Source organism: Amphiura filiformis, chromosome 14 (genome assembly GCF_039555335.1).
Source record: "Amphiura filiformis chromosome 14, Afil_fr2py, whole genome shotgun sequence".
Classification (NCBI taxonomy): Eukaryota; Metazoa; Echinodermata; class Ophiuroidea; order Amphilepidida; family Amphiuridae; genus Amphiura; species Amphiura filiformis.
In genome coordinates this window covers 64,884,390-64,934,905 of record NC_092641.1, presented here as the reverse complement: position 1 = coordinate 64,934,905, position 50,516 = coordinate 64,884,390, and the positions used below count along the sequence as shown (strand labels likewise).

The following is a 50,516-nucleotide window of genomic DNA, read 5'->3' as shown; positions in this document are numbered from 1 at the left end:
ATAGTTTCATACAAATAATGAGAAATATGTCCAAAACTCTGTCTCAATTTAGCATAATTTTGGTTCTTTTGGGATTTAGATGCAACAAATACAGTAATCTACACACACCATCTTGATCAAAAAGACAGTTTAGTATTGTTGTGTTGGATATACCAGAGAAGATGTAAAGAAAGGAGATAGATCCAGCTATCCTCAAACAAAATATGTGTGTTGCCGCTCATTGAAAAGCAATCACGCTATTTAGGTTTAACAATAAAATACAACAAAAGGGTTCGAACCCATGACGGGTGTGATACACAAGTTGCTGCTTACTAGTTTTAGGGAAAGGTCAGAGTCTGTATACCATCAATACTATGCATACCATGCATGCAGATCCTAACATCCAGTTTATTTCAAATAAAATATGACCGAAGTTCCATGGCAAATAATAATTTTGCACGCTTGGTTACGCTTTCAACCTCTACGATTTATGATACAGACTATTTTCAATTATCAAAATATCTTTATTAGGTTTGCAGGAAATGACAGGAAAATACATTAAAACAATAAAATATAGATGATCAAAAATCATCCCGTTTCTAACAAAATCCTAAAACACTCTCCTAAATAATTAATATATGTTCCAAAATGGGCGGATTTTTTTGGAATCTTTCTTATAGTATCCACGTGTGGTATCCCTGCAGAGCAACAAAAGGTACTATACACATGTCATACTTTCAAGGAATTATCTATAGAAACATTGGATATGGTTTCAATTCTGGAGTGAAAATTAATCAACCGTAGTCGGCAACCCACATCACATCAAAGGCTACTTTCAAGTAGATGTGTAACTACTTGAGAATAAAGGACTATGAATAGGTACGACAGGATAACCTGCGGGATTATCTCAAGGATATAATTCCGTTCTTCCTCCTTCTTTTTCAACTTTCCTGGATATACATATACACAAACATGGTTCAATTACCATACCGAAAGTAAACAACCTGCACAAAATAACAAATTATGTCCAACTTTTGTCACCATAGCATTTAAAGTTTTTGGGGAAACTAATGAAACTATATAGGTCAAAATGGATATCATGGCTTCTGTTCCACATAATTCATTAATAAACATTATTGCAACATGTTTATAAAGCTATAAAATTATTGAAAAAAGTCATGTTTACTCACGAGTTAATCAAAATTGCAAATGAAACAACTGCTAAATGTGGGGCCAGAGCCAAAAATGGTCATCACTCAACCTAAAATTTAGAAATTGTCACAGGAGTGAATTTCTCCTCTGGTTTAATAGACTACTTACCAAAGATTATGAATCGGCAAAAAAAAAAGAGTAAAATTTGCCCGTCAATTTCGGAATCCAAGCAATAAAATACACGTAGCGCCCTTTCGGTGTGGCGGGACGGAATTGTTAAATTTGATGTTACTACATATTTAAAAAATATAGGATTTTTTTGTTTATGGTATTATAAAGGTCTTCTGTATAGACAATTTCAGCACTAAAAAAAATGTCAGTGGACTTTGCAAAAATAAAGAAATAAATTAAAATATGTGTAAAATTCCGTCCGCCACATTTTGAGATGATTTTTTACGTTCGGAAGGGACGAAAAAAAAAATTTTAGTCAAAACTTTCCAAAATATCAACTATTATGGTAATAAACATTCCTGAGTACACAAAATTGAATTCATCAACTTTGCTAGACTCAGAGCCATTTTAACTTCTTCTCTTTCAGGCCTTTTGTGGTAGGATGCCAGCAATAATTCTATTTTCAGGGTCTATGGTGTAAAACATGGCCCGCCACATTTTGAGATGATTTTTTTAAGTTCAGGAAAGTATGAAAAATTTCTTTCTCAGTCAATATTTTGCAATAATTTTTCATTGGAAGTGGAAGAAAAGACAATTTTGTAAGTTTTAAAGTGAATCAATTGCTTTTTTTCTTGATTTTGACATGGTGGACAAAAGTCCGTCCCGCCACATTCCGTCCCGCCATATAGACATGATTTTTAAAAATTAATGAACTTACTATAAAGAGGGGGGTGAATTTTATAATTCCTTCCATAACAAAAGAAGGATAGTTGAAGTTAATACCAATGTTAGAAACAAATGTTTTATCCCAGTACTTTTGATAAAAATTCAACAAATGTACTGTGTTCATAAATACATGAAGTTTATCATTCCGTCCCGCCACATCAATGAATTTGTGTTACCGTGGCAACATGTTGATTCTTTGGACTATTTTTCTTGTGTAAGAATGTAGTCTCTAACTTACTTGTAAATATTAAGAACATGAAGAATCCATAAAATAAACAGTCACAGATCTACAATTAAAAAGGCCTATCAAACTTCCGTCCCGCCACAAACGGGAATTTTGGCTCTGTCCCTGACATGACTAAGTAAGCATTTTCTGTCCTTGACATGTTGCAAGTCATTTTTTGAATGCCAATCTAAATTGGTCAAAAATAATGGAAAGTTATGAACATAGTGATTTAGTTTTACGTCATTTGCTACATTTATAAACCTTACTACTTATCCCAATTATCTTTAACAATTAAATTAAAAAATGTTTTTGGTTTCCTATTACCGTATTGGTCCGAGTATAGTCCCACCCGTTTTTTAGGTGAAAATTTTTCACAATTGGGGGGTGGGATTTCATTTCATTTCATTTTATTTAGCACTCAATATACATCAAAAATTGCAAACAAAAAGAAAATACAATAGATTGCACATTATGGATAAAATACTTTAAAATCTACTGTACATGTATGTAATTCAGGTACCAGAATAAACTATTGCACGAGGTGACAATGGAATAAATACCAATGAGTACCAAGGATAGCCCAAAAAGCCTTCCGAAAAAAGCTTAATTCCATTGGGGTCCTTGTAAGGCAAAAAACAATAAAGCAGCAGCAGCAATGATTAAGGCAGGAGGACGAGCAAAACATAACAAAGACGAAAAACAAACGAGCAAAAAAGGGCCTAATAATTTTCGTGATGCATAATATCACGCTCAGCTAGCCAAGCCTGTTCGGAAAGGTGCTTCTTGACAGCACGTTTGAAAGGTGCTTCTTGACAGCACGTTTGGATTATGCACATATCAAATGCAACCCCGGCCCCTGGGGACCCGGGGATGGCCGGGTCGTGGGCCGTGGATTTTTGGTTTAAAAGTTCAAGTCCCGGTAAACACCTGGCCAGTCCCGGACCCACCGGGCCAAACTCTCAGCCACTCCCGGCCCTCCCGGGCGAATAACCGATGCAAACCGATGCAAACCCGGGTATTCTCGGCCCAAGTTCCCGCCCTGAGCATCGGATATAGGCCTGTTGATTTTAATATGGTTTTAATATCGCGGCAATCCTGTCATGCGGCAGATATGTCTGCAATGGACTGCTGAGCGCTGGACATGCTGGGTGAATTTGATACCCGGATTTGATATCCCAGGCCCGTGGCCAAGAGTGTGACGCGACATGGCGGGATCTTCTTGGTTGAAGGTGTACGGGGCGTTCCACAGTTTTGGGGTGATTTTGGCACACCGTCGAAGGAATTTTACGTTGCATATATCAATGTCGGACCCCAGTCACCCGACTTTCCCAGTTAGTCACTTCGCGTATTTTTTCATGCTTTATAGTGGCAGGGGAGCGGGACAAGAGGAAGATACCTGACCCAGTGTGTGCCATCACTATATTTAATATTATGCATGCTTGTTTTAAATATTACGAGGCATGAATGGCGGGTCGGAAAATACCGGGAATAAACCAGGAATATCGTATTGATATAGGGCCTACGTGTAGGTCTATATGATTAAAACATCAAAGATATGAAAGAAACAGATTACTACATTTACATCTGTCCAGGATACGGGAGTGGCGAATGTTCGATCTTTGCATAAACATTTTAAGCACATAATATTATAGGCCTATACGATTTTTTTTTTATGTCAATCCAAAATGCAACTTCAATTATAATGAGGCTATTCTGTATAAGGCCCATACCCCATCCAAATATGCCTACCTTGAATCTTGTTTAAAATCAAATGACCATCTATGAAACTTTTAGCGCACAACTTATTAAGATTTTGTTTCACGAGGTTGCCATTTTAGATATTATTTAAAACATCCTTTCAACGATTTGTGATCAAAAAAAATCTCGGCGGTGGTTAAATAAGCGTATAGCAGGTCTTCGTGTGCACATGCACAGGAAGCCAGTGTGGTCTGGTTAAACATGCTAACTTTAGGGTCCCGTTAAATAGCAGATACATGGCCTACTGCAAAATGTTGAAACAACAGCAAAGATTTTGTTTTTGGAATGGATTATGAACAGTATTAACATTAATGTGGATTATTAATATACATCCACGGCTCAAGTACCGTCAAGCGATAGGCTTCCCCAGCCCATAAATCCTGGCATCCTTACTAGTAAACCACGGCCATGTTCACGACCCATTTTACTGGTTGGAACCCCCGGGTAAGTTACGACATAATCCCGGGTCTCGCCCGGGTAAAGTCCCAGCCCAATTTCCCGGGGGTTTGGCCGACGTCAATTCTTATACCAGTCCGGCTAACACCCGGCTCCCCGGGACACATTTTGAGTCAAATCCCGGGTCACATGATGTCAAGTCCCGGACCATCCCCGGGTCCCCAGGGGCCGGGATTGCATTTGATATGTGCATTATACTCAAGTTCAAAAAAAAAAAAAAAAAAAAAAAAAAATTTTAATATTAAAAAAATTAAAAAAAAAAAAAAAAAAAAAAACCTAGACCTAAATGCTAGGATCATTCAAAAAAAACCTAAAAAAAAAAAAAAAAAATTTAAAAAAATTCAAGATGTTTTGTATTTTTAATATGAAAATTGATATTTTGTATTCATGTCATACTCTTAAATGATATCAAAATGTATTCAAATTCAATGCATTTTGATATCATTAATAGAGTACGGTATGACATGAATACAAAATATCAATTTTCATATTTTTTAGGTCAACCATGAATGATCCTAGCATCTAGGTCTAGGTTCAGGGATATTCCAAAACCAAAAAAAAAAAACTTAAAAAAAAAAAATAAAAATAAAAATGTTTACAATTTCTGGAATTTTTTAAAAAATGGGAGGTGAAAATATACTCGAACGTGGGACTATACTCGGACGAATACGGTAATACACACATTTTCTTACATTAAAAAGTGTCATATTAAAAGGTCATGACAAGAAGTTATCCTTTTTTCACTTTTTATTGAAAGAATTCATGTATATCAACACATTAAAATAGTTTGCAATAAGCCCAATCGCCATTCTAACTTCCGGTTTTGAGAGCAGTTTTGGGACACTTTGACCTCTGACATATCGGGAAAATTTACGTAATTATTATTAATTTTCTTATTATTGTCACAATTTTGATCATTAAAAATACCAAATAATTAAAACACTAATTTATTTTTTATATGTTTTAAATATTGTAAAATATTTTAGATCATATTTTGTACGTACAAAACCCAATATTTCTGAATTTTCTGAAAGGTCAAAGGACAAAGTGTCCCAAAACTGCAACAACTGTCCTACAATGCATTGCAAACTTGCAATGCCGATTGGGCTTATTGGTCTGCGAACACTTAAAAAAAATACCTTGACTTGCTGTTTATTGTGTTTTCTGTCATAAGCCCTTTCGCAATTCCAGAATCATGATGCATGGGTAATATTTGCAGATTTTTGTTTTGTTTTTGAGATAAACACAAGGAGGCTGCAGTGCATTTGCAATGGCGGCAAACTTTGCACTTCCTTCAAAAACATGTTAATATTTCCTGTGAAATACAAATTTTATACAAATTTCCTGTGAAGACCAAACTATCAGCGAAATTCCAGTACCGGTACAAAATGTTTTAATGCAAACGTCAAAGTTCACCCATTGCAAATGTATAGTAACCTGGACCGTGTTTATCTCCAATTCATTACCCGGGCCATAATGCACCATGATCTGGAATTGCGAACAGCCCTGCTTATTTGTACGGTAGCCTACATAATATATTAACACGTAGTTAGTACTAACTACACTCAGTTTTATAAACTACACATTTCGAACATGACATGAGTTTGTTTCAATTATTCATTTTCTATGCATGCATTGGTACAACACATACTGCTCAATCCTCCTTTGGGAAGCTGACGAGCAGGGATGAGATTGCATGCAAAAAACATTATTTTGATTCCCAATGGGCCAATCTGGAAATGGGTGTGAAATGGGAAATGCTTCTTTGAATTTGCTCTTCATGGTTCAACAATTGATGATTGTTTTTTAACCTGTAGTCTTAAGGGCCAATTCTGGAGACATGTGATCTCACGATTAATGAAATATGGGGACTTTACATCATCAACAAACATTTTATTGCAACAAACAGTTTATGACAAACTTTACAGATTGTTTTGATCTGCACAAGTGGCAACACTGAAACACAAAAGTTCGCCATGTTGAAAAAATAGTTGCACTAGAGCCCAATGAAATTTTACATCCAAATCGCCGTCAAATTACCTGCTTGTTTCCACACATTGGCCTCTGAAATCGGATTGATTACCGTCATAATATTATTAGCAACATCTTGATGTGCATCTCCCTGCAAAGCATGAAGCAATGCGGTTGCAACTAGCACTTCTTCTTCGTGATGTTCGTGAACGCGAAACTGATCATGGGCGGCCATCTTGTCTATTTAGTTGTTCCGTGTGCGTAACTGGTTCTTTCTTGACTTCATAATTTAAGGTTGCAAGAATAATTGGAAACCAGCCAGTTAATTGCAAAGTGGATGCGATATTTTTGTTGTGCAGTAATTTTCGCTGCTACTGCAAGTGATAAACTTCACTGTGGATAATTTTTACTTACACGGATTTTTATTTATTGGAGCGATCGTTATTTATGGCAGGGGGGGGAATGGGTAAATTTAGGGGGAACACGAAATTTTTTGTGGTCTTGAGGGGGGAACCTGAAATTTTAGTTGAAACAGGAGGGGATTGTTAAATTTTAAATGGAGAAAATTGGGAAAACAAGGGGAACATAAACATTTTGAGCGGACGCGAGGGGGAACGCGAAATTTTTTGTCGATATTTTTGCCAAATTGTATTGTATTGTATTTTGGGAAATCCCGCCTATTTTCAGGCGCACCACTGAGTAAGCAGTGTACTTTTTTGTTAACAACAATCTATATATCACCATTTCACAACATTACTATTAACACATCTAATCTACTACAGTCACTGTATTCACAACTACTACTGCCCTGGGACCTAGGGAGGGTGCAGGTAACAAGCCCGGGATGATCCCCCTACTCTTTTCGATAAGGCCTGCAACTTTTTACGTGCTCAGGTTTGACTCGTCTGACACACGGAACCGCCATTTTACGTGACCATTCGAACCACGAGACGCTGGGCACCCACCGTGTACACCTGCACATTCTACACGGTGGATGGGAACGAGGAGAAATATCACAATTATATTCTACTAGACTGAAAGAGCTTATGATTATGATATTTCCGACCTATTGGAACTATTTAGAGTGAGCAACAAGGATCGGGCAGGATGGGGTTTCGAACCACGGACCCCTCGCTCAACTCTCCCTAATGGTCCAGCGCCTTAGACCACTAGGCCACCTAGCTAGCTCGCCCTGGAAAACAGAAACTGAATTTAGAACCATTTGAATAGATTGAATAAGTTAAGCTAAATACACTGAGCAAAATAGTTTTTGTTTGAAGGAAATCGGACATAGGCCTACGGTTGTCAAGATAGGGGCCTATACATGTTTTTAGTTTCTTTGTATTCTATTGTTTTTGCCAATATATTGATGAAGTTAATGAGGAAAATTGGCAAAATGTGAGTGGACGCGGCGAATCAGCCGTAAACTCGGCAAATTGTATTTTGAGTTAAAGTGTCAAATGTATGTGAAGGTCGTATTCATAGGTGTATCAATTCGTTGCGACAAGTATCTTATCAAACGCTGTTTAAATCAATCAATAATACTACTGCTGAAGAGGATAATAAGCTTCTACCTATTTCTATAGAATAGTTCTTGTCTTTGTTTGCTTTGACTAAATCCTGTTCAAGTGGTAGATAACAAAGCATTGTATTTTATCTAGGTATGTATAATCAACAATGAACAATGAGAGGATATTTCTGAACCTCGTTGACTTGGGTATTATTTGAAATGACCGCCAATTATGACTGTTGGATATTTATTACCAGAAATGTAGAAAAAGAGACACATGTAGAACCGATAAAAAATACAATTTTGTCGAAGGAACAGAGTTCAACAAATCATAACCCCGCTTTTGGATATCGTTTGAAGTCAAATGATATACCATTTTAAAGCTTATGGTGTATATTTTCTAAACACGAAATAAAACAAAATTGACCGGGGCCGACTTTACGGCTGATTCGCCGCGTCCAGTCACAAATGTGCTTATGAATATTCATATTTGCCAATATTATACCAATATCTTATGAATAAACCTTCATACTACTTTTATTTTATATGATTTTGACATGAAACTTTGCCAATGTGTTTCTATGGCCTAAAACATTAACATGTGATTTTCCGCCCATCTAATTTGCATATTTGCATAATTAATTAGCATTATACTTAAGGCTAATTAATTATGCAAATATGCAAATTAGATGGGCGGGAAAATCACATGTTAAAGGTTTAGGTCATAGAGACACATTGGCAAAGTTTCAGGTCAAAATTTTAAAGGTAAAAAAGTAGTATGAAGGTTTATTCATAAAATATTGGGAACATATTGGCAAAAATTAATATTAATAAGCACATTTTGCCAATTTTCCTCATTAACTTCATCAATATATTGGCAAAAACAATAGAATACAAAGAATCTTTCACCAGCAATATCTCAAAAACCATTTGTCCGATTTGGCTCAAATTTTAGAATTAAGATTATTTTGCATATCTCTCTGTAACAAGTCTATTTTAATCTCAATCAGAGCAACTTGATTTTGCCTTTCGTACCACCTTAAATGTTTAATGCTTTTTCTTTTTATCTTATTTTATTTTATATCTTTTTACACTCACAGTTTTTTACTGTTTTTTTTTTCATTATTTTATGAGTTTTACCGTAAAATGGGGTAACTTTGGCCCGGGGGGACCACTCAAATATGACAGTGTACGCATGCGTGACCAAATTTTTTTCAAACACCCCCTAAACGAGTTTTACCCTACCAGCAAATTTAGCCCCTTAAAGGCCCTTTCAGTGATTTCACAGGAACATTTAAAAAATGGAAATTTGTCAGAGTTGCTTAGAAATAAAGAATAAGTCTACAGAATTTCATTAAACCACTTTTCCCCTGAATACATCGACAAATTAGTCAAAAACAGAAGTTTTAGAAAGGTTTTCTACTTCAACTCAGATCGACTCGAGAAAATCGAGATTTTCGTACAGTGCGCCACCAATCGACTGGAAAAACTTCCTAGTCCAGTGTTTCTAACACGGGGAAGTAGAGTCTAAATTGATTTAAAACAGACGCTTAATTTTTTGTAGTAGAAAACAAAATAAGCAATTAAAGGTCACCGAGGCAAACTAACGGTCAATTCAAATATGAAAAACAGTTAAAATTGTGTATTTTGTTTAAAATAGTAGCTACTGATGTAATAAGTAGTAGAAACAATACGCAACGCGTGTTGGTACGTGGAGAGTGAGCTTCTTTCGATCTCGACTCGGACTTTTTGTACTGTCAGTATCAAAAGTCCAGAATCATGCAAATGCTTTATTTTGTCTAAAATACACGGCTTTCGACCGAACCACTAGCAGGCTATGTTAGCACATCTATGCCAATTACAAAGGTACCAAAATCTGAATTTTGATGATTTTTACGATCGGCCGGATGAGCAAATCACTGAATGGGCCTTTAATAAGGTAATTTAGTGTAGAATTTACCCCCTAATGAGTTTTTGGCTGGTGAAAATGCAACAAATGCAGTGGCGTACCGTGGCCGCCCCAACCCCGGGGGGCTGAAGAAGACACAATTTTGCCGCCCCTTCCTTAAGAGCCCGAAAAGGTTGACCTAATTTTTTTCACGGTCGTTTGAAAAAGTGCGCTAGGCGCTAGCGCCCTAAAAGCAACCTTTTTAAAAAAAATTTTGTATGCTTTTTCAATTTTTTGCGCCCTTTTTTCTTTCTTAATTCGTTTTGCCGCCCCTTCGTTTTTTGCTGCCCCTGTTTTTGCCGCCCTTCTTCTTCCGCCGCTCCTTCGTTTTTGCCGCCCCCTACTTTGACCCCGGGGAGCTGGCGCCCCAAAAGCCCCCCCAAAAAAAAAAAAAAAAAAAATACGCGCATGAAATGTACCCTTTTTGGACTCATAATTTACCAAAAAAATTGAAAAGGTACCCTAAACAAGTTGTCCAGTTTCAGAAAACTACCCTTATTCTTGAAAATCACTGTTTTTTAGACCCTAAACGCGTCACGCGCGTAACTTGCCTTGCCTAAAAAATACCCCCTTTTACTTGTTTTTTTTGGTCACGTATGCATACAGGCCATTTATGTGAGTGATCCCCCGGGGAACTTTGGGCACTTTTCAGAGTTTTTAAACCACCGCTTCCAAACAAAACCCATTACATTTCTAATTATCTCTTTTTTTTTAATGACATTAGGGTTCCCTTCTACACCTTGAAGTTGGAAAAGATTTTTAAATAATTTTGTATGGGTGCCCTGGGGGTTAAAACTAGCCTGACCAAAGTTACCACGCATTTGGGGCAATGTTTTTGGTCAGATAACATTCCATGAAGAAGAAAAAAATAAAAAATAAAATGATCTTCGCTGTATATGGGCAGGTTGTTATTTTTTGTAACATTTGACCCCTTGCAAAATTAATCAAGCACACATCCTTGCTCACAATTTTTTATTTAAAAAAAAGTTTAAAAATTCTCATTTTTTGTCAAAAATTTCGTAAATTTCGAAGAATTTGGACATGAGCTATACTGTTATTTCTTCTAAATATATTTCTTAACAATTTGATACCAAATATGACTAAAAACAACTTGCTGTACGAAAAATAAGCTAAAATATGACCATTTAAAAATACATTTGACCGACGAAAGTTACCCCGCTAGTGCTGACCGAAGTTACCCCATTTTACGGTATAGGCCTAGTCCTACTTTTTAAAATTTGATATAGGCCCTATAGGCCTATAATGTTTTTTGATGCAGGCGTAGGCCTACCCGACGCGACATACAACATGTTGTTGCTAAAAGCCGGTCAAATTTTAATTTATTACCGGTAAATATTATTGGTAGACCTACACATGTAGGCCTACATAGCCCTACAATAGGCCTACAAAATAATGTACCCGGTATAGGCCTATGATGATTTTTGAATAGCAGTTTGTCAAATTTGACAATCTACCGGGGTATAATCAGACGGTGGACCTAACAAATTTCTCTTAAACATGTTAACTGGGTGAACATTTGCCCACCAGTATTTTGCCCAATTTTAGGCTATATACCGGTACGTACCGAAATACAGTGCCCACCCAGTAAATTATTTTGCCCACAGAAAATTGGGCATCAAGGACTCATGTGCACTTGGTTTATCCCGATTCCATGCTCGCTCTCGCAGGTTTTCTCCGGGATCTCCGGTTTCCTCCTGTATCGCAAAAATCGGTGATTAGTTGTTTGGTTATCAAAAACTTCCTTCACTTCTACTTCTACTTCTACGAAAATACTCGTTGACGCCTGTTCAGCAACTAAACGAGGGATGTGTGTGGTGTCTCAAACTTTGGACACTTGTGCGATGTGCTCTCATATATACAGCGGTGCAAGTAAAAAGGTGGCTCCTAGATGACTTAGGCGTTGATGGCTCCCTTGAACTGCTCTACTGTAGGCAGTTCAATGATGTTAGTGGGGAGCGCATCCCAGTCACGCAGAGTTCTTGGGAAGAAGCTTTGCCTGTAGTTGTCTGAGCTAGAACCAAGCCGCATGAACCTCTGCTGATGTTGTTGGCGAGTTGAGCGTTGTCTTGGTTTGATGTAGTCTGGAATTGGTATGGCTATTTGGTTGTTGATTGCCTTGTAGAATGTGGTCAAGCGGGCTTGCCTGCGTCTCTCTTCCAAGGTGGGGATTCCCAGATCTAATCTCATGGTGGTGACGCTGGCCTCACGTTGGTAGTTTCCGCATATGAAACGAATTGCCCTGCGTTGAATCTGCTCAAGTTGATCTATTTGGTTTTGTCTGTATGGGTCCCAGATAGTGGAGGCGTATTCTAATTGCGATCTTACCAAAGAAATGTAGGCCTGGTGTTTCACGGATTGTGCACATTTTCCAAGGTTTCTCCTCAAAAATCCCAGTGTCCTTCCGGCTTTGGCTGCAGTGGCATTGATGTGAGATTTCCAACTGAGCTTTTCGTGAATTTCAACACCGAGATAGGCTTGACTGGGCACAGTAGAAAGAGCGTCCCTCCAAGGTGGTAATTATGGATGATAGGGTGTTTTTTCCTGTGAATCCTAAGAGTGTAGCATTTCTTGGAGTTGAAATCCATCTGCCAGTCCTTTGTCCATGTGTTCAAACTGTCAAGGTCTTTTTGCAGTGAAACTGTGTCATTGGGTGTCTTGATTGTTCTGAGTAGTAAACAATCATCTGCAAACAACTTAATGGTTGAATCAATGTTGTCACCTATATCGTTGATGAATAGCAGAAACATCAAGGGTCCCAGAACTGTACCCTGCGGTACCCTGAGTCAACACTAACTGTGTGCGACGCTTCCCCATCAACTACTACCCTCTGTGTCCGTGTGGTGAGCCATGTTCTAATCCATCCACTGGTGTTATCCCTTATCCCATAGTATCCAATCTTTCCAAGCAGGCGCTGATGGGCCACCGTATCAAATGCCTTGGAAAAGTCGAGGACCAAGACATCTGTCTGAGAACCACTGTCAAAAGATCTTGTGATTTCCTCGATCGTGTTGATTAACTGTGATTCCGTGGAATGTTGTTGTCGAAATCCGTGTTGATACGAAGAGAGTATTTGGTGTTCATCGATATGTTCCATGATGCAGTGATAAATGATGTGCTCCATGAGCTTAGTTACAACACATGTCAGAGAAACAGGTCGGTAGTTGATTGGTAAGTTCTTACTACCCTTCTTGTAAATTGCAACGATGTTAGCAGTCAACCAATCTTGTGGCAAGGTTCCAGTCACATATGATTGTGTGAAGATAACTTGCAGGATCGGAGCAATCTGGGCCGCCGTCTCCTTAAGCACTCGAATTGGAATCAAGTCGGGTCCACATGCCTTTCTGGGTTTCAGCTTACTTAAGAGTTTCTCAATACCATCTGTACTGAAGATGATGTTTGACATTGAAGGGTATGGGCTAATTCCTTTATCAGGTATGGTTGTGGTGTCTTCCTTGGTGAACACTGATTGATATTGACTGTTCAATGCATCTGCCTTTTGAGCGCTGGTGGTAGCTAGGCCAGAGTCAGTCTTCAAAGTGGGTATGCCCCCACTGTCTTTCTTCTGACTGTTGATGAATTGCCAGAATTTTTTCTGCGATTCAGTCATCGTGTCCTCCAGGATGCCACTCACATATTCTTCATAGTCTTTCTTTAAGCTTTTCTTTACTGCTTTGCGCATATCGCGAAAGTCTTGCCAGGTCTTCTCGGTATTATGTTTCTTTGCTTTCTTCCATAGTCTTTTCTTTTTCCGGATTAGTCTTTTGTTTGCAGCATTCATCCATGGGATGTCGTTCCACGACGATAGCTGCTTTTGAGGTATGAACTCGTCCATAGCTTGGAAGATCTTTTCTTTGAAGGAGTTCCAATTTGTCTCCACATCTCCTTCCATTGGTTTTGATTGGAGGAACTGGTCTTTATAGTTCTCCATTTCTTCACACAGTCCATTCATATCAGCTTTCTTGTAAACATATACTTTACGAGGTTTCTTACGGCTATATTTGACAGTTGTGTCCAGTTGCACCGTGACAGCATCATGGTCTGACATCCCTGGAACAGTTTCAATTTGTTGTATTTGGTCCGGTAAGGTGGTGAATACCAGATCAAGGATGTTTTTCCCACGTGTTGGAATGTGCTGCATCTGCGAAAGCATGTTGTCATTGGCCAAGTTGAGCAGCACTTGATTCACTTGCTTCCCATACTGTGGGTTCTTAGCTATTGAGTTGTCTTTCCAATTAACATCTGGCATGTTAAAATCACCAGCTAATATAATGTTCGGAAGCGTCCGTCTCCCTGTTAGTTTTTTCACTGCCTCGTCCAAGTTTATAAGAGGATTTGGGTCAGAATTTGTTGGTCGGTAGAATGAGCCAACATAGAGGGGCTGCTTTCCTGCAAAGATGATCTTTACCCAAACCGCTTCGCATTCTGTATCGAAGCTATCTTCCTGTACAGCCAGTAGATCTCTCCTTACTGCAACAAGGACGCCACCTCCAAACCTATTTCTGTCCTTTCGGAAGATATCATATGAACTTGGAAAGATTTCACTAGTATAGTATTCGCCGTCCACCTGAGTCTCTGTACCACACACTATGTCTGGATCTTCCTGAACCAGGACAGCCTGCAATTCACGCTGTTTCCGTTTGCTTTTAATGCTACGGCAGTTCACGACCAGGACTTTAAGTTTTCTAAACTTCGGTTTTTGCTTTTGTCGACCTGGGCTACTTGCTGATGAACTGCAACTACTGGTCGAAGAAACAGAGGCTCTGGTAACACCATGTGATGTAGAATCCTCATGAAGTTCCTGTTCTGAGGCTTCCCCTTCCGATTCAGATAATATTGAAAAGGAGTTATCGGTAGGTATTGAATCATCCCCAAACGATGTCACCCAATGGAATTTGGGGAGCTGCATAGATAATTGGTGGATGTTACAATCTCAAAGGCGGATAGGTGTGCGCCGTTCGGCAGCAACCTATTGATGCGATCTGATTGTGATGAGTCACCACATTGCAGCGTAATTACAGCGCTTTGAGTCCTCTAAGATCTGGAGAAAGGCGCTTTATAAATCCAAAATTTATTTATTATATTTATTTAATACACACCTATGACGTCGCGCTATTGTTTTACCGCGCCATTATTTTCCACAAATGGAGCGATGATCACAATAACACGCCATTCGTAAATGCCTTTTTCTTTTCTCTAAAAAGCAAATAGGCCCTACTTTTCAGGGGAAAAGTACTGGCATTTACGAATGTAGTGTTAATAACAACTGCACTTTCAAAAAGCAAGTATTTGCGAAAAGTGCAGTATTGTTATCATCACTTCATTCATGCAAAACAATGATACGAAAAACAACAAGACAATGATTTCACAATCAATTAAGGAAGCGGATAGCAATATTTGCATAGTATTGTTAGGACCTGAAAGCACATCAGACATATCGAATTGCATGCTGTATATAAGGAATGTTCTTCTGATATCAAATAATTTTGATTTGGTGAAATTCGCGATACTGGTAATACACATTTTATAGCAAATTATTAGTCCTCGAAGTAAACTTTATAAATCTAATGACATGTAAATAAACTGTATGTAGCTGGGATGAAAAGCCGACCATCAATTGAAAATTGTGAACTTTCATACTGAACATAAACATTTTTCCAAAAAGACCTACATTTTGTTTAGTGTTTTGAGCTATTATCTTCAATAATGAAGGTCAAAATTTTCATATGATGGACGTATGCTGTTCACCCAAACTTCATACTCTTTAAGTGCATACCGTAGAAACCCGTCTATAAGGAATAGAACCGACTGTGATGATAGCATATTTCACGCTAGCGCCCTCCACAATATTATATCATTATGGAATTTGAGCAAATCATTTACCGACACAAGCAGGTATACAATGTATTATTTTATCTTTAATTCGCATCTCACGAGCATAGCTCACTTGGCAAGGCATAAGACTTTGGTTCTTTAGATCGGAAGATGGTGAGTTCGAGCCTCATCACGGTCACACAAACTTTTATAAACAAAATATTGTTCAAACTTTTCATTTATATTTTCTTACATTTTCTAAAGACTCCTTTCTTGATCATTTTTTTTCATATTTAGTTTAATTTATTCTATTGTTTTTCTTTTATTGTTTCTTTTCTTTGTCTTTTTTTCTTGTTTAATTTTATTTTTTCTTTATTTTTCTTTGATTCATATAATATTGGCAGGATAAGGAGAGGAGGGAACTAAAGACCCATTCAGTGATTTGCTCATCCGGACGATCGTAAAAATCATCAAAATTCACCTTTGTCATTGTCATAGATGTGGTAACATAGCCTGCTAGTGGTTCAGCAGAAAACCGTGTGACACATAATATACATTTGGCTACATTTTATTATACGATAAATACGAATTTATTAAACATGGTAACAAATATTCTCTAGCAGATCGGTTATACGATGGAACTGGTAGGCATAGGCCTATTATAAATTCGGGATATTAAATATCTTCCTGACGAGACAGATCTGCGCATGTGGTCAAAGACGATTCCTTACTAGCCACAGACTGTCCGCTGGAATTAGTTGAACATGAACCATTCGCTATGGCTGTTGGTCGGACCTCTCATCTCTCCACATCGATTGTGACCTATAATCCCCGACATTGCCCTTATGAACTCACATCCTCCTGTTTTATTCCAATACGCTGGCGAAGTTACGTAATAATCGGATTAACTACCATAGCAATAGGTGAAAACAATTTTTGAATATACCGCGTTATACACTGATACGTTCAGGCGGTACCTCTTCATTGAACCATATCATGCTGCACCTGTAAGATCTTTGAAAAGACCAGTATTGTATTCAATCTATGATTGCAGACATACACAGTACAGGTGATGAGTGTAACCTGCTTGTAGCGCAGCGCGATATGTTCAAAATTGTTTTCACCTATTGCTATGGTAATTAATCCGATTAATTACGCAACTTCACCAGCGTATAATCATGATAATGGCCGAATAAATTCTGACCATCACTTGGCTTGTTGGATTCGTCTATACTACAATTCGCTGTCGAAGTGACGTAATAATCGCAATAACTACCATCAAGCAGATTGCACTAATCACCCGCGTATGTCACCAAACATAGATTGAATACCACTCTTTTCATAAATACTAATCTTACATGGCGAGTGATTAGCATTTCTTTGACAACTATGGTTTAATGCATAGGTGCCACGTGAACGATGAAGTGCAGGACTATATATTCGAAATTGTATTCATCAATTGCTATGGTAGTTAATCCGATTAATTACGTCACATCGACAGCGAATAGCCTATAGTATGGGTTCAAGTGGAACAAAAAAATAGTGTATGTCCATTGCTAGCTATGGTAATTAATCATGTTAGTGTTTACATCACTACTTCGGTGAAGACAAGAGAAGTGTGCCTTCTCTACCAACGCCTGTGATATAACAGGTGCAAGCGAAACAAAATTGAATGACCAGAATAGTTTCCTTTGTCAGATGAATTGATTGAAGTTTTTGAAGACACTCTATTCTTGATGGGACAATAGATTCAAATATGGAACAATTATTATTCCTCATCTATTTTTTTTATTGAAAAAACTGCAATTGTGGCAACAGAACAATATTTATTTTGATTTCATTTCAAGTAGAAACAAAATCGTGCTTAAGCCAAAAACGCACCCTACCTACCATTCCTCAAGAATTGGGATGGCACAAAGGTGCAACATAGGTTTTTATTGCAAAGACGAGGACAGACAAGTAGTTACAACACATCTGTCTAACCGTGGGTTTCGCTATTATTTAGAATAAATGCTTTTACTAGTTTCTATAAAATCACAAAATTACTAAAAAAACTATAAAAAACTAAAAAAACTTTAAAAAAAAAAAAACACCTAAAATTAAAAGTAGAAAGGTAGATTTGAAGAAAGATAAAAAGAACATGTCAAAAATTAAAAATTAAACGAGAATGAAAAAACGGAACCGGTGCCCGGACCATGCTCTCTTCATCATGTCTTCAGTTCCAAAGTCTGACGCTCTATCAATTGAGCTATACGATCCTGATATACGAAACAGTCGTTATTATGTCAATACAATTGATTGGTGTTACAACATACTTAGATGGAATGCATAGCCACCCAGTGCCAGTATAATTTGTTCAAACTCCAAATACAACAAGCAACCAATTTTATTGAGGGCGTTTCTTAGGTATATCCTTGTAGACGGGGTTTTACGGTATATCGTTAGATTTATACAATTACTTTGAGGACTTTTAAATTTCAAAACTCTAAATTTTTAATAATTTGCCATAAAATGTGTATTATATCGCGAATTAAAAAAAAAATCAAAATTAAGGACATTCCTCATATTCAAATTGCAATTCGATGTGTCTGATGTGCTCTCAGGTCCCACAAAAATACGTGAAAACGTCGCTATCCGAGCCCTTAAACATAAATTTACAATGCAATCTGTGAAAAGCAAGGCAAGATCATAACGGGCAGGTTAAATAGTTGGCTAAGTTGTACTTATTATGCAAGATATGTTTTTACCCTCACTTTGGAAAATACTTATTTTAGGCTTCATTTATTAGACCCGTATACTTTTAATTATTTGGACCTTTCTTTCCACGCCCAATTTAGGTAGAAAGGGAAGTTAAACATGTTACTGCTTTTATAACATTTTTTCTTCTTTATATTTTTATACTACGTTTTCAGTGGCTTAGGCCCTACTCCTATTCCAGAAAAATACAGAACTATTTTTTTTTAATAAAAAAAATATTGTCATGTTTTGCTAAATGAAACATAGCTAAATCCTAATCCTTTAGCTAGTCCTAACTGGCAATAAAAGTCAAATTTCAATATTTGGTCATTTGAGGTAAAAATTTTGCATGTTTTCTTACAATTGTAGTGACAAAATTGTAAGACTTGACACAAGTCTAAGCATTCAAAATCTTGAGTATAGGCTAAGAGTTAGCTCATAATTTTAATATCACATGTCATTTTTGCTAATTGGATATTAAAAAGATTGGAAAATGTGTTTTCCAAATATTAGAATGCAGGAATTTGAAATTAGTCTTTGTTCAAGTCTTTGGGCCTGACTGTCACAGAATACGAAAAAGGTCGAAAAACATCCTAAAAACGCATGTTTTTGGCCCTTATTTCCAAAAATTGACCAAATATTAAAATTTGACTTTCATTGCCAGTTAGGACTATAACCTAGGATATTAAGCTATGTTTCATTTGGCAAAACTGGATAATATATTTTTAATCCAAAAAAAATAGTTCTGTATTTTCTGGAATGGGGAGTAGGTCCTACGTATAATTTGTTATTTGGGCAACATATTGCTACATTCTGTATCAATGCATTTAGGCCTATGAATCTGTTTATTTTTTTATTGTTTGCTTTTAAGGATAAAAGCCACAGTAGGTCTATTTTCTGTATAATATTTATTTGGCTTTCGTACAAGCTGTATTTTGTTTCATCTGACGGTATTTTGGCATGATGAATATCGATCAGCATGATCAGTAGGCCTATCCGATAATTAATTTTATCGGAGGCGGCGAAGTTTTCTTCTTCTTTTTTTTTTTTTTTTTTGGGGGAGGGTTGTTGTTGTTGTTGGTGTGTTTTATGAAGGTAAAATGGTTTGTAATACATGTAGTAACTACAAATTTCGAACATTTGAGGACTTTTTAACTCTAAACACTAACAATGTTTAAAATTTAAACATGGCGTTTAAGAAATCGTTATATCGTTAGTGTTTATAACACTTTGATGTGTGTAAGTGTAAACTTTAGAGTGCGATTATTTGAAAAGGGAATGAAAGTGTTAGGTTTTATTTTGGATTTGTAAGGGGGACTGGAAGTTGAAGTCGGGGCTTTTATTTCGCGGCGAAGGTTTTTTTTTTTTTTTTTTTTTTTTTTGCCGCCGAAGTTCAGGGACATGTAGGCCTAGGTAAAATGGGTTATAATAGGGCCAACCAAATAAAACAAAGTTTACACATTTACAATTCTCGTACCTTTCTCCGGCCAAAAGAAGAATCATGCCTGATTTATGTCCTTAAATGCTGAGAATCAACGATTATATCCTCGGAATGGTTCCATCACAAAATTATCCAAATTCAACGAAGCTAAAAAAATAGTGTTCACAACTGTATGGTTGCTCAGGTATAGCGGCAGGTCTAGCTTTCTTGAGGTACACTACTGTAATGACCATTTTGCCAATTGTCCTTATTATGCAAAATAGAGACCTCAACGCAGCTACTTCAATAGTTAACACATTCGAAGTGGGCATAAAGGCCTATTGATGGTCTAATCACTTGAATGATTTTACGAATCTACGTTTATTTGTGTAACAAACATTTTAAATCTTTATCATGGTTACGGATGATTTGAACTAAACACCTGGATCGTGATGGGTAATTCTATAGAAATTTTACATAAAGCTAAGTCAATGTATTTTTCAATCGCACCTGCACAATCATTGTTATTATTACGGTATCAATCAGCAATTGATCAATTTGTAAATGAGCAACCTATTTCTATAACACTCCATTCGTGGAAAATAATGGAGCGATAAAACAATAGCGCGACGTCATAGATGTGTAGTCGGTTAGCGGATTAGAACGTGAGTGGATAAGAATGGCCTTGGCGCTTCGCGCCGCGGCCATTCTTATTCACTCACGTTCTAAGCCATTATTATTATTATTAAGTCGCATTTTTGACATTTTATGATTTGAATAAAAAAATGTAAGCACAAAAGCTTCAAAATGATACCCAAATTATATACATAGCATCAATACTTTAAAAGATATGGATAATTTTGTAAATGATACCTTGATATTTTTGCCAACTTCTATTCCGAGTATAAGGGATGTTCACAATCGATAAGGTGTTCGACTATGGTCTTAATTTTCCCTTTTTTGTGTTACTTTAATTATATGATTGGTTATAATAAGAATAAAACACGCCTTTTCCAAAAAAATTAGATAATGAATAAATTGAAATTAGACTTCGTACAAAGAATAAGTCTTTAGACATCATGTGATTGTCACAGCCTGCCAAAAATGCAAAAACACATAAAAATACACGTTTTTGGCCCTTAATTCATAAATTTGGCCAAATTGTGAAATTTAGCTTTTATTGCTAGTTAGAACTACTAGGATTGAGCTGTTTAGTCGGGTCTATTTGGCAGAAGTTGATAATATCTTTTTAATCTAAAAAAAACCGGCTGTTTTTTTCTGGAATGGGGAGTAGGCGTGGTTTGCAACATTAACATAAAATTGGGAACCTAGAAAAGTTGGCACATGCATCATAGGTTAGCTTATATAGGAACCGGGGAAATTAGGTGAAGCTCAAAAATTGTGATAAAATAAGCTAAAATAGAGGGAAATTTGTGTTTGTGACCTATATTTTGCCAAATTTTCTGACACCGAGGCCTCGCGAGGGTGAAACCCGAGGGACCACTCACCCGGGCCACTCACATAAATTGCCGTCTGTACGCATGCGTGACCAAAAAAACAAAGCAAAGTAAGGGGTGTTTTTTTTAAGGCAAGGCAAGCCTACCGCGAGTGACTCATTTAGGGTCTAAATAAAATAACACTGATTTTCAAGAATAAAGGGTAGTTTTCAACAACCGTGTAGTCATGAAAATATATGAATGAACCCGTTCAAACATACCATAACACTTTGTGATTCTTAGGGACCGATCGTTATTTACGGCAGGGGGGGAATGGGTGTTTTGGCAAAAATATCGACAAAAAATTTCGCGTTCCCCCCTCGCGTCCGCTCAAAATTTTTGCGTTCCCCCTTGTTTTCCAAATTTTCTCCATTTAAAATTTAACAATCCCCCCTCCTGGTTCAACTAAAAATTTCAGGTTCCCCCCTCAAGACCACAAAAAATTTTCGTGTTCCCCCCCCCCCTACATTTACCCATTCCCCCCCCTGCCATAAATAACGATCGCTCCCTTATTTCATCAAAATAATAACAAAAAAGTACAAGTAACATTTAGGGGCTGTGCAATAATTATGAGCCCCCCCGGGGGGGGGGTAAAATTTCCTCTCGGCCCGCCAAAATCGCTAGCCCCCCCTCTCGACCTGCCAAAATCGCTTACCCGCAAAAATCTTTGCCCCCACCCCTTTACACATGTCAAATTTTTGGGTTCCCAATTTTCAAACCTAAATGGTCTAGATATATGTTGCGAGCGCGGCGAGCAGAAATTTGCATATCAAAGCGTTTCCGTACTGTTTTCCTAGCATTTTATCTAAAAGGCGCCCCATGAATGTGTGCTAAAATTGCTTGCCCCCCACTCTCGGCTGGCCAAAATTGCTTGCCCCACCTCCCCTCCTTTTGGCTCGCCACAAATGTCTTGCCCCCCCCCCCATTTTACCCTCCCCCAGGGCTCATAATTATTGCACAGCCCCTTAGGCCTATTAAAAAACACCGCAGGGGGGTAAATTTTATATTAAATTACCTTAAGGGGTGGGGTATGAACGTTTGGACAGCATTTATTGTGGGACACAAAACGCTCATTCCAGATCCCTTATAAGGGATTTGGAATGAGCGTTTTGAGCGCTTCGACAGTATTTTTTGCGCGCGAATTTTTGCGCGTGAAGCGCGCATTTATTCCACATTTGTACCGTATTTCACCAGTTTAGCTTTAATATGCCAAAATATTTCGCGCCAAGAGGTTCATTATACTTCAAGAAAATAATGTTTTTTTGTGGCACTCGAAATTTAGTTGCTACAAAACGTAAAAATGATTAAAAATATGGACAAACTCGACAAACAAATTGTTGAAAATTATAGGACTTTATGATTGCCCAAAAAAAAATTGCCTCTCCGAGGTGTAAAAAAACAATTTTGCTTCATCCAGGGGCTAATTTTTTTTGTCACGACCCCTGTTACCCATCCCCCTTGATATCTAATGGTGCGTCCCTAGTAGGCCCTACAGTGCGTCCCTTATATGCGCGGATATGCTGCCCTCGATCTCCAAGCTCATGTATTTAGAACACGGCATGGATCCAGCATTGCTTGTGAAAGGGGGGCAATCATGTGTGATTTTTGCAGAAAAAATTTCTAGAAATATTATTATCTGCCAACTTATTATATCTTTTTTATGACATTAGGGTTCCCTTCTACACCTTGAAGTTGAAAAAGATTTTTAAATAATTTTGTAAGGGTGCCCTAGGTGTTAAAAATAGGCTGACCAAAGTTACCCCGCATTTGGGGCAACTTTGGTCAGAGGGGCCTACATGTAGGCTACACTGACATTCCATGAAGAAGAAAAAAATCAAAAAAATTGATCTTCGCTGTATATTGGCAGGTTGTTATTTTTTGTAACATTTGGCCCCTTGCAAAATTAATCAAGCACACATCCTTGCTCACAAATATCGATTTTTATTTTTTATGAAAAAAATGTAAAAAAAAATGCTCATTTTAGGGTCTAAATAACACTGATTTTCAAGAATAAGGGTAGTTTTCAACAACCGTGTAGTCATGAAAATATATGAATGAACCCGTTCAAACATACCATAACACTTTGTGATTCTTGTTTCATCAAAATAATAACAAAAAAGTACAAGTAACATTAGGGGCTGTGCAATAATTATGAGCCCCCCCCGGGGGGGGGGGTAAAATTTCCTCTCGGCCCGCCAAAAATCGCTAGCCCCCCTCGACCTGCCAAAAATCGCTTACCCGCAAAAAATCTTTGCCCCCCACCCCCTTTACACATGCCAAATTTTTGGGTTCCCAATTTTCAAACCTAAATGGTCTAGATATATTGCGAGCGCGGCGAGCAGAAATTTGCATATCAAAGCGTTTCCGTACTGTTTTCCTAGCATTTTATCTAAAAGGCGCCCCATGAATGTGTGCTAAAATTGCTTGCTCCCCCCCTCTCGGCTGGCCAAAATTGCTTGCCCCCCCCCTCTCCTTTTGGCTCGCCACAAATGTCTTGCCCCCCCATTTTACCCTCCCCAGGGCTCATAATTATTGCACAGCCCCTTAGGCCTATTAAAAAAACGCAGGGGGGTAAATTTTATATTAAATTACCTTAAGGGGTGGGGTATGAACGTTTGGACAGCATTTATTATGGGACACAAAACCCTTAAGGATTTGGAATGAGCGTTTTGAGCGTTTTGAGCGTTTCGACAGTATTTTTTGTGGGACATCACATGAGAGCACATCAGACATATCGAATTGCATTATGAATTGCATTATGAATACGAAGAATGTCTTTCTGATATCAAATAATTTTCATATTTTGAAATTCCCAATATAGGCCTAATACAAATTTTATGACAAATTATGAATTTTTTTATATTTTTCACATTTTTGATATATTCCTCGAAGTAAATTTTATAAATCTAATGATATATTCTTAAGTGTATGTAGCTGGGAGAAAAAGCCAACGATCAATTGAAAATTTTGACCTTTTCATATTGATGATATGGATTTTTTCTCCCAACAGACCTAATTTTTTTTGGTGTTTTGGGAAAAAATCATAGGCCTATCTTCAATACGATTTTCAATTGATCGTCGGCCTTTCATCCCACCTACATACACTTTAAGTATAAATCATCAGATTTATAAAGTTTACTTAATTCGAGTAGGCCTACTGTTAAATATCAAAAATATCAATTTTTAATCATTTGCCATAAAATGTGTATTACATTGCGAATTTTTATATTACTAACAATTCAACTAACAATTCACCTTGATTCACTCTACTTCACAGTTTTTCACACCAATTAAATTCCACCCCATTGTCAAAATTATTATAGAAATATGTGCCACATGACTGATTGAGAGCATCGGCGTACATCCCACCCGGGGGGGGCACTTCAATTTGAAATGGATATAGGTGTAGGGCTGGCGCTTTCGCACTAAGGGGCATTCGGTGAGAGCAACATGTAAAAAATATGGGGTCATTGGGTGAGAGCATGATTTTTGGCATTCGGTGAGAGCAAAATGTAAATATGGGGTCATTGGGTGAGAACATGACCTTTTTTTTAAATGGAATCTTTGGGTGAGAACCAAAACAGTGCCACAAAAACCTCGAAAATTGAATTTCTAGTTCTAAATGGCTTCAAATTTCTTTATTTGTTCAAAATAAGTAACAAAATCAGTGATAAATGAAAGTTGCTGATCAAATTGAACTTGTAAGGGTCTTTGGGTGACAGATCAAATGGAAAAATATGGGGTCTTCGGGTGACAGAGCGCGGACCGAGCATTTGTTCGTAAAAAAAATTTGGGTTCTTTGGGCGACAGCGTTGCTGAAAAAGCGGGTCTTAACAGCCCTACATACGCGTCACCTCCAAAGTTGGAGTGCCCCCGGGACATCCCAGGGGATAAATCCCCAATATTTGCTAGGGGGTGGTCCGTACCCAAAGTCGATGCCTGTATGTGGGTTTCTGACAAAATTAACCTAAAAACCACGAATTTTTGCGCGTGAAGCGCGCATTTATTCCACATTTGTACCGTTTGTACCAGTTTAGCTTTAATATGCCAAAATATTTCGCGCCAAGAGGTTCATTATACTTCAAGAAAATAATGTTTTTTTGTGGCACTCGAAATTTAGTTGCTACAAAACGTAAAAATGATTAAAAATATGGACAAACTCGCCAAACAAATTGTTGAAAATTATAGGACTTTATGATTGCCCCGGTCTCCCCTACACTATCATAGGGGCCTACTTGAGTGGCCCCTGGGGGGACCCCCTTGCCCAGCCCCATGGTGGCCCACATTTCTTCAGCCCCCTCCAATGTTGAAAATCTTTCTAAGCCAATGCACGTGCAAAGCCCCGGGGCAAAGCCAAGGGGGGGACAAAGATTTTTGCAGTCACCATAGTCCACAATGCGCGGAGCATGATGGGATGGATTTAACTTTTCAAATTTGGCGCAATTTTTGGAACTGACACGAAGTGGATTCTGGGATCGCGTCGACAAATTATTTTATCCAAGATGGCGACCGAACAATTTGTTCGAGCTCCTGAACATGATGAAGAAGTTCTTGTCGCAACAGCACTTCTTCATGCTCTTCAAGGAGAGTATGTGGAGAGAGTGGATGAAACAGGGACTACTACTGCTAATATAATGACTGTTATGAACACGGATGGTGTTCAAGTTTGGCAACAACCGACGGGTAAGTCTCACGTACTTCCTCACCAGAAAACAGCCGTCCAGCAATTAATTAGTGATTCTAGCCTGTAACAGTTTATTCCTATAAACCCCTATTCGATTGCAAAAATTATGGTAAATTGTACAAATATAAGGCCAATCTATGAACAATCTAAATCTTTAATATATTACTCTGATCATTTCAGCTCGAAAAATAACTAAATGTTGAACGAATCATGTTTAAAATGGTGTAAAATAAGGTCTGAATCGAGGGATCGTCGTGAAATCAAACGCCATGTCGAGTTTCCAAATTTCTGTAGTGTTTCTAGAAAAGGCAATTATTTTTCTTCTTTATTTACATGTTTTTTCAAGAATTTGAGAATTAATCGATAAACTGCAGGAAGTACGGTATTCGTGAGATTGGATTGCGAAAGTTTATACTGTTATTTTATGTACAAAATGCAAGATTTGTCGGTGTTATTTGTAAAGGTGGTATGTGTGGAGTTATTATTTTGTCGTCATTGTGTGGTTGAATATATCGTTGTCGTTGATGTTGTTTATTGTGCACTTGGCGTCTTTCGGCGCTGCGCTGCACTGCATTGGCCGTGGTTTCCCCGGTACATAGGGCCAATGATTGGCTATGACTGAGTATGTAGCATGTGCAGTAGGCTACACGAGTAGGGCGGGTCTCTTCATTATTTTATATCCAAAGCTTTGACATTGATTGATAATCTTAATATTAAGATTGACGATCTTCATCATTCACATGTTCAGCAGGCCAGCCCAGGCTGTTCATATGTTTTATTTTAGGCAAAATAAAAAAGTAAACATGTTTCACGTTCCCTCCGCTTCCTTTTTTGAGGTTTCTTCAATTACTTTTTTATTTTTTGAAATTTAGTTATAACTTTTCAAAAAGAGATGCTTTATATATAGCCTTGCTAATATACAAGAAACACTTTTATAAGGTTTTGTGGGATTGTGATAGATTAGTTAGAGGGGGCCTACCTCTCAGAACAACAAATAAAAAGAGGCCTCCTCCTTTTTCCAGGCATTATTATTGTGTACGCTATACGCTAAAACAGCTCTAATTATGGTTATTTACATGTACGACATGGTCTCAGATTTGAAGCAGGTTTCACTGCCAAAGTGTGTAAAAATTCACCCCAGAGTGAAAATAGCTATGTTTAATGTCTAAGGTGGCTTTTCTAGGGTAAAATTGTTTGTAGAACATGATTTTTTTGTCAAAACGCGTGCATCGTACATCGTTTTGCTACAAAATGTTGATTTGTGGCGATTTTGCCCGAAAAACGCACTTTTGGGTGACAAAATTTTCACATGCCAACTTTGTATACTCATAGAGTCTACAATATACATAGATATGGCCCTTTAAAATGTTAACATATCAGCTGAGGCTACTATTTGATGGATTCAGGTATTTGTTTTGTGATTGACTTAATCATTTGGACGCCAGAATCATTCAAATATGACATGCCTCGTGACAATTGACATGCCAAAATAAGCCGCTTTCGGCAAAAAAATTGATTTGAAAAATCATAACTCGTGATAGGAAGGTGCTACAGTGATGGTTGACCTACCAGTCTATGCAGTATTGAATGGGCTTTCATTTGATACCTAACTTTGTTCATTTTAACTAAGGAAAGACTTGCAAAATGTAAAAATGTTTCCCCTACCCCTTAAAATTTTGATGTGTGTAAAAATTCCGCCATTTATAAAAATCGGGATTACAAGAAAACTACAAGAGCTATAGGCTTGAAAAACTAATCAGTTATGCACAGTATAAGTTCCTACTTGGGTATAACATTAATATCTTTCCATTCCTTCTCAATTTTCTTTTCTAATTTTTTATCAATTTGTGACATCTGTAAATTACGTAAAATTTGGCATTTCGAAAAATCGCAACAAAAAAAATATGAGGGCGACATGTTTAAAAAACTAATCAGTTATTCCCATGATACAGTACTACAGGGATATAGTACCAAACTTGTGCTAAAATGCATATTTTTTGAGTTCTAATTTTTTTATCAAATTGACTCGCCACCCCATTTTTGAGCAAAATCGGGAACAATAGTAACTGTAATATTGCACAATCATGTGACCTATATTCAATGTGTGTGCACCAATCAGATGTCAGACTTGCACTACAACATGATGTGAGCCTTGCAGAGCCTTTATAAGTGTGCCAATAGAGTTCAAATATGTTGTGATGATGTTGTCACTTATGGATCTCATATTTTTATTTCCGTCAAAAGCAGATGCCTCTACTGTAATGCTCATATCAGAAAAACAATGACAGATTTTGCATTTCTGACTTCAGGAAAACTAATCAGTTATTCCCATGATACAGTACTACAGGGATATAGTATCAAACTTGTGCTAAAATGCATATTTTTTGAGTTATAATTTTTTATCAAATTGATTTCGCCACCCCATTTTTGAGCAAAATCGGGAACAATTAGTACCTGTAATATTGCAATCATGTGACCTATATTCAATGTGTGTGCACCAATCAGATGTCAGACTTGCACTACAACATGATGTGAGCCTTGCAGAGCCTTTATAAGTGTGCCAATAGAGTTCAAATATGTTGTGATGATGTTGTCACTCATGGATCTCATATTTTTATTTCCGTCAAAAGCATATGCCTCTACTGTAATGCTCATATCAGGAAAACAATGACAGATTGTGCATTTCTGACTTCAGAAATGAATTCTGCACAAAATTTCAGTCTAGAAAACATATTTAAAACAATATTTTTTGAAACTTTATATTTTGCCATTTTTGGCAGTCAAACCTGCTTCAAATCTGAAACCGTGTCCTACACAGATTTTGCGATTAAAAATAAAAATAAAAGCCCCTCCTCCTTTTTTTTTCAAAAATCGGACGTGAAACATGCTTTTATTTTACTTGGCCTTATAAAAAAAAAGTTATAGTAAGTGTAAAAAATGTTCTTTTCTCTTAATCATGTTTTAAAAATGTAGCCGTATAATAAGCTAGCATGGTAAAGGGGCTGGAATTTTCTTCGGAAGGGGGGCCCAAATATCTGGGGGTCATAAATTTATGGAAAGAAAAATAGGGTGGGAAGTGCGGGAACATGAGTCACATGACCAATAACGAAAATGTCATATACCGATACATGATGTGTCTGTTTGCCCGTTTTTTTTAGTTTGCGTTGCGAACTAGGGGGCTCATAAAATTGTTGATGACCAAAAATGTACCTAGGAGTCACAAGATGACCACAGATACACAGATACTTGTGTAAATTCAATACAATTTTAGCCTGTTTAAGGGGTAAGGTGTATCGGTGAGGGGGGGTCATAAATTTTTTGTTGACAAAGTAGGGGGGGAAACAAGTTTATTGAGGCTGACTTTTTGTTAATTTGGGACCCCCCTTCTGAAGAAAATGCCAGCCCCCTAATGGTACAATGTAGACAAATTTCTCTCAGATTTCCAATGTTTTATGTATTTCTAAGTTTTAATATTATAAACCAAACAATTTCCTTCCATTCCAGATTACCAAATATCCTGGGAATGCCCGAACTAGTCCTGAATATTCCTCATTTTTTCCAAGCCTGCCATTTGGGGGGGGGGGATTTCCATTCCATATGGCATGACAAAAATTAATGCTCCCCCTGTTTTCCTAAGCCTTTTTAGAGAGTTTTATTTAATAGGTGCCCTATGAACGTGACTGTGCCAACAATCACTTCTCCCCCCCCCCACCTCTCGGCTTGCCAAAAACTTTTGCCCTTTGGACTTTTGCCCTTTGGCCTTTCGGCTCGCCAAAAATGTCTTTGGCTGGCCCCCCAACTTTATCCTCCCACCAGGGCTCATAATTATTGCACAGACCCTTATCGATTCCAACGAATGTGTCCTGTTAAAAAAATGTGTAGGCCTACAATAGTACATGTAGGCCTAAAATAATTAATATTACTGATAGGTTACGATGTTGATGTTTTAGATAGCTGGGAGGGGGGTTATCTACTTTTGACACATTAAAAAAATGGGTTGAAAAATGAGTTGGCGCCGGCCAAAAAACAACATACGTAGCTGGTACATTTTTTTTTGTAACTAAGGTTAGGGATCACATTTTATATTTTGGTATTTTTCATAAATTTGCACGTCATGTTAAAAGAAAATAAGTTAGCATTTTAGAGTAAAATCAGTCTATGAGGGCGCTTTGTTATTTTAAATGACCATTTTCAAGGACTTTATGGAATCTTTTGGAATTTGCAGGAGAGCATATAAATAGCTCTTCTGGAGCCCCGGGTTTGGGGCCTTCAAGGAGAGAGCTGTTAAGAACATTTACAATAGAATGTAAGGAGAAAACAATGGTCAACTAAGGAGAGCTATTTAGTAAAAATCACTCTCCTATATCAGATTTAAGGAGAGCTGTAGAGAGCGATTGCTCTCGCTCTCCTCAAAAGGCAGTCCCTGCATTTTTGTGCAGATTAAAAAATTGATCACTTTGCTACACAATTTTTGGAAATGTGTAGCAATTTTATGCCATAGACTTACAATGAAGTGTGCAACTGCAAAATGTAACAAAAATCAAGTAGTGCAAGCTGATAATGCTATGCATAAAAATGTCTTACAGCAGGTACGTCCAACGCTGCCTTTATCACATTCAAGGGTGAAAATGTTGTCTACTGTAGTGTAGTAGCCCATTGAGATTAAAGCAATATTATAACATTTTCATTCCAAATAGATAAGTATTTCTTTGCCATAAAATGTTAGCTTTTATTATCAGATATGTCCCCTTTTAATTTTGAGCCAAACAACCGAGGTAAAGCAAAGAAAATTGGAATTTACTACCAGCGCCGATGTCGCCAATGTGTATTCACTCCGTCGGTTGTGTTACGGTACTATCCTTTGATGTGTATATCCGTCCCGCACGCAATGCACGTACTGTGTTGTCAATATCGTGTACGCGTTCGACTAATATTTCCATCGCAATAATAAAACGCCGGAACCCGGCGTTATATTCAAAATCTCGGATTATGACAAAACTACAGCACCTATAGTCTTGATTTTTCGGGGTATGTTAGTTTAATAAAGTACAATATAATCATGTAAAAAACAGAATTTTGAAAAACTATTGAGGGCTTTAAAAACACCAGGCTACACTTTTTGTCCTGAACTGTAACCTGTCAGTCACCAATCCACCATACAGTCCCAAGAAATAGGAGATGGTGAACCAAAATGGGGTATCTATCCAGCAGGGCTGTCAACTCTCACGCATTGGCCGTGTGTCTCACGCATTGGGTCCCTTTCTCACGGCCTCACGCCAAGGTGGTATAATCTCACGCCTAGGTAGTAAATCTCACACAAAAAGCTGGAAAATTAGTAAAATCGCACGCATCGTCATGAATAATTTGTTGCTCCTACCCCCCCTCCACATACACACACACACTTTTCACATTTTTGAGCGCCGTGGCTCAAATAATCATGGTACAAAATGAACATTGGAGTCGGCAAATCCCGGTACGCCTCTGTCTCACGCCAAGCAATTCCAAAAAAGTTGACAGCCCTGCTATCCAGTGTGTCAGGATTTGAGATATTATTTATTGTTGAAAGTAGCTGTGCCATTTTAGATTAGACCATTTTGGTTTAAAATCTGACTGTTAAAAAAAAGCGAGCCCTGTTTAGACTTAAGTGAGTCCTGGTCCTGAAAGTTAATTCAGGTGAACCAGGACTTACTTTCCCCCAAAACTGAGTCCTGGTAGAAAAGATGTTATTTTTGCCCTTGATCACATTATTTTGTGTGGCTGACCTGGGCATTATGCTAATCATTTGAACATTTCTATTCGACTCCATTGCAGAGGATGGTGGAACACACACTGTGCAGGTACAAGTTCAAGTCCAGGAAGGTGTCCCTGACACTATTGTACATCATGAGTTTATTCAACAAGAAATACAGGGAGGAGAAATTGTGCAGGTAGGTTATCAATTAACTCTCAACAATTACAAAAATAAAAATTTCAGAATTGTAAATTTTAATTTCATGACCATTTTTGGAATCAGCTTTAAAAATGCATAAAATGAATACAAAGAAGCCTAGTAATTGGTTCAGAGGTTTTTCTATTGATATTTTGATAAAATATCTTGGAAGACATGCTCTTTTAATCGTCCACACAAAGAGTGTGAATTTTAAATGGGGTTAAGGGGGTACTACACCCCTGTGGTAAATTTGTGACCATTTTTTCATTTTTCTCAAAAATTAATAACACACTGGTAACAAAAGTTATGTAAAGGGTTCACAAAAAATAACTCCCCCCTAAAATTACAAAACTTTTTTCGCATAACTTGACATATATTTCGTGGATTTGAACAATTTAAAACCTGTGAATAAAGGAATTGTTTTTCTACCCTCCCAACGTTCTTTTGTCTGAAAATATTTTTGTTTTGGCTAAAAATAATCACGTTTTCTAAAAATGATGCTTTCAGAAAAAGTTGCACTTTTCAACATCCTCATTTATGTCAAAATTAGCTTCAACACATCATTATTTTGCACTACGTGATGGTTTCATGGGTGACTAAGAGTTAAGAGACAAAAAGGTGAAGGAAAAAAACAATTAAATCAATCGTAACATTGATACCGAGAAAGTTTTGTACATTACATGTATGGGATGTTGAAAAGCGCAACTTTTTTAAAGCATCATTTTGGAAAAAATGTGATTAATTTTGACCAAAACAAAAAAGATTTTGAGAAGGGATAACTTTGGTAGGGTAGCAAAAAGATGCCTCTATCCACAGATTTTTAAATGTTTCAAATCAACAAAATGAATGTTAAGTTATGCAAAGAAATGTTTTGTAACTCCTAAATTGATTTTACCATTTTTGAAACACCGGCTCAATAAAATCTTCTAGAAAAACCCAGTACATGTTAATTAGTCATTGTTTTATACTGCAAGATGATTGCATGGGTGACTGAGTAATCGTATACATAAAAATTAAAGAAAACAAAAACACCATTAAATAAATCAAAACATTGATATCGAGAATGTTTTTGTACATTAAATGTATAGGATGTGGAAAAGTGCAACTTTTTCTGAAAGCATCATTTTTGGAAAATGAGATTTTTTTTGTCCAAAACAAAATGATTTTTTAATGAAAAAAGTTTGGGAGGGTAGGAAAATGATTCCTTTATTCACAGGTTTTTAGATTTTTCAAAACAACGAATTCTATGTCAAGTTATGCAAAGAAATGTCTTGTAATTTTAGGGGGGGAGTTATTTTTTGTGAACCCTTTATATTATTGGGGCAAGGAATCCAATTACTATGTACACTGAAAGTTCAGTGAATCAAGACAAGCGGTTCAGTAAATATGATAGGAAATGAGGTACATCCTAGCGGTACCTCATTTTCTATCACAAGTATCGAACCACTTGTCTTGGGTCACTGAAATTCCAGTGTAGTAATTGGATTCCTTGCCCCAATAATATACATAACTTTTGTTACCAGGGTGTTATTAGTTTTTGAGGAAAATGCAAAAATAGTCACAAATTTATTGAGGGGTGTAGTATCCCCTTAACTGATGTGTGACTCCATTCGAAATGCCTATCTGCAATAGCTACCCTATAGAAACTCTTGAAGATTGTACACGACACTTGGCAACTGAATGGATGACTCCACTTGAAATCTACACCCCTTGTGTGGGAGATTAAGGTTATGTCCTCCATGTAGGGTGTATGGATTTCAACTGGAATAGCCCTTATGTACATGTTATTCCTTGTTCAGGTGCCTGTACAAGTACAGTTGCAGCAGATCGTTGATTCATCCGGCATGCATATGGAAGCAACGACCATTGACGGTGAGATTCCTGCTCCGACTACAGTTGTGGCGTTACCAGATAAAGGCCGTAAAACAAGACCCAAAAGTAAAAATCATAGGTAGGTTTATTATGAACTGGAAGTGAAGGCTGGCTCTGTTTAGGGTACTGCATAATGCCCGGGTAGTACTAGTGTTGGTGAAAAGATAAGAGTAAACATAGGCATAGAAGCCACAACCATTGACGGTGAGATTCCTGCTCCAACTACAGTTGTAAGGTTTCCAGATAAAGGCCATAAAGTGTGACCCAAAAGTAATCATAGGTAGGTTTATTATGTACTGGAAGTGAAGGCTGGCTCTGTCTAGGGTACATAGTGCTAGGTGCCAATTATTGGGCTGTGAATGTGGTCTAGGAAGCTGTTCCTTGTCATTGCATTTTGCTGGGGTGTCAGTTGGACAACTGCTTGGTTACTGACATGTGTTCAGAGTAAGAGTAGAGTATTGAAGCAATCTTGTGTGTAATTGTAGTTAATTTTGATGGACAGGATTTTCACTGTTGGTAACCCACGCTTTAGAAAGGGTGGGTTTGAAGGGTCCACAAAATGCTTAAAAGGGTGGGTTTGAAAAATTTCTGGTAAAAATGTGTGTCCAAATATAAAGCAAATGGTCACTGATAAAAAGGGTGGGTTTAGATATCAACAATTGCAATCTCAAAGCTTAATGTAATTTCCAATTGAATGACACTAAATGAAACCCAAAAAAATATTGAAATCCCATTCTGTTTGGTCATCTAAAACTTATGTAATTCTCTTTGGATGCAAATCTGCCCCTCCTGGACCACCATAACCACTTATCTATGATCAGTAACCATGCTTAGAAAGGGTGGGTTTCGGAGTTTTGGTATAAAGGGTATCAAATAAAAAGGGTGGGTTTGAAATAAAAAGGGTGGGGTTATATCACCACTGCCAACTATGATTTTAAGATATAACCTTTTTGAAATTTTTTTTGGCTTAGTGTAGTATTTGTCCCTGATTGGTAAATTACATATACATGTACCGTACCAATAGTAGCTAAATGCACAGTTGAAAGAAAGAGTGCACAATACTTAGGTAGAGTGAAACACATTCTATTAGTTTAGTTTCAACACATTTAGTCCATGATGTGGGCTAAATGATATACAATTATACATAAGCCGCAACTTTTATTCCAGAAGTTATTGTAATCCATCGGAGACTCGGAGTAAGTCGAGTAACCAATGGCATTTTCTTTTGCATACATGTAGGTGTTTGTTTTGTGGCAAGGAATTTGCTGACAGCAGTAACTTGAAATCTCACCAAAGGACACACACTGGAGAAAAACCCTACATGTGCCGCTTTTGTGGCCGAGGATTTTCACAAAGCAGTAATTGCAAAGCTCATGAGCTGATTCACTCCGCAGCAAAGCCGTTTAAATGCCGCTTTTGTCCTAAGGTATGTATTGATGGTCCTAGAATTCAACCTTGTGGAATGTTGAATGCTTTTGTAGGCGAGGATTTTCACAAAGCAGTAATTGCAAAGCTCATGAGCTGATTCACTCCGCAGCAAAGCCATTTAAAGCATGCTGCTTTTGTCCTGTATATAAATTGATGGTCCTAAAAATGTCAGATATGAACTGCTCAGTGCTGATGATTTCAGCAGGTTGTCTTAGTTTAGGGGCAGAAGATGTAGCTAATAATGAAAATGTAAAGATGCCCTCATTGTTCCTGGTGATTACAAACATACTATGTGCCTGCACTTTGCCATGCCCAATTGCCCATGGTTTATTTCTTCATTTATGACAGGCTCTCTGTAACACTATATTTTTTTTGGTGACAGGCTTTCTCAAAGAGTGGCTACATGAAACTTCATGAGAAAACCCACACAGGGGATATACCTTGGAAATGTCAGATCTGTGGTAAAGGCTTCCTGTCAGGACAAGATCTCAGGTATGAAAGGTCAAAGGTTAACCCCATGAGAACTACTTGCCGATTGGTCAAAAAGAAGTTTTCTTTATCAATTGGACCAATCAGCAACATTGTTAGAATAATTTCACCACACAAAAAAAAATAGGGTGAATTATTTGCAAAGCTCCATTCTGATTGGTGATTAAAATGAAGATATCATGTAATTGACCAATCAGAGGCAATGTTAGATTGGCAGGTAGTGCTCAGGGGGTTAAATCTCATATTGGGCTATTCCAGTTGAAATCCACACACCTGTTATGAAGACATGACCTTAATCTCCCACACCGGGGGTGTGATTTTAAATAGTGTCACCTATTCAGGTAACCTACTTGTTTAGGATTCTTTTTGAGACATATGGTCATGCATGATGCCACTTGTCACTAACCAGGCCCCACCCCACTAAAAAGCTTAAAAGAAATTTTGTTTGTCCTAATCAGCTAAATGTGGGCTATTCCAGTTGAAATCCATACACCCTCTATGGAAGACATGACCTTAATCTTCCATACAGTGGGTGTGATTTCAAATGGCGTTATCTGAATGGGTGACTCCATTTGAAATCTACACTGTCTGTGTGGAAGATTAAGGTCATATCTTCCATAGGGGGTGTATGGATTTCAACAAGAAAGTCAAATAAGCTGTGTACAAAGGGTAGATATGATGACTGATTTATGCATGTCAGCCAGAATCATGGGTCAAATACTAGAAATTGAAAAGTTTCTTTTTCTAAAACCATTGGTTTCTATTGGACAGGAAACTACCGGAAGTCAAGGGAGCCAATGTTGAATAGTCACCCAATTTTTTTCTTAACCATTGGTTTCTATGGGACAGTAAATTGAATATATATGAATACAAAACCCACCCAAGTCCATACGTTGGCTAAATTGAGTTAAGCATGGGAAATTGTTGCTATACAAAGGCCTGTCATATGTATGAAAGAACAACTCAAATTCATCCTCTGTGTCTATTGAGCATGTGAAAAATAGCATGTATGAAAGAACCACCCAATTCCATGATTTGCGTCTTGTAACGCATTGATTGAAATCCAGTATGTATAAAAGTCCACTTGTAACACATTCATTGCTAGAGAGTGACTTTTGAAAAAAATGGGTTTAATAAAGGAAAGTGTGTGGTTTATATTACATGGCAGAATGCTTATCAACATTATACATACCTGTGTGCTTTATTTTTATTATCTTACTAGTGGAAATCTCATTCTAACATTGTTGTCTTTGTATATGATTCAAAAAACCACCCAAGTCCAAAATTTAAAATGAACCCCACAAAGTCCCTGAAATGCTAATCGTCATACTCATACCTAATACAGGTTAATCCACTCATTTGCACGTAAAACTTACCATATTGACCAGGTAAATCTAACTGAAGGAATTAAAATAATACACAGGTTTTTCACTCAAAATCACTTCCCATGGACTTGGGTGGGTTTTGTATTCATGTATTCAATTGTGAAGTTGCGGCAGAAACTCTTCAAAAGTTGCCCAGTTGGGCTACCAAATCATGAGTTTGGCAGCCCTGAAAACATACTTCTGTCAAATCATAAACTCTATGGTGCTTTTCTTACAGTACCTCTGATTGGTTAATGATGTGATATATATATAGTCTAAACCAATCAAAATAGAGCTTTTAGACCTCTTAGCAATTTCTGCATGTTCCATAATTTCAACCCCATGGGCACTACTGCCTTTCTTACAGTGCCCCTGTAAAATTACATGATATAATCATTTGAGTAACCAATCAAAATAAAGCAGTTAGATCTCTACAATTTCTGCATGCAAAATTTTGATTTCAGAAAACATGAAAAAGGACATACGGCAGAGAGACCATACTGGTGTCAAATCTGTGGACGCAACTTCACATCGGACGAAGAACTTCGCAAGCATAACGAGCGCGCTCATCTGGTTGACAAATCTTATAAGTGTAAAACCTGCGGCAAAGCATTCGCTAGACCAAACTATTTGAAGTGGCATGAAAAACAGCATCTGGGGAACAAGAGATTTACATGTGGAGAGTGCAATGGAAGCTTTCCAAAGAAGATCCAGCTGATTGATCATATGAAAGTCCATGCAGGTGAGTGAGTTACTCATTCCTCCCAAACACTGCCCTTGGCATTATTTGCATTAAAAATTAAAAATGTCAGATTTGGGGACTTATTCCTCCCAAACACTGCCCTGTTATATTAACCCAGGACAAAATCTGGACACGAGGACCAAATTATTAATGCAGGGTGACTTATCATACATTCATAACCTCATTAATAAACGCGATGCGTGCGATCCAATCATATTTTATTATTTGCAAAACGCGAACGCAAATCGAGGTCATTAATATCTCACAATTGACCGCAAAATGCGTAATTGTTCCAATGTCGCACACAATTGACTTCGCGTCAGCCGTGTTGTAAAGCGTCCAACAAACTGCGAAAGGCTGGCTGCCGATTTGGATTGCGCGCTACCATATTTGCACAGATTCTGATACGCACTTTTGTTATTGGTCGTTCTGTTTTAGCCTGATCGATTTTTGGAAAGGGAAGATGTAAAAATCATCTATTTTTATAAACTTTTGAGCAAAATTTGGTGTTATTTTGTAAGGTGAAGAGATTAAAGTGAGCGAAGATGAATGAGGTTAATAACTTTGCATCGGTAATATAAAGCATTGTGAAAAATCTAAACATTTTGCTTTGGACCTCGGAATATCCCTCGGGGCTACGCCCTCGGGATATTCCTCGGTTCCAAAGGCAAAATGTTTAGATTTTTCACAATGCCTCCAAATAACCGATGCGCAGTTATTAACCTCTAATTAGCAAAAATACACAAGAATATATACAAACAAGCAGAACACACCAGGAATACCAAGCAGGACTGAAAGAACCCAACAAAATGGCAGGGCGGCAGGTGCGATCACAAACTGATACTGTGGGACTGATCTTCGGAGCCTCAGGCCGGCTCCTGCCTAGCATTCCAGATCGTGTAACTAGACAGGAGGGGCATTTTGCTGAGTTCCTTCATGAATTTCTTGGACGGTTTGGATCTGCATACAAAAGAGAATATCTCGACAATGCAATTTGCATAAAAATTTTGGTTTGGGGCAAGTCCATCCAGATAAGTTACTCATTCGTCCAGCCACTGCCCTGTGTATTTGCATAACAGTGCAAGGCTTATGGCAAGTCCATGCATGTAAATTATCCATTCCTCCAACCATTGCCCTGGGCATTACAAGTGTAAGACCTGTATCAAGTCTTTTGCAAGACCTAATGGAGCTGATCCTGGCAGCCAATGTGAATTGTGATGTCTTGGGTGTGCTTTCTCACGGTACCTCTGATTGGTTAATGACATGATATATATGTGTAAGTAACCAATCAAATAGAGCGTTCTAGGCTGATTGTTGTTAAGTGAGCTATTCCAGTTGACATACATACACCACAATAGAAGACATGGAGCCAATGGGGGCGTAGATTTTAAATGGGATTACCTGAATGGGTGGCACCATTTAGAGGTTAATAACTCCGCATCGGTTATTTGGAGGGCATTGTGAAAAATCTAAAAATTTTGCTTTTGGAACCGAGGAATATCCCGAGGAGGGATATTCGAGGTCCAAAGCAAAATGTTTAGATTTTTCACAATGCCCGACATATTACCGATGCAAAGTTATTAACCTCATTCATAACCGCTCACTTTGATCTTTTATCTTTACAAAATAACACATAATTTTCCTCAAAAGTTTGTAAAAATAAACAATTTTTACATCTTCCCTTTCCCAAAATCGATCAGGCTAAAACAAGACGACCAATAACAAAAGTGCGTATCAGAATCTGTGCAAATATGGTAGCGCGCTTAATCCAAATACGGCAACCAGCGCGCGCGCAGTTTGTTGGACGCACAATACGGCGGCATTGGAACAATTACGCATTTTGCGGTCAATTGTGACATATTAATGACCTCGATTTGCGTTCGCATTTTTGCAAATAATAAAATATGATTGGATCGCACGCGTCGCGTTTATTAATGAGGTTATGAATTGAAAATCTACACTCCGTGTTGGAGAATTAGGTCATGTCTTCCATAGGGAATATGGATTTCAACTGTGTGTGTTGGAGAATTAGGTCATGTCTTCCATAGGTGGAATATGGATTTCAACTGTGTGTGTTGGAGAATTAGGTCATGTCTTCCATAGGTGGAATATGGATTTCAACTGGAATAGCCCAATATATATTTTTTCCTTATGAAATTGAAAACATTGTGATTTATCATTTTAAATCTTTTAAAACTTTCTAGTATTCACCAAGGTTCAATTCAGGGACCTTTAATCTTATTACATTTTCATACACTCATGTATCAAAGCAGCCAATCGGAAAAGCGGTTAGAAAAAATATGTGGAGAGCATTGATTTTATATAATCCACGGCACGTGCATAGGCTTGATTCATTTTTCGGGCAGGTTGATGCATTTATATTTGGTGCTATTTTCTAATATTTATAGTGTTATAAAAACAACAAAAATCCCCCTTTTTTCTCTACGTGTATGGAATAGGTGAATAAACACATATTACTTCTTGCTCGAGAAATTAGACATTATTTTGTCTAATTTCTCTTCCAATAAGTAATACGCATGCATTACACTATAAGTGATAAATATTTTTGTTGCAGGTGCCAAGCCCTACCAATGTAAGCAGTGTGGTTTTGCATTCGTAGCACCAGAAGAACTCCAAGAACATGTCAAAATTCACGAAGCTGGGGCGAAATCTGTCAGCCCACCGAAAGTACCACCATCTCCGCCACGCATCGATCCACCAGACTTACCTTCATTAGTACAGTCACCGCAACAAGTGCAGGTAAGATATGTGTGTAAGAGTCTATAGTATACCCCAAGGTTCAATTCAGAGTCTTCTAATCTAATTACATTGTGATAAATTTGTCTGCCCCAAAGGTACCACGGTCTCTGCCTCGCATTGATCCACCAGACTTACCTTCATTAACTAGCACAGTCACCACAGCAAGTGCAGGTATGATATGTGTGTAAGAGGTGGAGTATAAAACAATGTGGTATATGGTTACGGTATACCCCAAGGTTCAATTCAGGGCCCTCAAATCTAATATCATTGTGAGAAATAAATTTGTCAACCCCCGAAAGTACCACCATCTCTGCTGCACAGTGCACATCGATCCACCTGATTGACCTTCGTTAGTACAGCCACCACAAGGGAAGGTAAGATGTCAGGATAAAGAGTGCAATCATTGCCTTTCCTTAAGCTGTGAGAACTATACTTGCGGATTGGCCAAAATTACACAGCCGTGACGTTACAGGTTCTTTCTTCTTTCTTTCTTTCTTTCTTCTTTCTTCTTTCTTTCTGCCGACCACTTCATTTGCTCTAGCACTTACATGCTTGTACCAATTTTGACCTAACTTGGTCACAACCATCATTGACCATGCCCCTACATGTCGTATGAAACTCGTGGGGTCAAAGGTCAAGCAGGGGTCATAGGGGTCAAAAACGTGATTTCAACTCAAAATGCTTCTTCTCTCACAGATTACGAGGAGAGTGACACCACTTGCACACATGCATTGTTATTATCCAGTGTCTATGGGGTCCTCACAGATTTGGGGTCAAAGGTCATTAGGTGGTCACTTCCGGTATAAAACGAAAAACCTTCAAACAGTTTTATTTGCTAAGAAAAACATAGGACAGTAACGGTATGTTTACAAATAGATTGTAGTTACTCTGTGCATATGTGGTATTTTTCTATTTAGGGTCAAAGGTCATTAAGGGCTACTTCGGTATAAAACGAAATTCCTTTAAAATGCTTCTTCTCCCACAAATTACGTATGACAGTGACGCCACTTGCACACATGCATTGTTATTACCCAGTGTCTATGGGGTCCTCACAAATTTGGAATCAAAGGTCATAAAGGGGTCACTTCCGGTATAAAACGAAAAACCTTCAAAATTTTTTATTTGCTAAGAAAAACATAGGACAGTAACGGTATGTTTACAAATAGATTGTAGTTACTCTGTGCATATATGTGGTATTTTTTTATTTAGGGTCAAATGTCATTAAGGGCTACTTCGTATAAAACGAAATTCCTTTAAAATGCTTCTTCTCCCACAAATTACGTATGACAGTGACGCCACTTGCACACATGCATTGTTATTACCCAGTGTCTATGGGGTCCTCACAAATTTGGAATCAAAGGTCATTAAGGGGTCACTTCCGGTATAAAACGAAAAACCTTCAAAAATTTTTTGCAGAGTGATGGTATATTCACACGTGAATTGTGTTTACCTATTGTACATGTGGTATTTTTTTTCATTTGGGGTCAAAGGTCATTAAGGGGTCACTTCCGGTCTGAGACGAAAAACCTTCAAAATGCCTCTTTCTGCCACAAATAACATAGCAAAGTGGTGCCACTTGCACCCATACATTGACATTAGCTAATGTCTATGGGATTTTTATATATTTTGAGGTCAAAGGTCATTAAGGCGTCAAAATACGGCTGTGTTCGTGGTCTTAGACCACAGCTAAGTCTAGTTAATATTGTGTCCAATCTTGAACCAATCAAGGAGGGTATTAATAAGAACATATATTATGCAAATGCAAGTTTATAAACCATAAAAGTTTAAAAACTAGTCATAATTGGCAATTGAAATGAGTATTTCAAATGATCAACCAATCAATTATCAGAGACATGTGTACATGTATTGGGCTATGCCAGTTAAAATCCATACATTCCCTATGGAAGACATGGAAGGATGAATTCCCTAATTCCAAGTGGGATTACCTGCATGGATGACTCCATTTGTGACACGATCAAGGGAAATGAGTCGGATGTCGCTAATATTGATTTTGAGATATCGGCAAAGAAAGTGTTCAAATTCTTTTTGTTTTATATTGTTTTCAGCGATTGATAAATTGACATAACTTCGCAACGAAAAGTCGTATCAACATGGGGTTTCAGTTTCTGAAAGCTCTAAATGTCCTCTTTAGAAACATGTAAAACTTATTTTGGACCAGGGTCGACATGTGACTCATTCCCCTTGATCATGTCACATTTGAAATCTACACTTCCTGTGTGGAAGATTAAGGTCATATCTTCTATGGGGGTTTATGGATTTCAACTGAAATAGTCCATTGTCATTTCTTAGCATAGCACAGAGCTATTGTCATTTAGTCACCAGAAACTGCTTAGAGTTGTCATCATGATGTGGTAGTATATTTCTATGGTTAAAATATTTTATCTGGTTTTTTTTTCTGGTTGCTGTGACAGACTGACAGTCATTAAATAATATAGTTTCATAGACCCAGATGGTTAAAACCATATATTCCCCAAGGCTCAATTCATGGACCTCTCATCTCATGTTAATGCAGTCATATCTATACCCATGGGCTGATGTTAGCTCTCTAGACTGATACTAATGTTAACCATCTAGGTCTGCACTGCAAATATAATTATGGTATTCCTGAAGGCTCAATTCAGGGACCTCTTGTTAATTGTTATTCAGGTGGTTGTGACAAAGTCACCAGAGATACCTAATGGAGATACTACCATTATTTATGGTATTCCGCAAGGCTCAATTCAGGGACCTCTAATCTCATTACATTTTGTTAATTGTTATTCAGGTGGTTGTTCAGGAGTCACCAGAGATACCTGATGGAGATACTACCATTATTGAATTAGGACCTGAACCAGAAGACACAGATGAAACTCAAGGATACACTGTGGTGGATGCCAGTACTCTGATGCAACAAGTTGGTAAGTGTTGATAACTAAGCTGGATGGTATTCCCCAAGGCTCCATTCAGGGACCTCTTAATCTTATTACATTAGGACCTGAGCCAGAAGACACAGATGGAACTCAAGTATATATTGATTACTGTGGATTCAACACTTTAGTTAGTGTTGATCACCTTTATGTTTGCAAAAGAACATTTACATCAATGAGGCTCAATGCAGGGCCCTTAATATAATTTGCATTAATTTTCTTAAAATTACAACAGTGGAGACACTATTATAAGCAGGACCAGAAAAAATGCTTATTTCCGGGAACCAGGGCTAGAAATTTGAAGATTTCCCTCCAAGATTGCTGTTTTTTTCTTCCAAATGACAAAATTTCCTGGCCACCAGGTGGCTGAGTTACCGAGTTTTTCCTACCTGCACTATAAGCAAAGGAGGAGGTTAAACAAGTTGAGCCACATTTGGCATTCCACAAGTCTCAATTCAGGACCCTCCAATATTATTTTTGTTAATGCATCATTGCTGCAGAAAGATGGAAGAGTTAAAACATACATTACGCATACCACACACTTGACATTTAACATGAACATGGCTCAATTCATAATTGTTTTCTACATTTCTTTGCCATAGATCAAGGCGTTTTAAGAAATTAAGCCATAATTGGCATTCCACAAGGCTCAATTCAAGGCCCAATAATAATGTTGTTTATATTTGCTTTGTTTACAGTTACAGAGAAGGCACCTTCATCAAAAGAGGAGATAAAACAAGTCCCACCAGGCTCTATAGAGCTGCCGCCACCTATGAACCCAAGAAGGATCCGGCCTAAGAACTCCCAGTACCAATGCCTGTACTGCAGCAAATGCTTTGCTGATAGCAGCAATTTGAAGCAACATTTGAGAACACACACAGGAGAGAAACCTTATACGTGTCAATTCTGTGGAAAGGGATTTACACAGAGCAGTAATTGCAGGTAAGTTTGATCTCATAATTGGTGTTTCACAAGGTTCAATTCAAGGGCTAATAATAATAAGATTTGAGAATATTTTACCAAAGATAGAAAGTCTATAGATGCCAATTGTGTGGAAAGGGATATACATAACTTAGTATATACGTAGTAATGTGTGATCTCACAATTGGTATTCCACAAGGTTCAATTCAAGGGCCAATAAAATTTGAGAATACATACTGGAGAGAGAAACAATTTAAAAAACAGGACAATTTTCAGATCAGTGCCGCCATTGGCATTAAAAACCATTCTTAATATTGATAATGATTTTGTTGTCTCTTTCAGAGCTCATGAACGTCTTCATAGCGGAGAGACCCCATATAATTGCTCTTATTGTCCTAAATCATTTGGACGTAAAGCCAATCTGAAACTACATGAGAAAACGCATACTGGTGAGTACTGCTGCTGGTATCAGAATATCTGAAAGCCTACAGAGGTGTAGCATCATAATTCAGCACCCAAAAAGTATCTGAACACCTATAACAAAAGCCATATCTTAAAGATACTAAAACTAAATTACCAAATAAAGTAGTCGATAGAGAACATATTTTCTTCTGTGTGATTACAAAATAAAGTAGTCTAGATAGAGCATTTTGTTCTACATGTTTTGATACCTCATTTGGTATGATACAAGTTTGTTTTCTTGTAGCAATTTGAATAAAAAAGAGAGCTTTTCAAAATAAACGGTAACAAAAATATGCATTGCCTCTTCCCTCGAAGCATGCAGATATTGATCGCAGCGGAGTGAGCGTTCATCCTTTAGGCATTATTGAACCTGTAACAATAAGTAGCAGAAATCGCTTTGAAGGAGGAAATATCTAAATTTGTCACTTTTGAAACTCGATCATTTGTCATTCAAACAAGTATAGCTTAGTGGAATAAAATTGCATCATGCCGATTAAGGTATCAAAGTACGCAGAACAAAATTCTCCATTATTTATCAACTACTTTATTTTGTAATTTAGATTTAGTGTCTTCCAGATATGGCTTTTGTTTTAAGTATTCGGATACTTTTTGGGCGCAGCATATATAGATCCGATCTATATATACCCCATTATTAATGCTTTTGTTGGCATTCTCACCATATCTCTGATTGGCCAATCTAATAAAACTAAAGTTGTTTTCTTTAAACTTCCGTGGTCCGAGCTGTGCGCCAAGCGCCTACGAGCGTACACACAGAAAAAAAGCAATCACGCTGATTGGCTGATCAACGACTTGACAACAAGTCGGTTGACCCATTGGTTGTCTGTTCGGCGCGTAGTAGGCGACCTTGTCACTTTTACGCGATCGCAATTCACCAGCGCGTACCCCGACCACGGAAGTTTAAAAAAACCAACTTTATTGCTTTGAGACCCAGCTGTGTCTCTATCACCTGATATAATACGGGAGATAGCATTTCTTTTTAACGAGGGAGCCCGTCTCGTTGTGCCATGCAAAAGTGATGCTATCTCCTGTGTTATATCAGGTGATAGAGACATGGCTGGGTCTCAAACCATACTTCTATTCTCATTGTTAAACAGATCAACCATAAAATTATTTTGGCTGATGTGATTTACATCCACTTTTTATGACCCTTTTTATCATCACTAAATAAATCAGGTTTGTTGATAAACATAAAAGATTTCATTGGAACAAAACCAAAATTGTTGGGATACGCCCAACCGGAAGTAAGGATCTACAAGTTGTACAACCATCATTTTGATGATGCCTCACCGACCATGATAGGCTAAACCGTCAATAGTGAGTTCAATTTTGGTTTTGTTCCAATGAAATCTTTTATTGTAACCTTTTTTATCATGTTTTATATAAGTTGCCAGAAATTAGCTAATCCGTCATTAATGCTCTGTGTGCTAGCCATAGGCTTTAACATAAAAAGTCCATTGGTTCTTAAGATAGCTCTTGATATATATTGAGAAAATATCTCAAAACTTGAATTTTGATGTTGAAGTCTGTAAATCTGATCTCTGCAAGTCCTTAATGTCATTGATGAATGATTATTGTATTTCTTTGCAGGCATTGCAGACTACAGTTGTCAAATCTGCGGCAAAACCTTTGTGTATCACTGTATGCTGAAGACGCATATCCGACTCCACACCGGTGAGGGTTTACTGACGTGTACCATATGTAGCAAGAAATTCCTGTCACAATCGCAGCTGAAAATGCACATGATAGTACACACAGCAGATCGGCCATATAAATGTAGCAAGTGTAACAAAGGCTTCAAACACGCCAGTTATATGAAGCTGCACATGGCAACGCAGACCGACGAAGGGAAGGGGAAGTTTAAATGCCCGACATGCCATAAAGCGTATTCAAGCTGGAGAAGTACCTGCAGATGCTGCGCCCAATACATACGGGTGATAAACCGTATAAATGCCATCAATGTGGCAAGTTATTTGCGTTGCGCGCGACCCATCTGCAGCACATACGCACACACGATCCAAAAAAGATGTGGAAGTGCTCATTTTGCGACAAGCAGTTTCACACCAAGACGCAGGTTAAAGTTCATGAAAGGATGCATACTGGTGAGAAACCATATAGTTGCTTGCATTGCGATAAGAAATTCACTCAACGGAGGAATTTAAACGGGCATGTCTCTATGCATCATGGTGATGTTACGGGTGAAAGCGAAGGACAAGTTCAAGCACCACGTAGAGGTAGGCCCGCCAAACCAGGACCTAACAAAACCATAAAGTGTCCAGAGTGTGATCGATGTTTGCGTATAAAGGCGCCCTGCAAGTTCATATGCGACTCATACCGGTGAGAAACCGTATGTTTGTGGTACTTGTGGGAAAGGGTATGCTCAAAGCGGAATTTGAAGCAACACGAGGTGACCCATTCTGGAGACCGACCATTTAAGTGTGCGTATTGCAGCAAGACGTACAAGTACCGTGGCGACCTGGTCTCACATCGACGCGAAAAGCATTATACGAAAACAGGACGGCACTACAAATCAAATAAGACCTACACTTGCGAGTTATGCGAAGGCGATGATAAGATGACCTTTCCGGCGTTGCATCTCTATCGAATGCATCAAAGAGGAAAACACGGAGTCAAGCCGTATAAATGCGACAAATGCGATCGAGAATTTGGACGAAAACTTGAATTAACCATGCACATGGAGAAGCATATCGAGTTATACAAATGTTCGCATTGTGAGAGGGCGTTTTTGTCGGTAGTTGATTGTTATGATCACGAACGAATTCATCGTATCAAGACAGTTGCTGCTAAGTGAGATCTGTGCAGAAAGACGTATGCATAAGCAAGTTAACTAAAAAGAGACGAAGCAAACAAACACAGACTGCATACATACAAGTGTAAGCATTGCGATTTCACTTTCAAATTTAACGAAGAAAAGCGTGAACACGAACATAAAGAGCACGGAGTAGGTCCGCCGTTTAAATGTCCGGTATGCGATTTATATTATCGCACTGATCATTTGCTTCAGCTGCACGTAACAGAGAGTCATTCATCAGCGGGAATGAGACCGTGGAAGTGTGGACAGTGCGATAAATCGCATACAAATGGAAAGGCGACTTGACCAAGCATGAGAAAGAACATCGCGGGGACCTTCCATTTCAGTGCGACTTCTGCGATAAAGCTTTTACGTGTAACTCTGATCTTCAGAAGCATTTGCGACGCCACACCAAAGAGAAACCGTTTCAATGCCAATCATGTGATCGCTTCGTTTTGCGCAAAGTTCCACGTTGTTCCTTCATGTCCGCAAAGCTCACGGAATCGACCCATTTACGTGTCAAATATGCAACGAGACATTCAAAATGATGGCGGATTTGAAATTTCATCTGGAGACGCACAAGACGCACAAATGTCAACATTGTCCGCAGAGCTTCATCTCACAGGAAATCCTCGAGAAGCACGCCCTCAAACATATGCCATATCGTTGCTCTTACTGCTCACAACGATTCAACGCAGAAGAGGAGCAAACTGAACACGAGCAAAGTTGCCCTAAAAATAAGAAATATAAGTGCTTAAAATGTCGCGTGGATTTGATACGGAGGAGGAGTTAACAAAACATCTAGAAAAACATGCCAGAAAAGACAGCCCGTGTCCACATTGTGAAGAAGTATTTACTTATAAAGGCGAATTGAAAAAGCACATCAAAGCTGAACATCCCGGGGAGGTAGCAATCATAGCGCCCCCTCCTGTGAGAAATCTTAGCGGTGGGAGAAACAAAGACTATCAATGCCCGCATTGTTCGATGACGTTTTCAAGACAGAGTAGTTTGAAACATCATGAAAAGATTATACATACAGAACAAGTGTACAAAGATTTGTTTGAGTGAAAAGATTATACATACAGAACAAGTGTACAAAGATTTGTTTGAGTGAAAAGATTATACATACAGAACAAGTGTACAAAGATTTGTTTGAGTGAAGCAGCTATGGGTGATGGAAGAAGTAAAAAGCTAATACTTACGAATGATATAAATAATTTGATTTAAGGGCAGAGGCCTGAGTAGTGTATAAAAAGAACATGGACCTTTTCCTGACTTCATTATTTCTTAATTTACATGTTGAATATATAACAAAACTATGGCAGGTTTGGGTTATGTATTATATATCATCGCATGCATTATCAAAGTATTTCGCATTAGTGCATTCTGGACTCAAAATTTTCCTGCCAATTTGTGTTTGCCCTCTTGAGCCATGTGACTTTTTAGTGTAGGGAAGAGGGAAATATTAATTTCTAAATGAAGAAAAAATTGGAGAGTAATAATGTCGTTTTATTTTACCAGATTCAAGTGAACGAATACATCATAGTGTTAATCGCAAATGTGGGCATGTACAAATGTGTCTCCCTTATTCTGCCCTTGGGGAAGCTGTTGGTGTATAGAAGAAGTATTGAGGGAGCTGTGGGTGCATACAAAGATTTGTGGTAAAACAAATTTTTTAAACAGTTCTCTCAACAAAATTGTGACTTACTTTATATTTCGTCACCACATCCGTGGGATTTCATCAGATTGTGACTGCAGCGGTGAAGCATATTACATGACTCCCAGGAAGCTGCAGAGTCACATTGGTTATGGGTTAGACAGGGATAGCTAGGTGAGCTCCAACTGGATAGTATCGAAATGTTTATGAACAGTTAGATTTGCAATTTCAATAAATTGATTTAATGTGTTTTTATTCTATCGTAGGTAATGGTAAAACTGTAGCTTGTATTTTGTCTATAAATTCCAGTTGAAATCCAGATTTCAAAAGGTGTCACCCATTCAGGTAACCCCACTCTCTGTGTAGGAGATTAATGTCATGTTTTCCATAAAGGGATGCATGGGTATTAACTGGAATTGTTCACTGGTACAGTAGTTGTCAATCATTCGTGTTTTGTACATATCAATATACTTTGGAAGGACAATCCTGAATTTAGAGGATTTCAATTTGTATTTATGGGGAAACTCATTGCCATGGATTCACCACCAAATGTGATGCTTTTCTTTTCTTATAATTATTTTGATTACTTTCTTGTTTGTTTGAGTGACTTTGCCTCAATTTGCAAAACCAGTTTAATTATGAAGTGTAGAGAATCCTGGAATCTAAACATTGATTTTATTAGTTTACCTGAAAATGAAATGACTTTTGCATTATCTCGAGTACAGGCCATACTCTACCTGGTTCTGCAGGTGGGTTTTTTGGCTCCCAAAATTTGGTTTTCCTCCTGTGTGCTATGATGTGTGGTATTTATCTAGAGTGTAAGGTAGAATTTAATGTGAATAATAAATACTTAAATAAATGATGAGATGTTAGGTATTATTGGGTTATTTCAGTTGAAATCCATACACCCCCTATTTAAGACAGGCCCTTAATCTCCCACACATGGGGTGTAGATTTCAACCCATTAAGGGCAGTGTAATGGGAGCGAACATGGACCTTTTAGAACATCATTATTTCTGAATTGTATGTCAAAAGTATATAAAACTATACATTTTTGGAAAGGAAATGAG

At 37.8% G+C, this 50,516-nt stretch overlaps 1 protein-coding gene across 1 annotated transcript; it reads left to right on the top strand.

Moving 5' to 3' along the window:
• The first annotated feature begins 25,844 nt into the window (after positions 1–25,844).
• LOC140169580 (uncharacterized) lies at positions 25,845–48,503 on the top strand. Its single transcript, XM_072192844.1, has 12 exons — positions 25,845–26,064; positions 31,877–31,992; positions 33,794–33,945; positions 35,106–35,292; positions 35,677–35,786; positions 37,612–37,889; positions 40,465–40,649; positions 43,435–43,567; positions 44,275–44,518; positions 44,840–44,946; positions 46,568–46,941; positions 48,255–48,503. Exons 1-12 carry the CDS (start codon positions 25,884–25,886, stop codon positions 48,501–48,503), a joined length of 2,316 nt encoding a protein of 771 aa, XP_072048945.1. The 5' UTR covers positions 25,845–25,883.
• The last annotated feature ends 2,013 nt before the right edge of the window (positions 48,504–50,516 follow it).

Bases quoted from the DNA above. Each gene is read 5' to 3' on its own strand.
- LOC140169580 (XM_072192844.1), top strand. From the start codon at position 25,884: ATGGCGACCGAACAATTTGTTCGAGCTCCTGAACATGATGAAGAAGTT. The intron at 26,065-31,876 runs GTAAGTCTCACG...ACTCCATTGCAG, and splicing joins AGTTTGGCAACAACCGACGG to AGGATGGTGGAACACACACT. The intron at 43,568-44,274 runs GTAAGTGTTGAT...CTTTGTTTACAG, and splicing joins TACTCTGATGCAACAAGTTG to TTACAGAGAAGGCACCTTCA.